Raw genomic sequence first — 72,089 nt, 5'->3', positions numbered from 1 at the left:
GTGGGGACTTGCTTCTACAAAATTTTGCAATCTGTGCAATTTTGTTATAGGCATAACAAGTCACATTGTTTTTCTGAATAGATTTCCCATATCCTATGCCGGTATGTGTTCTGCATTGATTAGATAAGTGTCCAAATCTTCCACAAATATAACATCTTACATTCATTTTACCATTTTCTGAGTTATGACCAACTTTGATGCATTTAGAACATTGACCAGTGGGTGTATTAGTGTTCTGATAATTTCTAGATCTACACTGATTTTCTCTATGACCATACTTGTTACAGTTAAAGTATTTCCCATTGAATTTGTAAGCATTAGGTTGTCTTACCAGTTTGCTATGATCATGATTGTTTGCAGTACCGGAGCTTTCACCAGCTTCAAAGCCAAGGCCATTTGTACACCATTAGGTTTCTGATTATTCAGCATGTCAACAAGTTCTTTTGAACTTTTCTTGAATTTCTCCTTGTGTTGATTTGCAACAGTTAGCTCATTTTCCAAGAATCCTTTCTGTCTCATGAGTTCAGTTCTGTCATTTTGTGTGTGCATCAAATTTGTCTTCAACATATCATTTTCATGACTGAGTCTTGTGTTTTCATTTCTAGCATCATTTAGTCTTCTATTCAAGTCATCTTCATTCTTCTTTCTGTCTTCAATTTCTTTACAAAACCTCATAGTCATAGCTTGCATTTCATTCTTTGTTGTATAGTTATCTTGTCTCAGCTTGTTTACCAAATCATTAAGAGTTTCCTTTTCATCTTCCTCTTTTTGCATCTTCTCACAAAGTTCTCTTCTTTTATTCCTTTCTATAGTGTAATTATCTTGAAGTTCTTGAATGATATCCTGAGCAACCTTCAGATCATCCTCAAGTTTGATATTCTTCACCTTTTCTACATCATAGTCTGAAAGAGTTGTTTCCAATTTCTTTCTCAAGTTTTCCATCTCTACTGGTGACAAGATCTTCCCCAAGCTATTAGGCTTCTGAAAGTAGAGGACCAGACTTTGATACCAATTGTTAGGATTGCCAAAGATACTAAGAGGGGGGGGGGGTGAATCTGTATTTGACTAGTAATAATATTTTCTTAACTTATAACATGAAAAGCATATTAAAACTATGTACCGGTAAACCAGAAATAATGCAACAAATAAGAATAACAATCACAACATGAAAAGAACACCATAACACAATGTTTTAACAAGGAAACTTGGTGTGGGGAAAACCTCAGTGGGATTTGTGACCCACAATATTCACTTACTGGCCAATAAGAGAATATTACTGCTACAATAGGGGTCTGCACATGCAGGAAGGCCAAGTGTCTAGAGCTCATTGCTCAATTACATAAGAAGTCACACTGACTTACAAAAACGGATTATACTAATCCAATGTCTTTTACTGCTTCAGATTAGCATCTGCTATGCCAAATTCAGTACCGATTTAAGTTCTGCTACATACATAAACCCTTATCCAATAATTTGCATAATAGGTCTGCTACCTTCTATCTTTCGCATCATACCCTAACATGTATAAAATCACTACAATGATCTCATACATATATGAGTCATATTACAATCCGCCATGTGGGATTACAAAAGATTTTACAATTAATTACAAAATACATTAATACAAAATTGTTGTCAGCCAGGGTGTCGGTAATCTTCCTTTTTGGTGCCGATATTTTGTATGCCGGTGTAGAGTCTGTCGGTGTTGGTGCTTGTGTCTGTCTATCGGTATCACATGATTGTAAGGTTTCCATCAATGAAAATACCTTCAATCACCTACAATATCTCATTGGAGTGTGCATTTTCCAACAAAAACATGGTGATTGTCCGAATCATTCACCTGTCTGCACTGAAAGGAACGAAGGTTGTCTCATTTCCTAGATACATGTTCATGAAATATTTAGGAAGTCTCTAAGTCATTCATCTTCAACATCACATTGTGATTAAGATTTATCCTTGGTTGGATAGAGGTTTCCTTATCAAGTCTTGTTACCAAAATCTATCAATTTCTATATCTCACGCATTAATCAAAAACTCTAAGTCATTACAAGATACCTAGTTGATCATGTGGCTAGTGAAAAATCCAATATTCTGCTTCAGTTCCGCTATAATTGTCATACCCAAGCAGGTCTCATTACTTACAAGTCATGGAAAGAAAATAAAAGAAAAAAATGTTATGCCAATATCAATCTCAAGGCAAAACAAAAAAAAATGATATATTACTGAAATATCACGCATACAAGTGCGACAAAAAAGAGAAATATTGACTATGGGAACATGCAAGTAACTCCATCAGGGCTATGGACGCCTACTGGCAATGGAGAAATGTTTGAGAGATTATAGTGCATAACCTTGTTAGAGCCCTAAAAGCTTGCTGGTAGTGAAGCTCTACCCAGGTTGCTTTTGAAGTTAGAATAACTCATGTAGCTAGCCACATAGGATTTTAAGGGTCTTCGATGGTTATAAGGGACAAAATGAACTCAATTACACACACATGAGAAAAAGAAGATCAAAATTTCAAGAATTGATGGAGAAGTTTTTCGTGCCTCCATTCATAAATCCTGGTTACATAGTGTGTTAGGTTGGATGGTTTAAGTATTTTAAGAATGGATTGAACTCCTATCTCTGAAACGTTTCACACCTTTAATCCAATTAGTGCATTTCAGAATGAAAGACGCACACACTCATCCTTGTTCGAATAAGAATTGCATTTTTGTCATGCATCCTGCATTAGCATAACTCATATAAAAAATTCATCATCTCCATCACATTATGCATCATCTTGTAAGGTCTGCACACTTGGGGGCATAACTGAAAAAATCCTTAAAAAAATCCAAAACGATTCTAAAAAAATTCTAAAAAATAAAAAATGATCCTGAAAAAATCCTAAAAAATCAAAAAACGATCCTAAAAAAATTCCAAACATTCAAAAAAAGATAACTAAAAAAATCCTAAAAAAATAAAAAAACTATTATGAAAAAATCCTAAAAAATTAAAAAACGATCCTGAAAAAATTCTAAACATTCGAAAAACAATTCTAAAAAAATCCTAAAAAATCAAAAAACGATTCTGAAAAAATCCTAAAAAATCAAAAAATGATAATTGAAAAAATCCAAAAATAATCAATATCGATCCACAAAATCCAAAAACATTCAAATATCAATTTTAAAACTTGCAATAAATTGTCTCACAAGAATCAAACACCCCAACAGATGTCCAGCAAACACTTCACACGAAGTTAAACAAAGGATACAACTATCTTGTCAAAACATTTGCAATCAAATTGATCAACTGTCTAATCTATCGATTTATCAAACTATCAACGTGATCAATATCTTGTCTTAAATAGAATCGGTACACTCAAAACCAGACAGATCGGTCTTATACGGGGTCCAAAACTTCTAAAACCAGACATTATCAAAATCACACCAAACATATCAAAGCAAAGGCGCAGTCAGTCTAACTGTTGAGTTTTGTCTATTTTGGTTGACTCTTTTTATCAAATTTGTGAAGATCATTGCTTTTAGCTACTCAAGGATGTCCAAAAAGTGACTAGAGGAGCCATGATGGGCATGATCCCTTTCTTTCATGTTATTTGTGGTTTGAACCGATGAAGTTCTGGGGAAATTGCTCTAGTGGGTGTCTGTGATAGGAGCATTTAGCTTGTGAATGCCACACATACCTCAACCCCTAGTGTAATTCCTAGAATGGAGGGTTCATTCCTTGTCTATTATGTGTTTGTTTCTTTGCAATGAGATATCTATACATCTTGGTTCCTTATACCCTGGTGTAATAAGCTCCATTGTTTTATAATAAGGCTCAATAATGATAATGTATTGCACCACGAATAAAGACTTTCTCATCAAAATTTCTATCATATCATCCATTATCACATCAAAAACTAGCTTACAAAGATTGATTCAGTTGATTGATCATTTTCTACGTCTAACAACTAACAATTCTTCTAAAATCCTCAACATGCATTTTGACACAAAATAATAATAAACATCATCACATCACATGTTCATAATCATAATAAAGTTTTCATCAACCATTATGCATCACAACATAAAGCTACATCAAATCACTACATGATATCACATTCATATTACATGCATCATCACAATAAGGAAAAATTAGACCATGAAGTTCACCATCAAAAAGCACATCAAGAAAACATATTATATATAACAAAAATGTGTCAAAATACATCGTATCTACAACATCAAAATCAATATCCAATCTCTCAACCTATACTTCCTATATCAGTAGGTGCATCTCGACTAGCTCTAGCCTATCCCGACGATGCTCTAGGTGGACCCATCACTCCCCCACTGCTAGTCTATCAAGAGGTAGATCGACTCGATCTTATCCCCATAAAAGCACTAAAACTAGGTTCCCTCTGACCCTTAGGGATAGCTCTCTCATAAGCTGCCAATAATAAATAGCCTCTTGTGCAGCAGCAAAATATCTATCTACCTGGCTATAAGCCTCCGTCACTGGCCCAAATAAATGATCATATGCATCCATAGTGATTTGAGTTTGCCTAACTTTCTCATCCCTCTCCCATTGTAATTGATCTCTATCAGCAACTATCTGATCCCTCTCTGTAGTCAAATCCTCCATCGCATGCTGATACTCATCCCTATCCTCCACCCGCCGCTACCGCAAAGTAGCGACCAAGTCCTCTAAATGCTTGACCTGATATCGGCAGACTCTATAGCCTAGGGCATCTCCACATCATTACCATCATCCCCACCCTCATCTCCATCACTGCTTGATGACCCTGATCCTGACTCATCACTATCATCAGAACTTCTCATGGATGCAGTCTCTCCACCAATATCCACATCCTCCCTATCACTATCCATCTACCCTACAACCACTGCTATCAGATCTATACCTCATCCACCTCTACCTCCTCCATCCCTACCTCCTCTATCTCTACCTCCTCCATCCCTACCTCCTCCACCTCTACCTCCTCCATCCCTACCTCCTCCATCTATACCTCCTCCATCCCTACCTCCTCCACCTCTACCTCCTCTATTTCTACCTCCTTTGCCCCTATCCTCTCCACCTCTCCCTCTAGAACCCCTGCCATGTCTAATCTACTGAGCACCAATTAGAACTGTCAAATCTGTCAAAGGTATAGGCCTATGTTGTATCCACCATACACTATACTACGTTGTGGACCCTGGATCCGCTACACCAAGCTGCCATCCCCAGAAAATAGGAGCAAGAACATCAAACTCAACAATAGAAACATGAGGTTGTACACAAGCACCCCAATCACCAACCTCTCAAGTAGTGCGAACAAAATAAGTCATCACATCTGGAATACCCTGTATTCCTCGAACTGTCTGAGCACACAACCAGGAAGATGCATATCAATAACCCTATGACTACCCACGTCTCGACCAATAAGATATCTCTATTGTCGACAAAAAGGAAGATGATGAGCATCATCAGTCCAACCAGGACAAGTAAGATAAGGACACCATGAGAAGTACTGTAAGATATCAATCTGATGATGCCAATACAAGATATTATTCGATGCCTTATGCCTCACAATCTATATGTAATGTAGGATGAAAGATAGCTATGTGCTCCCAAGCCCATGTCTGAAGTAGAGTAATACTACATCCAACTGATTTCTGCTACAAGTAAACAATCCCATGCATCTGATGATACAAAGTGGCAAGAAGACAAGGACCCCAAGCAAACACACGTCTGCCAATAATCATATCATGTATAGCACGTCCCCATCCAACAGGAAAACCATGGGCACGTCTATCAGGAATCAATAATCCAGCAACAGTACAAGCAAGCACAACAGTGAAATCATCATAATCAAAATCATCCCAACGAATCTCATAACGACCACAGATATGTAGATCCTTCTCTTCACACTCAAACAATGTACACATAGCTAAAATATCGTCATCACGATCAAAAGTAACTCACCTACTAGATATCGGAATGTGTAAAATACACCACACATCCTCAAGTGTGATAGATGCCTCACCAGTCGGTAAATGAAAAGAACATGTCTCTGAATGCTACCACTCAACCAAAGTAGTAATCATAGCCCTGTTGGTCGTAACCTCAGGAAAATGTGCTATATAATATAATCCAACATGTTGTAACAAAGTAGTATTTTCTGCATCCAACTCATGACGTCGATCAAGACTATCTGGCTGTGTCTGCCTAGCACGAAGTACTGGATAATGTGCTTGCATTTGGAAAATATAAAAAATGAGTCAACTATGTCATCAAAACTATCAGGACGCATAAAGTGAAGGAAAAAGGCCTTTATTATCAATTGCGATTCAATATTACCAATTGCAAAGCAAAATAATAAAATGCGACATATTTATGCCAAATGTGATACGATACTATCAAATGTGATCCAAAATGTTCAAATGCGACACAAAGTTAACAATTGCGACATAAAATATCAAGTGTGAAGCGTTAAACTCAATTGCGACATAATTAAGTCAATTGCAGCAATATCGATACTCAATTGCGACATACATGAAAAATGACACATCAAAAAATGATTTAATTTTTTGCAAAATATAGACATTAATTGGCAAAAAATCAGGCAACTCACCATGCCACCAGTACCGAGAGGTCTTTGATAAGATCACACTCGCTCAGATAAATGTAACCTCACTCTATGACCTGCCATTTCACTCCAAGGATGGCTAGAAGCTCTAATCTCTCTAAGAAATTCTTTTAAAACAAAAAAATGCAAATGAGCTCAAATCCATACCAATCCTCAATATATAAGCTCAAAAATTAGGGTTTCTTAACATAAACGCCCGTGGACCCCTCCAACTTCAACACAGTTTTAGACATAGAAAACGAGATCGAAACTCTTTTAAACTTCATATTATCACTATCTAGCATATTTCCGAAAAACTGGTCTTCGATCCAAAATTTTCTGACCACTTTTTCTGAGGGGGCATCATACCCTAGCATCACAGGGGCAGTTTTTCTTTTCATTTTCTTTGAAACAACATCATTTCGACATTGTCTCAAAGAGGGGCAAATGTAGACACCTAAAAATGTCTCATTAATTCTACACTAATTATTCATCTATTTAATTATTTGATTAAACTAACTATTTCTTCTAATCATCGCCCTTCAACACTCCTAATTATTCTATTTCTATTCTCAAATCATTTTAATCACCTTATCTCAATTATTTAATTAATTATGACCTTTTCCTTAGTTAAATAATCTTTATTATTTAATTAATTCTATTTCCTAAGTTTAAATAATTTCATTTAAATTATTTAAATTAATTAACTTATTCCTCCAATTCCCCAAATGATAATTTCAATTAATTCCATCTAGTTTCATTTCATTTCTCCCAAATTTGAATTTCAGTTCATTTCATCTAATTTCATATCATCAAATTCACATTTCCCCAAATTTGAATTTCAGTTAATTTCATGTGCATTTCAGCATTCGAAGGACCAAATTCAAATTGAAAATGAAAATCAAATTCAATTTCAAATTCCTACAACACATGCTAAAATCAGAACTGATTGATCAAATCAGTTAACTCATCAATCATCCTTTTTAACTCAAAATCAATTCAGTCTTCTAATCAATCAATTCAGTCATCTCCCCAATCTATTCAGTTCACTAATCAATCAAGTGAGTTGAGTAATCCATCTATTCATCTCACTCTTCAATCAATACAGTTGACTACTCAATCAAATGAGTTAACAAATCAATCAATTGAGTTCATTGATCAATCAATTTCAGTTATCTCCCAATCAACACCATAGAATCGCAAAATCAATCTTCAAAGTATTCATCCTCTTTTCATCAATTCAAGCTAGATTTTGTAGAATCGCAAAATCAATCTTCAAAGTATTTGTATGCAGGAAATTGGTGCAATACTTGAGAGCCACCAACCACTCAAATTGGAGAAGCACAATGGAAGCAAAGAAGAAAAATAAGGGAGTTCTTATTTGAATTCATTCTTTATTTCGTATTGATTTTCATTGATTATGTTTGTTTGTTTGTTAATTAGTTGAGAATTGGTGATTCATTCTTATTTTGCTAATTAGCTTAATACATTCATGACATTCAGGCATAGAAACAGGTACAATTTCTTGAACGAAAAGGTTGAAGCAAAGGAAGTTAGATTGGTTTATGTGTCTACTAAGGAGTAGATTGCAAATAATCTAACAAAACAATTGCCTAAAGATACTTTTGAATATCTCAGAGATCAATTGGGGGTTACCAACCCTCCGAAAGAGACTTAGAGATGGAGGAATGCATCAATCCAGTAAGCTTATCAAATATTTTCTTTGATCCGGGTTGATGAGATGATTCTACTATCCAGGGGGAGTAGTCAGTTGTTTGGTTCAATATTTTTGGTTTGGTATCCATCCTTTGTCATTGATGTCAAAGGGGGAGAGATGGTATTCATGTGAAAATTAGTCATATCTTTGAGGGAGATTGTTGGCATTGTTTTTCACATTCAGTATTGTCATCAATGCCAAAGGGGGAGATTGTTGGCAATATGCTAGATTTGGTTAAGTGTTGTCATTGATGTCAACATTGTATCCCGGTTTGACCTATCCCAGTTAGTCTTGGTGATCATCTTGGTTTTGGCTATGATTTTGATTTGGTATTATCAGATCCTTGAAATCAGTTCTGGATACTTACTCTGGATGGTTATATGTTTTCCATATTCTGTTGGTTCATGTTTTGGTGCTCTGGTAACTATCACTTATGTTCCCGATTGGTATTTCCTGGTACCAATTATCTCTACCGGTAAGCGATATTTGATGTTTTGGTCAGATGATTTTGGTCCGGCTTATGGAATCGGTTTCTATCAAGCTAAAGGTGCTTCTTGATCATATTTTGAGTGTTTGGTGACTTTGCATTGGCTGGTATGCTATTATGGTGTAACTTTTTGGATCCAGTTAAACCTTCTGTTATTTCACTAAAGGTTTCTACTAGTTGGTGAAGCGTGTTGGATTTTGGTCTTAACAAAATTTTTGATGGATATAATTGTTTGGATATTTGAATTAGGTCCATGCTATGTAATGTAAATCATAATATTGGTCTGGTGATACCGTGTAATGTAATTTTCATTATTATGGGTTTTTGGGTTTAGGGTTAGCCGACCTTATCATAAGGTTGATGATCTATATTTATTGGTGACTTATTCATTTAACTTTCATATTGATGGTTTGTGGGATTGATGGTTATGTTCTTAACCGGAATTGTATCAAGCATTAGGAGATGCTACTTTCACAGTTCATTCTTTCTGGATTGTAGTCCAATGTTTTGTAGGTCAGTGAGACTTCTCTTTTTTTATGAGAAGTGAGCTCTAGGCGGTTGGCCTAATTGCAAGTGCAATCCCCATTGTAATTATTTCACATATTGTTGCAGAAGTATTATCTGATTGTGGGTAGGGTTTCCCATCGTGGTTTTTCCCTTTACTGAGTTTTCCATGTCAAATTTTTTGGTGTTGAGTGTATTGTGCTTTCATGTTTTATCCTTCATTGTGTTGGTTTCTTTGTGCTCTGATTTGATATGCAATAGTTCTGATTTCTGATAGTAAACTGATTCACCCCCCCCCCCCTTCTCAGTTTACTCCCAGTATCAGATTTGTCTAACAGCCTCTTAGTCTTGACTTTCTCTCCTTGAATTTCAGGAGCTTGTTTTGGTGGTATTTTACTACTAAAATCTAGATATTTGTGAAATTAAATTGATTCTAGGTCAATCTAAGGTCAAAAAAAAAGTTGGGGTTTCAACATCATAATTTCCAATTTAAATTTTAAAATTAAGAGGTTGTTTTCAACCCTAATTTTAAATTTAAATTCCTATCTCCTAGTGGGTAATTTTAATTTTAAATTAAGAGGTTATTTTAGCAAAGCCATAATTTTAAATTCAAATTTCCTAAGAGGTTGCATTATTTCTCTTTGTGCTTTCAATCAATTTCTTCATTTAAGTGAGTGATCATTTTTCCTATAATTTTCCATTATTCAATTATTTTGCAACTTAGATTCCGAAATTCAAATTTTCAATTTCCCTCCTTTAGTGCATGAGTTTTACTACTATTAGTCCAACCTATAGTATCCACATGAGAAGAAGTTGCAGAATTAAGGCTTCCTAAGGTTTAATTACTGAGGAGATGAAGCGTAATTTGGATAACTTTTTCCATGAGGATATTGGTGGTTCTTCCAATCCTACAAATGTCCTCGTTTATCCCTATTCTTTAGATAATTCTCATGGTGTGGAGGAATCACTAACTAGGGTTTCCATTGACCAACTAGAGAAGATTGACAATCAATTTGAAAATATCCAACAATGGATGAGTCAACAATACCCCAAAAATGAAGCTCTCCCATTGATTGAAGGATTAAAAAGAATGGTTCATAGTGATAAACTTGGTGTTGATCTTCTAACATTATGCCCATGAAAAGTTGTACTAAATCCCTAGTTTATACACAACCTCCTAGTCAAGTTAATTGTTCCATTCCCTTGACTACTCCTATGGCTAGTGTTCCCACATTTGCATCAAACATCATGGCTACCTCTACAAAAAATACCATACCTACGAATGTTAGTCAAGGAGGAAACTCCTCTTCTTTCATTCCTCCTACCACAAGTCTTCCATTTTTTACCCAATCTTCTCCTATAATTATGAATGTTAGTCTGGTATGCGTTATTAGGGATACTATTCATTCTGACACTGATGTGGGGATGCTACTGCTTAGGGGGAGCATTCAACTCTGTGATTCAATGGTTTATGTTTTTTCTTTGATATTTTTGTCAGATTTCTGGCATTGACGTCAAAGGGGGAGTGATATTGATGTAAAAAAGAATAGGAAAAGAAAAGGAAAAAGGAAGAAATTCAAAGATTTAGAGAGATATTATTCACAAGAGGGGTTTGGTCTTTATTTCAGAGTTGTATGCGAGAGATTGTTGGTTGCCTTCCATTGGGGGAGACTTGTTTGGCATTTCTTGGTAATTAGATGTTTTTCACATCTAGTATTGCCATCAATGCCAAAGGGGGAGATTGTTGGAAATTTAGTGGATTTTATTATTTGTTGCATTGATGTTTTGTCATTTATACCAACACTAGCTATTTGGATGCTTTACTGGAACCCTTTTGGTCCCGATAGGTTGAGTGGTTTCTGGTTGATTTGGATCCAACATGATTCGGTAGGCTCTGATATGATTTGGTGATGGAATTGGCTTGTTCATGATACTCATATTCATATTCAGTAAGTTGGTTTTGGTCTTGTTATCAGATGCTATCCTATTTTCTTAGAAGCCTGGTTTCTAGTTCCGGCGAGGGTTTCACTGGTAGAGCTTTTGATGAAGATCTTTGATGGATTACATATGTGGTGTTGGTGCATCTTCTGGTGAAGTTTTAGGATGTTGTTGGTGATCATGTTTGAGACTTGGCAGATGAAGATCATTGTTGTGGCATGTGGACCTATAATGGGTCCTGATTGGTCTAGGTTATGGACCGGTTTAATGAAGCGTGTGGATTGGACCTCTTGATATGTTTCTGGGATATCTTATGTGTTGGATATTATTTGTTTGGTATAAGACTGACATGGTGTTTAATTATGTAATTAGTTTATTATTTGGTGGCCGACCTAATTGTTTATGGTTGAGGGTTTGTATATATAAATGTAAGATCTCATTGTAGATCATATGGCAGAGATATATAGGAATGGGAAATGGGAATGTAATGTGCGAATAATATAATATCATTTAGGTAGAGGATTTGGTTGATCATTGGAGATTGAATTGGGTTAATGTAAGAGGATTTAGTCCTCCGGTATTGAGCTTAACCGAAATTGTACTCAGGCATAGGAGATGCTATCTTTTGTAGTTCAACACTTCTCCGGATTGTAGTCTGGATTTCTATGTAGTCAGTGAGACTCCTTTTGTGATGAGTAGTGCGCTCTAGGTTGTTGGCCTTCCTACAATTGCGGGCCCCTCAATTGTAATTCATGTAATTACTACAAAAGTATTATCTAGCTGTGGGTAGGCTTCCCACTGTGGATTTTCCCTTTACCGGATTTTCCACGTACAAATATTGGTGTCATGTGGATGGTATTTATTATGTGATTATTGTTTATGCTTAATTGGTTTAACTTCTATTCTGGTATTTGGTTTAAGCATTCTGGTATTAATGTTTTGGGTTCTGGTATTAAAGTTTTAATTGCTAATGGTTCTGGTAATTTGTGACAACTGATTCGCCCCCCTCCCCTCTGAGTTGTCTTCCGGTTATTTGAACTATCTAACATCCCTTTCTCTTTTTCTCACTCTCTATCTTTCCCTATCTCTATTCTTCCTCCCTCCCCTCCTATCTCTCTCTCCCTCCCTCTTTTTCTCTCTTTCCCTCTCTCCCTGCCCTTCCCCCTCCCTTTGCCTCTCTCTCTTAGGTGTCTCTGTCCCATTTTGTCCATTCTCTCCCTCCCCCTCCATTTATATTTCTCTCTCACATCTCTCTCTCTCTCCTTCCCTCTAACTCTCTTTCTCTCTAAAGTCTATCTCCTTCCCTCTCTCCCTCTCTCTTTCTCTCTAAAGTCTCTTCCTATGTCTGTCTTTCTCTCTCTCCCTCCCCTTCCCTCTCTCTCTCTCTCTCTCTCTCTCTCTCTCTCTCTCACACACAAACACACAATTTCTCCATCTCTCTCTCTCTCTCTCTCTCTCTCTCTCTCTCTCTCTCTCTCTCTCTCTCTCTCTCTCTCTCTCTCTCCCTCTAACTCTCTTTCTCTCTCACCCTCTATCTCTATATCTCTCTCATTCTCTCCCATCCTCTCCCATTCTCTCCCTCCCCCTCCCTTTCTATTTTTCTCAAATATATTTCTCTTTACCTCTCTTCCTCCCACTCACTTTCTCTTTCTCTTTTAATTCTCTCTCCCTCTCACCCTCTATCTAGATCTCTCTCTCTCTCTCCCCCTCTCTCAGGTCTCTCTCTCTCTCTCTCTCTCTCTCTCTCTCTCTCTCTCTCTCTCTCTCTCTCTCTCTCTCTCTCTCTCTCCATTCTCTACCTCTCTCCCTCCCCCCCACTCTCTCTCTCTCTAACTCTCTTTCCCTCTCCCCTCCTAATCCCATTCTCTTTCTCTCTCAAGTCTCTTTCCCTCTCACCCTCTATCTCTCTCTCTCTTTATCCCTCTTAGGTGTCTCTCTCTCCTATTCTTCCTCTATTTTCCTCTTTCCCTCCCCCATCCTCTCTCTCTCTCTCTCTCTTAGGTATCTCTCTCTCCTATTCTCTCCCTCTTCCCCTCTCTCCTTGCACCATCCTCTTTCTTCCCTCTCCGTCTCTCCCTCCCATTCTTTCCCTCCCCCTCTCTCTATCTATCTCTCTCACTGTATAAGTGTCTCTCTCACATTCTCTCCCTCACTCCCTTTCTTCTTCTCTCTCAAGCCTCTCTCTCTCAAGTATCTCTCTCTCTCACCCTCTCTTTCTCTCTCAATTATCTCTCCATCTCTTTCCCTCTCTCCTTCCCTCAACCTCTCTCTTCACTCTCCCTCTCTCCCTCCCAATCTTAACCTAAGAGAGAGAGAGATAGAGCTTAAGTGAGAGGGAGGAAGGGATGAAAAATGATTAAGATACCAGAGAGAGCCCAAGTGAGAGAGAGGGAGGAGGGGAAGGGATGAGAGAGAGGGAGGAAGGGAGAGATTAAGAGAGAGAGAGAGGTCAAGTGAGAGAGATGGAAGCAGGGAGATGTTGAAGGAGGGAGAGAGATCTCAAGTGAGAGAGATGGAGGGAGGAAGGCATGGCTATCTCTCTCTCAAGTATCCCTTTCTTTTTATCAACCCCTATCTCCCTATATCTCTCTCTCTTCCCCTCTCTCACTTAGGCTCTCTCTTTGGGCTCTTCCTAGTATATCCCTGTCTTTCCATCAACCCCTCCCCTCCTCCCTCCCTCTCATTCCATCACCCCAATCTCTCCCTCTCTTTTCATCACCCCAATCTCTCCCTCAACCCATTCCTCTCTCTTAATCTCCCTCTCCCCCTCTCCCTCAACCCCTACATTCCTCCCTCTCTCTCTTACTTGGGCTCTCTCTTTGGTCTTTCCCTCTATTTTCATCAAACCCCCTTCCTTCTCTCTCTCTCTCTCTCTCTCTCTCTCTCTCTCTCTCTCTCTCTCTCTCTCTCTCTCTCTCTCTCGGATCTCTCCCTCTCTATCCATCCCTTCCTCCCTCTCTCCCTTATATATCCCTCTATTTCCATCAACCCCTCCCTTCCTCCCTCCCTCTCTCTCTCTCTCTCTTGGGATCTCTCTATCCCTGGTATTTTCCTTTCTTTCCATCAACCACTCTCTCTCTCTCTCTCTCTCTCTCTCTCTCTCTCTCTCTCTCTCTCTCTCTCTCTCTCTCTCTCTCTCTCTCTCTCTCTCCCTTGGTATTTGCCTTTATTTCCATCAGAAAGAGGGAGAGAGAGAGATGAAGAGAGGGATGGAGGGAGAGTGAGAAATAGAAAGAGGAAGGTGGTTGTTGAGGGAGAAACTAGAGGGAGAGAAAAAAACAAGTGCAAGAGAGGGAGGAAGTGAAAGAGAGGTAGATACCTTGATGATACGATGAATTAATAAGGATTCGATCAACTACTAAGAGAGGGGGGTGAATCAGTACATAGAAAACTAACTAAACTTTCACCAAACTCAAACCCAACTCATAAATCAATCACTGAACTAAATAGTTTAAACACTGAACAATAAATTGCAACTGCACTGTCAAGTTCAACAGTTGATTAGAATACCAATATAACAATGTAATAGATCTGAAACTATCAAAACATTTAACCAAAACATCAAAAAACTTTATTTACATTAGTAATAGCACATTTCAAATCACTTTCGGTCATCTTAACACATCTAAGTGCCTTTATTAGTTAAACAGATTAACCATATCATCTTCAATCACCATTCGATCATAAACCAACACAACCGATTCACCAGGATCCATCGGTTAGGGTTTGGCATATCAATAGGTAAGGGTTACCGGTTGATCTCTCTGCTTCAATACTAATAATGGTTTCCTTCAATTGCTCAACTACCGGTTGCATTACTGCATCACTACCGGTTGCAATACAACACTATTACCAGTCACAATTGACATCAATGACAACGCTTATACTTCATTAATGCAATCTTCATGCAATGCCAAAAATCTCCCTCTTTGGCATTGATGGCAATACAAATATCAATACCCTTTGATTGTGATGATTGAGAGTAATGCACATACACAAGTATAGGTATCTTGGTTTACATTTTTCCATGTACTCTCCTTCAACTAAGTCTCCATTTCTTCAACTGGTAACTGGCTATAGTTCTTCTCCCCCTTTGACAACAATGCCAAAGTGAAAGTAAAACATACAGTGCCATACTTCACTATTTTGCAACTAGTTGCTCCCCTTGTGGAGTAACTCCACTCTACACAAATCCAGCTTCAAGATCTTCAATAAGCTCCTGGACTGATGTCTTCCACATTGGCTTAATTGACCTCATGTAGGGGCACAACCCCTAGTTGATCTCTAAGATACTCAAAAGTATCCTTAGGCAGAGGTTTAGTAAATATATCTACTAGCTATTCCTTAGTAGATACATGCTCCATTAACACATCTTTACTCTGCACTTTTTCTCTCAAGAAATGATATGTCAGCTCAATACACTTGGTTCTAGCATGCAACATTGGGTTATTTGAAATATTTATTGCACTGTTGTTATCACAAAAAAATCCTTACCGGTTCTGTAATCTTGAACTTGAACCCTTCCAAAATGTGTTTCATCCAAATTGCCTGGGTACAGTTCATATACGCTGCAACATATTCAGCTTCAGTAGTTGAGTATGATATACAACTTTTCTTCTTGCTGCTCCAAGATATAAGCCTTCCTCCAAGAAAGAATGCACCTCTAGTTGTACTCTTCTTGTCATCAACATTTCCTGCCCAGTCTGCATTTGAATAGACTTTAAAATCAAAATTACCTGCATATGGATACCATAATCCATAATCAATAGTACCTTTCAGATATCTGAATATCCTCTTAGTTTCTACCATGTGTCTCTCCTTTGGGTTCTTCTAAAATTAGGTAACTAATCCAACTGCATGAGAAATATCCAGTCTGGATGTGAACAACATAATGTAATTTCCCTATCATAGACCTATACTCCTTTTTATCAATGGATGTAGCATCATCCTCCTTAGACAGTTTACAACCTATAACCATTGGTGTCCCAACTGGTTTACTATATCCCATTCAAAATGTCTTCAATACCTCTTTCACATATTTGGACTGAGTGATAAAAATACCATTCTTCATCTATTGGATTTGCAAACCTATAAAGAATTTTATCTCTCCTACCAGAGGCATCTCAAATTCACTTTTTATCTCATTTGCAAAGTCATCACTCATGTCATCATTTCCTCCAAAAATAATATCATCCACAAATACCTCACTAACTAGTATCTTATCTCCTTCAGTCTTGAGATATATATTGTTGTCTTCATTGGTTCTCTAAAAAACCTATCTTCACCAAGTGTGAATGTAGTCTTTCATACCATGCTCTTGGTGCTTACTTCAAACTGTATAGTGCCTTATGTAGTTTATGTATACCATATCCTTTGCATCAGTCAAAGCATAACCATCTGGTTGTTGAATGTTGACTTCCTCTTCTAGTATTCCATTTAGATATGTTGACTTCCTCTTCTAGTATTCCATTTAGATATGTTGACTTCACATCCATCTGATATACTTTGAATCCTTTATATGCTGCAAATGCAAGTAGAGTCCTAACACTCTCCAATCAAGCAACTGGTGCAAATGTCTCGCCATAGTCTTCTCCTTCTTCCTATGCATAACCTTTGCATACCAGTCTGACTTTGTTTTTGACTACTACTCCATCTTCATTCGGTCTATTTCAGAATACCCATTTAGTACCTATTACATTTTTGTTCACCTGTATGGGTATTAGGGTCCATGTATTGTTCTTCTCAATCTGGTCAACCTCTTCTTCCATAGCCTTGATCCAGTGATCATCTCCAAAAGCTTCCTTTGCTATTCTAGGATCAATAGTGGAGATCATACAAGAATTCCCTATTCTTCTTCTTCTAGTTAACACTCCATCATCTTTATCTCCAATAATCTGATTAGGATTATGATTGAGTCTAACATACCTTGGAATAACATGATGATGATCTTCAGGTTCTTCTTCCTCACTATCTTCATCTTCTGCAGAATCTTCCTGTTCTGGTTGAACTGGTATTGCAACATTCATTCCACCAACTTCTAGCTTCACCAGTTTTGGCTCCAAAATCAGTATGTAAGGTTCATCTTCCTTCTTCTCCCCACTGGTTTCTCTTGTATCTTCAGGAAACTCATCCACTCGGACATCAACACTTTCAATGATCTTCTTTTCCCTTTTGTTGTAACATTTATGGGCTTTGCTCTTGGTGGAGTAACCAAGAAATATGCCTTCATCACTCTTAGCATAAAACTTACCAACATAGTCACCTCTCTTGATAAAACATTTACTGCCAAAAATCTTCAAGTAGCTGACATTAGATGATCTACCATACCAGTATTCATAAGGAGTTTTATCCTTACCTCTTTTAACCAATATTCGGCTCATTGTGTAGACAGTTGTGCTGACAGCTTCTCTCCAGAAAGTCTTCGCTACACCTTGTATTAGCATAGTTCTAGCAGCTTCAACAACTGACCAATTGCTCCTCTCTACAATACCATTTATTTTATGGTGTCCTAGGTGCAGAAAGATACCTTTTAATTCCATTGTCTTCACAATATCTAGTGAATTCCTCTGAAGTAAATTCACCACCTTGATTAGTTCTTAAGAACTTTATCTTCTTTCCACTTTCCTTTTTCAGCTAAGGCCCTGAATGCCTTAAACTTGCTAAAGGCTTCTGTTTTGTCCTTCAAGAATGTGACCCACATCATTCTTGATCAATCATTAGTGAAGATCATAAAATACCAATCACCTTGAATACTCCTAGTCCTTATTGGTCCACAGAGGTCTGTATGAACAAAATCTACCAAATGTTCTGCTGAGAAAGATTTGCTCTTAAAATTTGAGGATGCCATCTTGCTTAACTGACATTCCTTACACAGAGCATTCACCAGTTTGTCCAACTGAGGCAAACCTCTTACCAATTTGGACTTACTAATTTTTACTATGTTGTCAAAATTTACATGACAAAATCTCTGATGCCAAAGCCAACTATCTTCTACTTTAGCAATGAAACAATTGTTGACTTTAGGATTTAGATGAAATAAGTTTCCTTTTGTCTGTTTGTCGGTTGCAATCAATTCACCTTTGCTTCCATAGATTTTGCACATTCCATTCTTGAATTCCAGTGGATAACCTATGTCATTGAGTTGAGAAACACTTAACAGATTGTGTTTCAATCCTTCAACACAGTAGACATCATCTGCACTTCTCCTTCCATTAATAGAAATGGTTCTCTTTCCTTTTACCATGCAGGGTGAGTCATTTCCAAATCTCACAACACCTCCATCAAATTCCTTCAAAGTAAGAAACTTACTTCGGTCACTGGTCATGTGGTGTGAACAACCACTGTCTATAATCCAATCATCAAAACTATCCATGTAAGAGACTAATGCCTTCTGATCTAATGTCTCCTCTTTAATGGTAACAAAGACAATGTCCTCATTTGCATCTCCCTAAGATTCCTCATCTGTGATTCCTCCATCAACTGCAATGAGGCAATCTCATGTTTCTGCTCATTGTCTCCATTTGGACAGTTGGCTGTAATATGTCCAATCCAGTTACATGCAAAACACTTCAAAGGTAATTTACCTCTGTACTTACTGGTACCTCTAGGTAACCACTTGGCCAACAATGCTTCAAGCTCAATCAGACTATCTTCATCATCAACTTCTCTGCTGGATCTAGACTCATAACTATGATTGGCTTCTCTGCTTTTCCTTACCGGTAGGTTAGAAACTGAAGCTCTAAATGTAGATTTTGATTTTTGAGCACTTCCATCATAATGATTTAATTCAAATGCAATTAGTTTACCAATGATGGAGTCAAGAGTTACCTTTGTTTTATCAATAGACTTGAGTTCCTGAATGGTTGCAATTTGGATAGCGTAGACCGATAGAAGGATTCTCAACACCTTGCTAACCACTGTGGTATCCTCTACTTAACCACCAACACTTTTGATCTCACTAACTATCTCCTTGATCCTCTGACCATACTGTTGAATATTATCACCTTTAACCATCCACATGTCATCAAATTTACCTCTCAGACTCTCCTCTTTGGAAATCTTCACATGCTCATCACCGCTATAGATATCCTCAAGTTTCTTCCACAAATCAAAAGCAGTCTCCAAACCATGGACATCAACATACTCTAAATCGGACAAGGAACTGATAATGGCCTCCAATGCTTGATTGTTTTATTGTTGTTGGACTTCTTTTGATCATCAGACATAATCCCACTAGGCAAGCTATATTTGGTAACATGTTCCCAATATTGACTTCCTAAGATTTTGATATAGATCTTCATCCTATCACTCTAGATTATGTAGTTTTCCCTATTGAACTTCAGACCTTCTTTCTTCATCATGTTCTTCTAGATCTTTTCCTCAAGTTGTTAGGCTTAGACACTAGAGGACCTAAAATGATTTGATACTAATTGATGATATGATGAATGAATAAGGATCCAGTCAACTACTAAGAGGGGGGGGTGAATCAGTAGATAGAAAACAAACTAAACTTTCACCAAACTCAAACCCAACTCATAAATCAATCACTGAACTAACCGGTTTAAACACTGAACAATAAACTGCAACGACATTGTCAAGTTTACTGGTTGACTGGAATACCAATATAATAGTGTAACAAATCTAAAACTATCAAACCATTTAACCAAAACATCAAAACACTTTACTAACATTAGTAATAGCACATTTCAAATCACTTATGGTCATCTTAGCACATCTAAGTGGCTTTACCAGTTAAACAGATTAACCATATCAAAACATAACCACAAAAACCATTCACCACTTGACACAATGATTTTTGACGTGGAAATCCAAATGGGAAAAACCACGGTGGGGATGAATACCCACAAGTATTCTGAACTCTTCTGAAGTTCGCCCTGTTAGGAGCCAAGCCTTGTTAGAAGCTTTACAAAAATGTCCTATTAGGAATAGATCCAGTTAAGGACCACCAGGTTAAGGGATTGACTACAATACCGTGTTAAAGGAAATACCCTGTTAGGAGTAACCTCGATAGAGGATTTCAAATCCAAGCTATTGGATCACCTGGTTAGAGGATTTAGAAAACACCAAGCTTGTTAAATCTTACCTTGTTAAGGGATTTAACTGTTCTAATTGTTAGACAACAACAAGATTTTTGTCGATCTGGTAATAGCACTATTCTGCTTGATTAGATCCTATTCATGCTCCTATCTACCTTCAAAATATTCTATAGATACTTCTTTTGGTTCGGCAATCAATCACACTGACACTTAACCAAAATTGCCAACACTATTACAAAACAATTCATCGACCTTATAAGAAAAACAATAGGTCGGTAACACATCCCAAAACCTAAGATCTCATAGAGATAACAAACAGATCGGTTCAAACATGACCGTTGGATTACATAGCAATGATCTACACATTGTCCTAGACAACCTCGACCACTCCTTGATCACCACTCATCGAATCCTGTAACTCATCATGCGGTTTCCTCTTCATGCAATTTACTCGCTCATTCCCAAGATAAAACAGTTATCTCTACACACCAAAAACCACTTGAAACTCATCACGTGCATCATGCATACGCGACATAATCATTTTCGATCACCATTCAATCATAGATCAACATAATTGCTTCACCAAGCTCCATCAGTTAGGGCTTGGCATATCAACAAGGGTTACCGGTTGATCTCTTTGCTTCAATAGTAATACCGATTTCCTTCACTTGCTCAACTACCGGTTGCAATACAACACTATTATCGGTCACAATTGACATCAATGACAACACTTATACTTCATTAATGCAATCTTCATGCAATGCCAACATACCTGATAGAGAGAGAGAGAGAGGTAAGGGAAGAGCACGAGAGAGAGGGGGAATGTAGGGAAAATGGAGAGACTAGAGAGAGAATGCTGATACGAGCATGCTGAACTGAAATTTAACTAAGTCTGGAATTTATGTGAATTCTCTAAAAACTAGAATCTGCATTATAACTCCTAGAGATCTGAAACCACTCTCAAGCATCCTGACAATATATACATAAAATATAAGTTAAAGTATAAATGTTATATTTTATGTATATATTCAAAGAGAGAGGAAGTGAAAGAGAATGATAATTTGCAATTTCAAAATTGAAAATGCATTTGCCAAAATGCAAATGTATTTGGCACATGCCAAATTTGGCACTCGCTTTATTTGGCGTGCATCATATTTGGTGTGCACCGAATACATTAGGCATGCCCAACCTTTAGGTTCGACAAACCAAGCCTATTTGGCGCATGCCAAATAGAGCAGATGCCTTATTTGGCATGAGCAAAAGGGCTTGATGGGGGCCAAACAAAAAATTGGCATCTTTTTGGTCCCCCATCTTGGTGCACTTGACCAAATATTTTTGAGTGATTTTAGATTTAGTTACATACAAATATCTACGTCAATATTTGAGATAATCAATCATTAAAATGAAATAGAAAAAATGAATCAAACTAAAAATGACATTTTTTAGTTATATTTTGAAATAAATAATTTAAACAACACATTTAACAAATTAATATATTAAGATTTTTTTTGGATAGGAGAGGGCGCTCTGCAACTAGGGCACAAGTTTTGAAAGTGTCACTGGTTGCAGTCTGCCACTGCATGCGAGGGCTCCCTAGCTTCACTGGCAGCCCTCGAACATTAACTACGGGCGTACAACCATTAATGGAGGCCAATAAAGATGCCCAAGTCAAGGATAAACTGTCCATTCCTCATTCCTCTAAGAATGAGCACGCGGGACAGAAGACCTTCAGCTAGGTGGTGGAGGGCAAGCAGATTCTATTCCCGGATGATGCAAAATTTGAGACTGCGCAACAGCATGAAGATGAAGCCCATCTCGCGAGAAAACAAGGTGAGGTCTCCCCCTCCAAGTGCATCATCATTAAACCTAATTGTTCAATGCTTTCTGCTATTTCTTCTGAGATTTTGAGGCTTAGGGATTCAACTATTTTTTTTCCGCCTTTGATGTAAATAATCTACCATCTCATCAATACATGAACAAATGGTTGCAAGATGTGTGGGTCAATAAACTAGGGTTTCATTTTTTCATTTTGTAGAATGATTCAAAAGGGTATGTTCTTAATTTTTTTTGATAATAAAGAAAGCCAAAGCAAGATTGTCAACAAACAGTTCTGGTCGGTGGGGAACTTGTCTTTCAGGGCTGTACGTTGGGACCTTGAGGCTTGTAATGATGAAATTCTCGCCCTGTCTTGTTCAAAATGGATAACCACTAAAAATATTCCCCCTTTTCTCTAGTCTTGTATAGATAGAATTGCCAAACCCTTGGGAAAAATTGTAAAAATTGACTCCTCCCCCTTGGTTCTCCCTCGTCTTGATGCTAGGTTACTCATAGCCCTAAAACTAGGTATTGTTTACTCTGCCGAAATTGCTATCTGCCTTGACAATAAAATGTTCTGTTGTCCAATTGAATACATGGGTGGCATAGATGTCTGTCATTACTATAAAGTAATTTGTCACTTTAGAACCAAATTCCCTTTATTGAATATAAAATCCAACAGAGTCAAGACCCTTTCTTCTGGTCCTCCCCCTCCGAGCCTTGGGCTGCTCCCTTTGAACCTCCTCCATCTATCCCTACTCATGATCTTTCTCCCACTCCCCCCGAGTCTGATTTTTTCCCCCCACTACCGCCTACCCCTCACCCACCCGACCCCCCCACAATCCTCCTCAGCCCCCTCGATGGCTAACTCCATCTTGAACTATAGTAATGCTATTAAGGAAGCCCTCTCCACTACCCATCCCACACCTTTTAACCCCTCTGAATTTGTTGGTATCCCCAAACTCCATTCAGGTTCGAGATCCCAGAATGCACAACAACTGGTGGAAAAATTGAGAAGAGTTGTTGAAGCTAGGAAAGTTCTTGAGCAAGACCTTCATAAGCAGAAATTGGAAATTGAAGCCTCCCCGTGGCAGATACCTGACCTAGAGGACATGTATAGGGGTGCTCCATTTATAATAGATACCATTAGCAGGGCCTCGAACCAGGCCCCTGAATTGTCTGCATGTAGGGGTCCTAGTGGATTCAAAACTAGTGAGATTTCTACCCTGGAAGTGGAAGCTGGTGGACCTACTGTGGATGATATCTTAGTAGACCCTTTAGATGCATCCATTGGCTCATAAGCCACTAGGAGAGACCCTGCTAGTAATACCTATTGTACTTCTAGCACCCCTATTGATGCCCTGAACACAGAGCAAACTGCCACACAAGAAACGGGGATCATCATGGACCCCTTCACTCCTGGAAACTCTAACTTTGAACAAGGCTCGACAGATACACAGGAAGGGTTTACTATGGTTAAAAATAGGAAGGCTAGAAGGAAGAGAACCCCCAAGAATAGTAAAGATAGTGCCTCTAGGAAGGAATCCCTTGGCCCTAAACAGATGTCCAAGGCAACGAAGAAGAGAGGTAGACCCTGCTCTTCTATTGCATTTGATGCTAGCAATATCACAAATAAAGAGGAATGGCCTAAATTTTTTGAGGGATTTAAATCCCAAACGGACCCTACCCAACAAAGTGAGCCATTCATAAAATATTCTCTTGGAACATTAGGGGCCTTGAGGCCACTGATAGGAAATATATCATCAAAAGATTCCTTAATGGACATAAGGACATGGATTGCCTCCTCCTTCAAGAGATAAAAGTTGTGGGCTTCACCCTGCAAATCGGTCTGAAAAGTATTTGGAGGGAGGCTACTTCCTTTCAAACTAACCATACCAAGGGTAAAGGTGGCACAACCATACTACTTATTCCTAGATGGGCTAGCAAAGTGATCAACTGGGGGCAATCCCCCTGTGCGAGGGCTATTTGGGTTTCTATTCAACTGGAAGACCAAAAGTTTGGAATTTGCTCTATATATGCCCCTAATGACTATAGAGAGCGAGGGGATCTATGGAACTGGCTAGCAGGGCTGGAAGACATCCCTTGGATTATAGGGGGGATTTCAATATGATTCAATCAACCAATGACAAAAAAGGTGGCAACAAATTTGAATGGAAGGGTATGGAAAGGTTGCAATGGGACATAATGATCAATAAACTACATCTTGTTGACCCTATTGTTGGAAGAAAAGACCAATTGAACACTGTATGGTTCACTTGGTGTAACTACCAATAGCTGAATAAGAGAATCTATTGCAAGTTGGATAGACTTTACTTCAATAAAAGCCACTTTGATATTGGCAAAGGAGCTAATGGAGATCATTACTCTGTCTCCCCATACACACTGTCAGATCACCACCCCATAATAATGGGAATTGACCTCTCCCCATCTAATCACCTCCCCTGTTCAAGACCTCCTTCCTTCACCTTAAACACTAGACTCTTGGAGGATGAGGATCTTTGCTCTACCCTGGCCTTCATCAGACTTTTTAATATGAAAGATCAAAACTGACTCTCTAAGATTGATAAATGGAACCTGAACATTAAAAGCTATATCACCCTCTGCAAAACAGTAGGGAAAAAGAAAGCCAAGGATGCTAGGAGGGTAGAAAGGTTGCTTTAGGAAAACCTTTGTATCGCAAAGATGAATCTTCAGAACTCTCCTAATGATGAAAACCTTACTAACACTTTGGTGTCAATCAAAGACCACCTTAGGAAGATCCAGAATGAGAAAATTAGGGAGTTGAAAACCAGAACCAAATTAAATTGGTTGGACTCAGGAGACAAGGGCTCAAAATATTTCTTCCAATTGCTTAAAGTCAAAGAGGTAAAAGAGAACATCAATGTTATCTAGGATAACAATACCCATATTAGAAGCTCAGAGGATATCCTAATGTGCTTCACCCAGTTCTACCAAAATCTATTCACTACAGAAGAGTTAAATGATGAATATAGGGCTGGTAAGGAGCTCATTAAGGAATTGATCCCAACTAAGCTTAATGCTGAGGATTATGAGTTTGTAGGGAAACCCATCTCAAAAGAGGAAATTGTAAAGGCCATCTCCTCAATGGGCAATGACAGGTCCCCTAGACCAGACGGCTTTCCGGTGGAATTTTATAAGAAAAACATTAGGTGGATTGTAGGTGACCTCCACGACCTATATCTAGATGCTATTAAAGCAAAGGAACCTTGGGCAAAGAAATCAATCAAGGGGTCATTAAGCTCATCCCTAAGGAGGGGGACAAGACATTGCTAAAGAATTGGAGGCCTATCACACTACTAAATGTATCCTATAAGATATTGGCCAAAGTGGTAGCTAACAGGTTGATTAACATTCTGCCAGAAATAATCAGCCCCACCCAAACAGGTTTTGTTAAAGGCAGATATATCCTAGAGAACTTGGTAACCTATTGGGAATCTCTTGAGTGGGCTAAGGACTCGAGACTAAATGGGGCCCTGTTGTTGATTGATTTTGAAAAGGCATATGATAGAATAGAGTGGAGCTTCATAATACAGATGTTAGTAAGTTTGGGGTTTCCAGAGACATTATGTAAGGTAGTTCAAACATTACTCTGTGATGCCAATGTTGTTGTTGATGTAAATGGAAATAGATCTGGTAATATTGTTCTTTCCAGGTCAATAAGATATGGGTGCCCACTTTCCCCAACCCTATTTGTATTGGTTGTTGATGCTATGCACTATGTTCTTAAGGACTTTAGTATAACCCCCAGGGTCAAATGCATCTCTACCCTAATAAAGAAGAAATCATCAATGTCCAATTTGCTGATGATATAGCTATTCTATTAACCTTGGATGAGAAAAATTTATCCTCTCTGCTATATAATATTGAAATCTTCTGTAAGGCCTCAGCCAGCAAAATTGCTCTCCATAAATCTACCTTGCTAGGATGGACCGATTCCCCTCCTAACTGGATGTCCAAATTTGACTTGAAATGGGGAGGACCAAACACTATCACTAGATATCTAGGTATTCCCTTCTCTATCTCCCCAAATCTAAAAGAAATGTGGGAGTGGTTCAGGAATAAGGTGGATAAAAAACTTACCAAATGGAACAGGAACTTCCTCCCCCTAGCAGGTCAGTTTCAGGTTTGTCAAAAAATCTTGTCGTCATATAACATCTATTGCTCCTCAGCTTGGCTATTCATTAATTACCAGTTCAACTATCTTCAAAAACAAATCAAGAAATTTTTATGGTCAGATGGGAAGGGGAACAGGAAACAACATGTTGTTAAATGGGATTGTTGTGTTAGACCTAAGATGCAGGGGGGTATAGGCCTCAAAGACCTTAAAACTCAGGGAATTGCCATGGCTGCCAAATGGATTTTTAAAGCCCTTGATGGCTATGAACCTTGGAAAATTCTAATCAGACACAATATACAACGCTCCACCCCTAAAAAGGCAAAAAATTGGAAGAACTTTCCCATGGGGGACCTGATTGCTGGTAATTTTGAGATCTCTCCTGTGGGTTCATAAGTCTTCAAGTCTATATGGAGGGCTTGGAACCATGCCAGATAATTCATCAGCAATAGGGGTATTGTTGATAATAAGGGATCTCTCAACTTGGGAAGATCTATATGGTGGAATACTCTACATAATGGAAAGCAACTGGCTTGTCTTCAAGGGTGTTCTGCCTTGAAGTGGCACAACTTAAGATTGGTTAGTTTTGAACACATCCTGAAAGATGGTACTCTGATCTCTTGGGATGCCCTTAGCTCTGAATTCAACCTCCCCACCTCCCAAGCAAGAACCTACAATGTCCTCAAGTCTGCACTCAATCCCATCCTCTCCTCACCCGCCCCTTCTTTACTCTCCCCATTCTCCTCCCTTTGTTGGAGAGATGGCTCCCACCTTCCTCTAATAAAGGCCAAACTGGTCTACTTTACCATTGCTGATTCTGAAGATATTCTAACCCATCTCAACAATATCTAGAACCTCACCTCGGATTCTAAAAAGTGGCACACTAGCCTCTTGAGATTCTGGTCTAATCCGACTGAACCAAAAAAGAAATTCTTTTCTTGGAAACTTTTGCTTCACAAGATCACGCTTAACGATAATAATGGCAACCCCCTACTGTGTCGCATCCCTGAGTCTGTGCTTCATATTTTCTTTGAATGTCATTTTGCCAAAGAGGTATGGAAATTGTTTGGCTTCTTAGTTGATAATAAATGTCTTTCTATTGAAGAGGTGGTACTTGGTTATGTTAAAGGTGGCAAGAAATGTGCTAATATTTTTTGGTTTGTTCTCTCCTTGGAAATTCTTTGGATCATTCAGAAATCTGAGAATGATGATGTGTTTATTGGAAAGGGTAGATAACTCACTGAGTCTCTTATATGCAAGTCACTGTGGTTCTACGGATGGATGAGGACAAATTTGACAGATGGTTGAATGATGGAACAACTCTTGTCTTCATTCGAGAACTATCCCATGGCTTCACTTGGGACCGTATGGGAAGCAACAAGACACACTTTGAGCAGGCGCTAATGAGATTTATGCAGGAGATGGAGGCAAGACAATAGAGGGAGGATTTTATTGAGCTAGAACTGGAAGGTCTTCCTTCCCACCCCTTTAGAGACCAGTTCATCGAAGGAAATGTACTGGTGTGGTGCGAGGGTGAGCTAGGATGGATTGCGTGGCTCCCCCCCATGGGGGACAATATTGATCCTAACTCCTCCTTCCTATTTAGTTAGTCGACAATCCTCTATGATATATTTTGTATATGGGACATCCAACTTTGTAATTTTGTATTTCAGTTGCATCCTGTATATAAGGCCACATAATATGGCCCGCTGACCTTCCTGACATGGTTTTATTGTCACTGTAAGATCTAAATGCTAGCTGGCTATGTGTTCTCCAGCCTAGACTTCTGAATTTTATAATGATATTTTATGATACTTAATACAAAATTAATATATTAAAATATAAAATTAATTTTAATAAATTGATCAGAACATATCACTAGAGGAAAAACTATAAAATAAATTAATAAATGAACAAACACATATGAAACAAACTACAAACAAATAACTAATCATATTTACAATTCACACATTGCATTATTTTGCACTTAGAATTGTCTAAATTTAATTTTCTTAATATTTTCTTTTAGCTTTTTTTTGATATTTTATTAATTAATGTCAAGATGCATTCTATCATTGCACCAAGAGGTGGATTCAATGATGTGTGAGAACATTAACAAAAAACCTCTTATTTTTCATCATAAATTTGATAGTCATTTACACATAAAATATTAATAATTAATAATTAACAAAATATTTATTTTTAAAATAAGAAAATATTTAGTAAATAAAATAGTTCTTAAATACAATAAAATAACTTAAGTAAATAAATAACTCCATTTTTGATCTCTTGACATATTTTCAATAGATATATTTAAGATACCTATACTAGACTGACTTTACCACCTAGACGATTTCACATTAGTTGAAGTTCTATTTGAAAACCCTAATTACTCAACTTTGAAATTCCTTGTGGAAGACACTAATTAATGAACCTCTTTAATCTTTGTCCATATGAATTGTATTGTTGAAAACATGTGACCTCTATCCATATATTTAATTATATTTATTAAATGAATTGTTAGTATGATATAAAACACAAAGCTGAGCAAAATAAACTACTTTAATTAATTATGATAGTTGAATTTGACTTTTCCAATCTAAAACCCTAGAAAACATGTTCAGACTTTAGATTTGCAAAATAAACCACTTTTATTAGTTATGATAGTTGGATTTGACTTTGCAACAGTAGAATACCAAAATGATTAACAAACTTTAGATTTGCAAAATAAACTACTTTTATTCATTATGATATTTGAATTTGACTTTACAAGTTTATGAAACCCTAGAAAACATGTTAAGGTTCAGATTTGCAAATCACTTCCATTAAACAGTAGAGTACCAAAATAGTTTTAGTAGACTTTAGGTTTGCAAAATAAACCACTTTTATTAGTTATGATAATTGAATTTGACTTTGCCAATTTACGAAACCCTAGAGAACATGTTCGGACTTCAGATTTGAGTACCAAAATGGTTAATAGACTTAAGATTTGCAAAATAAACCACTTATATTAGTTATGATAATTGAATTAGACTTTAAGAATTTATGAAACCCTAGAAAACATGTTCGAAAGACTTCAGATTTGCAAAATACTTCCATTAAACAGTAGAGTACCAAAATGGTTAATAGACTTAAGATTTGCAAAATAAACCACTTATATTAGTTATGATAATTGAATTTGACTTTAAGAATTTACGAAACCCTAGAAAACATGTTCGAAAGACTTCAGATTTGCAAAAGACTTCCATTAAACCATATAATACCAAACTGATTAATAGACTTCAGATTTGTAAAATAAACCACCATTCAGACTTCAGATTTGCAAAACACTTCCATTAACAATAGAGTACCAAAATGGTTAACAGAATTGCAACTATGCAGGAATTTCGTTACATGCTTTCTTTAGATTGTAACAACAGAAATGGGCTATGCAATAGCAGCTTATGCGCCCATTACATTACATTTTATAACTGCACTTGATAGAAAAAGAACCACCGAAACTCCCGCTCTTAGAAGGCCAAGTTTCACCGTTTGGACTGTTTTAATGTAGCTAAGAAACGATGACAAAACATTGTAGAACTAAAGACATTAGACGACATTGAGCTTGACATAGTGATTGAAAAGGCATCCAAAATTTGGGTTTAAAGGCTTGATATTGTAAGAGTTGGAGGGATTCAGAACCACAAGGACTCCTCTCTTTAATCTCTTCTTCCCTCCCGCTGCATCCAAAATTTAGGTTTAAAGGCTTGAGCTCCGGCTTCCGGCTCATAACCACAAGGCTCCGGCTTCCTTCAAGAGAGGCAGCAGAAAACCTGTGATGTGACAACTCATGAGCTCCTCCATCCCTCCCACCAGCTTTCCACCGATGAAGATAGCAGGGACGGCAGGGTGGGCAGCCAGCATTGTGAGCAGAGCGCCCTCCATCTCCTCTCCCTCTTCTTCTTTATCCAGTTGATGGATGGTGGGATGCGCTCCCAAGGTGGACAGGAGGGCCTTCGCCGCCACGGATATGCAGCACTCACTTTTGGTGAACAATACCACCGCATCCTCCTCTGCCAGCTTACGCACTCGTTCAACTGCACTTCTCTCTTTAATATCTTCTTCCCAGGAATCCCTTCTTCCCTCCCGTTGCATCTTCGTATTCTTCTTCCCTCTCAAGAGATTGCCGTTTGCAGAGCATTGATGGAGGAAAGAGGTGGGGAGTGTGGGTTAATATAGCTGCTACCTTGTGCCATCTTCACTTAGTGCGATACAGCCGCCTTGGACAATCCAAAGGTCACACGTTACATCGTCAACAAATGAATGCTGATATGAACAGTAAAGATGGGAACCAGATCCTGCGGTGCCACGACATGGTAGTGCTTTTCCCAGAACCTGTAAAAACGCCATTGGTATAAAGAAAGGTGCCATTGGGCATTGTGTATTATAAGTATAAATTAGCTTGGGTTGTGGTGATGATGGTTTTCATTGTCATCTTTTGAATTTTAATTCATAATCATGCTCAGCATTTCATCATCCAGAAAAGGAACCTTCTAGAAATATTAGAAATATGGGTGGAATTAGTAGATAGTGGTGTTGTGCAATCCATCATCAAGAAGAGGAGTGGATTCATATAGATAGCTTATATATGTAGCTGTTGAGAGAAATCAATTTGGATATAGTTTATTTATTTAAAAGGTGATTTTTTTAAATTTTAGAAATAGTTTTATTTGTCATAATTAAGAAATTATTTTTTATTCTAATGTGTAATGGGTTGAGTCTCTTTTCTACTTAATAAAAAATAAATTACTTTGTAAACTTAAATTAACAAATCAAAATATGTTGAACTATTTTACTTGTCATTACTCTATCATTTTATATAAGCTTTTAGGCTGCTCTATTATTCTATTGATCTAATTAATTGTTAAATATAAATTAAATGTCTCTAATATTAGTAATTAGTTAATTTACGATGATAAATTATAAATTATAGAAATTATGTTGATAGCAACATAAAAATATCTAAACTAATAAAATGATTAAAAGCTAGATTATGAGAAAACCAAGATGAAAAGGATAAAAGGTAAATGCTTAAAAGCAAAGACAACATATATGTACTCAAGATGTCAAGATAATGGATGAAAGAATGAGAGAGAAGCTTGGTTTTTATAGATGTTCTTCGTGGGATGAATATGGGATAAATAATAAGGCTTGAAAGTTTTAATCCCACATGCATAAGGTGGATGAAAGTTTTAATCCCACATGCACAAGGTGGATGCAATTGGGTAGAGGAGGAAGCATAAATGAGTCATGTAGATGCTTATGCATTTGTTTATGAAGATGGATATATTAAATAAAATAATAGATGATAAATGATAATAATATTAATTAATGGTAAATGATAGAATATTAACATTATTAAATGGATAAATGGTAATATTGATATTGATGATATATATAATATTAATGAATTAATGATGGATAAATGATAAAATAAGAATAATATTAATGATAATATAAGAATAATATTAATGATAATATTAATAATGAATAAATGATGATAAATGATAAATATTAATAGTGGATAATACATGAAAAATAAAGTGGATCCACCTGGGCTTAAGATGACAAATTTTATGTGTCTACATTTTGCATATATGCCCCTGAGATATCCTGGTAAGGGTGATGATTGATTGGCTATGCCCCCTCGAGAGATTGATTGAATAGATTGATGGAGATTGATCTTTCGATAATTATGAAAAGGAGATAGGATAATTGATATTGTGCAAGTGATTAAGTTGAGATGTACATTTGATGGAAATGCATAGATGATGAGGCGTAATTGAACAATTGATGGAAATGAATAGTATAGCCCGATTGATTAGCTGAATGAGTTGATAAGGATTGATGCTAGCGCAAGATAAGGTGATCCAAGGATTGATTGATCCAGGAGCATTGAGATTGCAAGAAGCAAGTTGATTGATTTGATAAAATGATTAAAGATTCAGAGACATGCAAAGTTGGATAAAGCATTTGATTGATCTCGCTGCAATAAAAAGAATGAAGAAGATGATGGAAGAAATGATGAAAAAAGAGAGATGAAAGGGGTGATGAAAGAAGAAAAGTGATGAGAAAGAGGATATGAAGGTGATGATAATTCTTGTTCTTTTTGAAATGCTAAAGTCATCATCAAGCTTATTATGGAAAATGGAAAAGCTCATCTGGATATAGATAAAACCCAAATGAATCATCATACCAATTGCATGAAAGAAAACACAACAGACAAGAAGGATTGTCTCAGTTTGCATTAGACTATTATATCCTTGATGATCTTAAATGATCTTGTCCTAAGACGAGTCATCATATTACTAAGGAACAATCCACAAGAAGCAAACAAGTGAAAATGCCCCATCCTCACCTTTCTAGTCAAAGACATCCTGGAGATAAAATCTCTAGTTAGAGACATCCCAAAAAAGCTAAAAGACATGTCACCAAAAAAGAAAACCAAAAACAATAAAAAGAAAATAAGCAAACAAACAAACAATATGTTTCATGCCGGATGATTTTTTGATCACATTTAATGTGTTTGGGTTTATAAGTCGATCAAATGTTGTTATGTTTGCTCAATCGTAATCTCGTCATGTCATGAGTTCGTTGAAGTGCAAAGTTGCATGCTTGATCAAAGTGTTTATGTCATCGCAATGTTTTTTACATGATTTTATCTTTTTAGGGTTTTATAAATGTTTTAGTTTTTAAAGGGGTTTTTCAAGACTTTTTATGATTTTAAAGATTTTTTCAGGACTTTTTTATGATTTTTATGCTTTTTTAAGGACATTTTATGATTTTTATGCTTTTTTAGGACATTTCATGATTTTTATGCTTTTTTAGGTCTCTCTGTCTCTTTTCATCAAACCCTACCTCCCTCCCTCCATCTCTCTCACTTGGGTTCTCTCTTTGCCTCAACCTCTCTCTCTCTCTCTCTCTCTCTCTCTCTCTCTCTCTCTCTCTCTCTCTCTCTCTCTCTCTCTCTCTCTCTCTCTCTCTCTCTCTCCATCCCTTCCTCCCTCTCTCCCTTATATATCCATCTCTTTCCATCAATCATTCCCTTCATTTCTCCCACTTGATCTCTCTCTCTTAGGTCTCTCCCTCTACGCAGTCCTTCCTCCCTCTCTCTCTGCCCTGGAATTTGCCTTTAATTCTATCACAAAGAGGGAGAGATAGACATGAAGAGAGGGATATAGGGGGAGTGAGAAAGAGAAAGTGGAAGGTGGGTGTTAAGGGAGAAACTAGAGGGAGAGAAAACCCAAGTGCAAGAGAGGGAGGAAGGGAGAGAGAGAGAGAGAGAGAGAGAGAGAGAGAGAAGGGAAAGAGGAGAGACCAGAGAGAGAGAATGTTGATACGAGCATGCTAAATGAAAATTTAACTAAGTTTAAAATTTATGTGAATTCTCTAAAACTAGAATCTGCATTATAACTCCTAGAGATCTGAAACCACTCTCAAACATCCTGACAATATAGACATAAAATATAACTTATATATTTGAAGAGAGAGGAAATGAAAGAGAATGATAATTTTTAGTTTCAAAATTGAAAATGCACTTGCCAAAATGCAAATGCATTTGGCACACGCCAAATTTGGTGCTCACCTTATTTGGTGTGCACCATATTTGGCATGCGCCAAATACATTAGGCATGCCCAACCCTTAGGTTTGACAAGCCAAGCCTATTTGGCATGTGCAAAAGGGCTTGATTAGGGCCAAAAAAATATTTGGCATCTTTTTGGTCCCCCATCTTGGTGCACTTGCCCATAGTTGTTCCCTAGTAAACTTCTTCAGATCATAAGTTTCTTCAATAACAGAGATCTTATCATTGTAGTTTTCTAGTAGAGACATCAAAATATTTTCAATTATGTCTTCATTTGTTAAGGTGCCGCCAAGTTCTCTGATTTCATTTATTGTACTGTCAACTTTCTAAAATAGCTTGTTATATCTTCTCCTTCTTCCTTCTTCAAGTTCTCATATCTACGCTTACCTGTCAGCTTCTTTGATAATTTAACTTTGTCATTTCCTTCATAGATATCCTTCAACTTTTGCCAAACCTCATAAACAATATTCAATGAAATAACCTTTGTCAATTCAATCTTTGATAAAGCACTAAAGATAGCATACGTCACCTTTTTATTTTCTTCATATGCTTGAATTTCATCTAGAGTGGCAGGACCATTTGTTGATTGTAAATACTTAGTTTCTACTTCTTTCCAAGTGTTGTAGCCCAAGGAGATCAGGTAACCTCTCATCTTCACTTTCCAGAAGACATAGTTAGATCCTTCAAAGATATGAATGGTTAATTTGTGTGCCATCGGATCAGGATCTATCTCAAGTGGTTAAGTTCTTTTCCAAGGAATCAAATCTATGATACCAATTGTTAAATATCTAGGAAACTGTGAGTGGGGGTGAATCGGTTGACAACTTAAATCTATCCTTTGTTCTTTCATGAATCCAGAATGACCAACAAAACTAATTAGAATAGATATAATATGAAAACACATACACAAAACAGATCACACAAAAAACACTGGATATGTCGTGGAGAACCCAAAAAAGGAAAAACCACAAAGAATATTAGTTCTCAATATATCATCGATTAAGGTGATTTTTACAAAGGCTAGCTCACTGTCAAAGGAAGAAGAAAGAAAAGAGAATCCACCACTGAAAAATAAACTGCAATGTCAGAACTGCTTCTGGTGCCACTTAACAACACACTTTGCATATCAACATCAATTGGATTTTCCTTTTCAGTTTCACACTGTTTATGGTGAAAATGGATAACAATAAACAACAATATTGAAAGGCTAAATGAATCCAACCACTAAACCCTAGCCTAACAATGAACAAAGATCCACCATAACATATGAAGATTACCTAAGACAATGCAAATAACTCAAAATCACAAAGATTATACCATCACATGTCCAATAGGGTTTTGATCTCCATTCTTCCTATCTCCATTGATCTTGTTTGATATGCTTGCTCTTAGATTTTTGTATGCACAAGAGCTCAACAAATAACGGAATGTGGTTGCAAGTAGGATCGTAGTGTAGCCAAGTACTCCAAAATTAGTCATTAGCATGTGTCATTAGGGTTTGACAATGAAGAAAGCATCTCCTTAAATAGAAGACACAATAAGAAATGGAGGGTTAAGATTGAGAGGTGTAAAAAGAGAGGTCGGCTAGGATTAGAGGGTAAGTAAAAGAAATACCAAAATAATGAAAGAGGTAGGTAGTGTAGGAATTAAGAGATGAATGACATGTGTCATGTGTAGAAAAAGATAATGAATTAATTAAATAAATAAAGATTTATTTAATTAATAGAAGAAGTAGGACAATTAAATAAATAAAATATTTATTTAATTTAGGAAAGGGATAATTTAAATAAATAAATGTATTTATTTAAATGAGAAATAAGGCTAGATGAGGATAAATGAATTAATTAAATAAATAAAAATTTATTTAATTAATAGAAGAATTAGGCTTAGATAATTAAATAAATAAAATATTTATTTAATTAGACATGACAATTTTGAGTGTCTACATTTTGCCCCTCTTTGAGACAATGCGGCTTGTCGCGTTGTTTCAAAGAAGATAAGATGAACTGATACAGAGTTGCCCCAAGATGGGAATTATATGCCCCCTCGAGAGATTGGATGAAAATGTCTGAAAAGATTGCAGACAATCTCTCGATAAGAAAGACGGGATAGAATGGACTGATTGGATAAAGTGACAAAGTCACGGGATAAGGAAGACTGACTCGGGAAATGAGAGCTAGGGCAATCTATAAGATAGACCACGGGGGAAAATACATCCTCATTGTCATCTACACCGTCACAAGAGCATAGTGCAAAGCGAAAATAAAGCAGCAACAGTCAGCAATGATGGCTTTTGTTCACAGTTTCGACCGTGTTCACCGATTCTAGAGGCCAACGGAGGCAGGAGAGCCAGTGAGTACCACAAAACCTCCTCATACTTTGATGCATTTATTGTTGTCATTAACTCATACTAGGTAATGTAATAAATGCGCATTTATGTCTTCCAGGTCAAATCGGCAGTTCTGTGATGAACATATGCTGTCGATTGGATAAGCTGCTGAGAGGATACACTTAAGAAGGTCCTCTAGGGAAGACTAAGATAGGTCAAGGCACTTTGTGATGAACAGGGAGTACTAAAATATGAGCAGCACTTTGTGATGAACAGAGAGTGCAAATGTGAGTAACACTTTGTGATGAACAGTGAGTGTCACACACATAGTACTTTGTGATGAACAGGGAGTACTACTAGGATAGATAGCAACACTTTGTGATGAATAGTGAGTGTCACTAGGATAAATAGCTATGTGCATTTAGATAGCGAGTAGCATTTTGTGATAAACAGTGAATGCCACGATAACTGACATGATTGAGTTGCTTGACTGCAGGAGTACTTGCCGATGCTGGAGTCACGGGAGAGATTCCCATCGACTCAGAGGTTGCGACTTGAGTTGACAGCCGAGGACTGAGCTGCGATTGAGGTTATGGGATTGAGATACATTCTGTATGTGCCTGAGTTTCGGGTGAACATGGGATTGTTGACTGCACTGGCTGAGAGATGGCACTCAGAGACTTGTAGTTTGCATTTGCCGATGGGTGAGATGACAGTCACCTTGGAGGATGTATACAGGATTCTGCGGATACCGATTGATGGGGAGTTAGTACCCTATGATCGAGACGGAGATAGGGATGCACTGAGATGAGTGTTCTAGGATCCAGGACTAGGGATGAGGGTGGGACATGTGGCATGGAATACCATGACATGGACAGGATTAGCACTACCAATAGTGTTGGCAGGAGTTATCAGTGGGTTCCTCTGTCTGGATAGGACGACACGAGGGGTGGCTGCAGGGGACGCAGGGGCCAGGAGAGTTGATCTTGGGGTGGGTCCTTCTAGGGCTCAAACTCCGTCGAGGCCAGGCGGCTCCGAGGGAGGGAGTTCATCATAGCCTTAGAGGGCTCCCTATGTATCAGTATTGTACCATTTTTGTATTGTAGACACCTGCGGGTGATTTTGTAGCCATATGAGTCTTTTTGACATCATTGTATCATGACACATTTTGATTATATATGAGAGATGATTCATTTTTGTGGCAGCTATATGCATGTGTACCTATGTGATGAAATGTTCTTATGTGATACATGTTTTATGATATGGATGCTTATATGATGCAATGCAATATATTTTTGTTCTTTTATGTTGTATATGTGATGCATGATGCAAATGTGAATGTATGTAATGCAAATGAATATGATAATGCAAATGATTATTTTCATAATGAAAATGTGAGATGTGCTAACATGTGTTGTATGCAGGATGTGATGCAATTGTGATATCTATATGTATGTATGAAATGCTTATATGTGGTGATGTAGGTGTAACTATATGAAATGCAAATGTTTTTGGTGTGTCATTATACTCAGTCATGTGACAGCGGGCTACGTGGACTCGAGAAGGACAATGGAAGTCAATCAAGAAGGGGGATGGAAGACAGAAGATATGAACGTGAAAGAGCTTCTTGTGTGTTATCATCATTGAGCTTTATTATGGCAGAATAGGTTATGACAATCGAGGCATTTGTTCAGCCCAGAAAGTCATTGTACCTGTTTGCATGGAGATAATACAGTCACAAACAAGGAATGCCCCAGTTCATACTAGACTCACAGTGTCCTCATATCCTTGGACAAGTCATAGTATTACTAAAAGACAATCAACAGATAGCAAATGCAAATAGGTGACGATACCCCATCCTCGCCTTTCTAGTCAAAGACATCCTGGAGATAGAATCTCTAGTCAAAGACATCCTGGAAAAGCTAAAAGACATGTCACCAAAAAGATAAAATCAAAAGAAAACTAAGACTCGACACCAACATCCACTGTAGTCCTCAAGTTTAGTGTCTCTTGTCACTTGTTTAAGTCTTATTCGATTGTGGTCACAATGTTCACTTTCACAAAAAGGATAGATAGCACTGAACCATATGTTGTCTGAGTCTGTTGAAAGATTTGATTTGGTTGAAGCTCATTGTTGCTGCTGTGTCTCATTTGAAACTGACTGAATCCATGAAACTGATACTTTATTGTGGAGAAGATGGAACTTTATTGTGGACTGGTGATGCAGATGTTGCTTTATTGCGGATTGTGCGCAGATAGACTTGAAGGAAGCTGGAAGAAACTGTATTCCTCGAAACATGTGATGTTCTCAGTTCCACACCCATTACTAGATGTAGGATTTAGCCGTAGTCACAGATAGGATCTGATTTATTATGGATGGAAAGGGAGTGAAAAGGGAGGTTATTATGAATGGCTAACCAATCTTGGGTAGATCAATAACAAGCCATGATGGGACTGGGTAAGTTTATTATGGATGAATTGGTCGTGAGTGTGTGCAAAGTGAAAGGATGAAAGAGAATCCTGAAGGAGAGAGGAGCAATGTCTCTACGCATGGCGCTGGTGACCCAGTTTTCACCATGGTACTTGCCCAGGGCGCCACCGAAGTGGTTTTCACCATTGGACGAAATTATTTCTCTTTACTTTTCTCGATTTTTCAATTTTTTTGTTGTCACAAGGCGCCTGTTTGCCAGGTTTTCACCAAGTAACGATTTTTTTGTTTTATAATTTTTTTTATTGTATTTTTGAAAATTTTTGATTTTTTTTGTATTTTTGAATTAGGATATTCTGAAAATTATGTGTAGAACCTGCGAAGGTGCATGCTATTGATAGGATCCTCTAAGGGTTCACCTTCTGTAGTTGAGAGCTGATATGCCCCAGATCCATATGTCATTGTAATGATGTAAGGACCAAGCCAATTTGGTTCGAACTTGCTCTTCTTCTCTCTGTCTTGCTGATTCTTGGGGTTTTCTCTGAGAACCAAGTCACCTACCTCAAATGTGCGAGGCTTGACTTTGTGATTGTAACTGCATTGTTCCTTGACTGAATGATGTGTAGTTTGAGTGACTGTCTTCCTTGATAAAGGAACTGAGATAGAATTACTAGTGTGTGGACTACACAGGCCCATATGCGCGTCACCTGAAGAAGTTTGGGCATCTCTGATAACAAAGTCCTTCAAGGAAGCTCCATTAAAGGTCCATGATGTATCGCCAGAAGGAAAAGGATGTGTGGAACAAGTGGATGAATGATGAAGGCTTATGATTGCGAAAAGAAGTGAAAGTAGGATAGCATGATGGAGACTTAAGATCAACAAGTATGCTTTTTGACTTGCAATTGTAGAATTTTTGCCCCCAGTTATTTTGATATTAGGGGATATCAACTCTTTCTCTTTTCCTTTCATAGGATTTTTATCCTTGAATTTGATTTTTGCAGAGTCCAATAGCTTTTGATTTTGATTTGGACTAAAGGACTTTTCTTTAGTTTTTACTTTTAGATTTTTCTTTTCAAAGCTTGATTTGTGATCCCCAATGAGTAAGGGCTTTTGTAATTCTTGTTGATCCAAGTTTGGGAGCAAAGTGGAAATGGAATGAGTGGATGAAATGGTAAGGCTATGTGAGTTCTCAAGAGGGTTGGCGATATGCTCAATAGATTCTTCACTGGAACCACTCTTAGAACTATTGATATCAAGAGATGCTTGCACCACTAGAAGAGATTTGCATTCAGACTTAGTAGCCACAACACTAGGTGCTTCGTACCCAATTCCTTGCAAATTATTTATAGATTGTTCATGTCGACTGAATACCTTAGGAGATAGTGGGAGTTGATCAACATGAAAGATATACTCCCCACATCCCATGTCTTTAAACTTGAACTTTTGTTTGATCTCTGTTTGCTTTGATGTAGAAGGTTTCAAGGATTTTGGATCCACATACGCTGAAGATGGAACAGCTTCTCGATTGGCTGGAATTGTTATTTCTGATCTAGGTTGCAGATTGTTGCAATATATGAATGGATTTGGATTTGCTTTGACGGTCACTTCAACTCCATTGTGTGGAAACTTGATACATCGATGATATGTAGATGGGACTGCCCTCATTTCATGAATCCAAGGACGTCCTAGCAATATGTTGTATGTGAGATCTAGATCAAGTACTTGACAAACCACATCCTTTGTAACTGGCCCAACTCTGAGAGGTAAGGTGACTGTGCCCTTGGACGAACGTTCTTCATCATCATATGCCTTGATGGTGATTTTGTTTGTAGAATTCACAACCTTGTCAGAATATCCCAATTGTTTAATGGTGCTCAATGTACAAATGTTTAGACCTGCTCCTCCATCTATCAGGACTCGCTTTATTTGATGTTTATGTATGAAGGCTTCAATGTGTAATGGTGCATTATGTGGCTAACTTACGAAGGTGTCGTCAGCTTCTATGAATGTAAGGGAATGTGGAATGGAAAGGTATCCCACCATGGCTTGAAACTGGTCCACGTTCAGATCAGTAGGAACGGTAGTGTCTCTCAAGATTTTGTCAAGAATAGCTTTATGAGCGGGGGATATGCGTAAGAGCTCAAGTATGGAAATGAGCGCGGGTGTCTTCCCTAGTTGTTCTACAAGATCGTACTCAGGCTTGGTAGATAAAGGATTGGTATTCTTAGTGGAGGCACCTGACAATGTAATCTTACCTCGACGGGTTGTAACATGAAATTCGGAGGTAGCTTCGGATGAAGATCCCACACCTTTTAGGACAATTTTAGGTCGCTGAGGAGGATTCTCAGGATTTTTATTTTTGATAGTAATGGTAGAGATATGATTGTCCATTGAGATGTGATTGATGGTAGAATCATAATTGTAAGGTGCTCTGGTGTAATTGGCTTGATCATCTGTGACTTTGCCTTTTCCTTTGTCATGTTTTGGGAATGGTTCCTTAAACACCTCATGCTCTTGGTTAGATGAATGTCCCTCAATCTCTATATCTCCTCTGTCAATGAGATCTTGCACAATGTTTTTCAATCGATGGCAATTACTTGTCTTATGACCCTTGCTCTTATGAAATTCGCAAAATTCATCATCATTCCACCAATTCGGTTTTACCTTTGGTTCATATGGAGGAAAATCTGGGACCGTGATCACTTTATTTGCTACAAGCTTTTTGAATACTGATTCAAGTGGTTCTCCCAATGGAGTATACTTCCTTCGTGGTTTAGCAGCCGTTTGATTGTTCACTTGATTGTTGGTAGAACTTGATCCAGAAAAGACGAACTTTGGTCTTACTGTGTTGGCATCAACAACATCATCATTAACCGTGTTCTTGTTCTTGTTCCAAAATTTTGGTTTGTCCTTTCCTTTGAAGTCCTCTTTGTTTTCTTTGAATAGCTTGATAACTCCTTGTTCAATTAAGACCTTTTCTGTTGCTAGGCCCTTTTCAATGACATCCTTGAATGTAGACAAACAAGCTTTTCTGAGATCATAGCCAATAGCTTTATTAACGTTTTGTGTGAACATCTCCACCATTTGTTTTTGCGGGATCTCACAAGAGCATCTGCTAGCTAAGTTTTTCCATCTCTGTAAAAATGTTGCGAAAGATTCTCCTTCCTTTTGTTTCGTATTGCACAAGGGAGTAACTGAGACATTTGTTTCAATGTTGTAAGAGAAATGTTGAATGAATGCCTCTGCCAAGTCGCCCCATGACTTAATACCGGGAGGTAATTGAGAAAACCATTCCATCGCTTGATCTCCTAAGCTCTGTGGGAACAACCTCATTAAGTATGTTTCTTCTGCGGCTACCTCAATGCAAGCTGTGAAGAATTGTCTTATATGTGCCTTGGGGTCTCCTCTCCCTCTATATTTGTCAAATTTTGGTGTTACAAAGTGCGGAGGAAACGGAGGCATTGGAATGCTCTTATCGAAGGGATAGGGGCATATATCTCTCATAGTATATGTGGGTTTTGATGTGCCCATGTCTTCCACTTTCTTTTGTAGATCTCTAATTTGTTGCTCCAAATTATTTTTGGGAGGAGATGGATTTCTTGTAGCATATCCCATGTTTGAAACACCCATTTGAGGAGGAACTTGTTGCATATATGGATGATACTGATCGTAGACATGTCCATATGGAGGTCTATATTGTTGCGACATATATGGAGCACTTGGCATAACTTCTTGTTGAGGGACCCCATATCTGTTTTGCGTATACAAACCATATTCAATAGGCCTTTCATTTTCCATTGTGTTGCCCCCAATTTTGACATGGGGTCTCCTTGTGTCAAAATTTTGAGGATGTCCTTGTGTATCCACTTGTCTTAATTGACCCATATCTTGAGCATGTGTTTGAGCATAAGGCCTCCATGATGGTCTTTGAGTGTAAGTATCATATGCTTGAGCTTGTGTATGTGGGAGTGCTGGTTTTTGAAGCAAAACTGATGGTGCCTTCGGCATCATATTATTTGGTCCTCCACTATTTGGTCTCCTTTGATCCATGTTATGTTGAGTGTGTTGTGAAGGTCTACTTTCCATAAGTTGAGATAAGTCAAAATCATGCGGTATTTTGGCTCCACTTTGTGCCATCATGTTTAGAAAGTATTGACGATCTCTCCTCATTATCTCTTCAACCAATCTATTGAATTGTGGGTCCATTATAGATTCTTGTATGTCTGCTGATAGTATTGAAGAATTGTCCACTGTGTCATTGTGTGTAGCGTTGTGTATAGTGTTTGCGCTTTCCACATTTGGATTGTGTCTATAAACATTCATGTCTGGTAATGTAGTGTGCTCAGGATTGTAGAATACATCATTGTCATACTCATAAGAACTCATGTTTACGGATTCTTGAGTTTCTTTAGCTATTCTCTTAGATTTTTGAAGGCGGGTTTCAACCATGAACTAGGTGCTAGACCAATATGTGAGAAACTAGACGAAAATGACAAGAGTATGGAAGACCAAGAGTTGTATGGAGTGTAAATGAATCTTGAGGTGTACTTGCAATGTCCAAAGTGTAAGACCAAGTATGTAAGTAGTAGAGTAGGTGTGACTTCCAAAGAGAGGATAGTTTCTCTTGATGAGGTAAGCTGACCTTGACTCTAAGTAAGACCAAATGAGACCCAAAGGTAAGAAACCTTGATGAGGGACCACTTAGCAAAGTGTAGTAGTATGTAGTGTGTTGACAAAGTATGATGAGGACAAGCAAGTGACCTTTTGACTCAAGTTTAGACAAATGTGAATGTAAAATGAGGTATGAAGCAATGATGGACTGTGTAAGACCTTAGAATAGGCTGAATGCTAGATTAAACCTGAAGAGACAACCTAGGAAGCTCAAGTATGCCGAAACTTATTTTCTTTGTTTGCTTGACTGTTAAAATTTTTCAAATCCTGACACAGACGCCTCTGTATACTTCACAGACGTGGTTTTAAGACACAGTCGCTACTCTGTTTGACGCAGACGTGATTCTGAGATTTTCCTGTTGATGTTTGCCAGGACTGTAACAGTTTTTTTTTTTTTTTTGCAATTGTGGACACAGACGCTGATAAAAACACAGACGCTATTCTGTACTTCACAGACGCGTTTATCCGACACAGATGCGGTTTGAACAGACACAGACGCGTTTCTGTAACCTTAGTGCAATCTTTCCTATCTGTGAATTTTTTTTGCTGTGACCAAATCTGATTGTTCGACTATTTTTCGTGACAAGAGGACACAATGTTGATGACTCAATGTTTGCAGACTGTTTAGACTCCAAAAAGTGTGTTGTTTGATGTAAAAAGTTTTTGCATACACTTGAAGACACAAAAGACACAATGTTTTGCTGTTTTGTTTTTGAGTGTTTGAATGTTTAGCATAAGACAAGCACAAATCTTAGGGCTGGCCAAGACAATAGTTGTTGATCCCACATAGGGTTTTACCCCCGAGGCTACGCTATTCAGAGTGGATACTTAGATGCTTGACCTCACTGGCTCCACCCTCGGCACTCACTTCTCGGGTCAGCCAAGCATCAGTCCCCATGAAAACTCCCCATGGCGAACTTTGTATCTCTACTAAGAACCGTATGTGTGTGGGCCGCTACCAGAGGTCCGACCTCTTGCCTCAACAACTAGAAGGATTTGGGCATCTAAAACAAAGAGGTGCTAGTAAGGGCATCCGCTCGTGTGGCCATACATGCGGCACTTTCAACTCTGTAAATACAGAAGGCTCCTAGCCGGTAGGGGTTACGCCCTACAAATGATCAAATAAATTTGATCAAACGGGTTTATGGGGAGACATAGTGTCGGTATGAACTAATCAGCACACGTTATTCATAGTTTTCACCATGAATACATTTGATTATAGTGGTTTGGATGAGGTGGGTTTTCCTCGCTACCACTTGGGTCGTTCTCTTCTCACTAGTAGTCCTAATGACCACACGGGAAGACAGGCCCTCTAAAGAGTAAACAAAAAGAGCCTATTGCTCAAGACACAAAAGACAATGATTCAATTTTAGTGCACCAATTGAAGTGTTTGCTAAGCTATGAAAACAAGGCACACAATAAAAATTACAAAACCCTAGCTAAGGCCCTGCAACAAAATTGTTAGTAGTTTGGGTTGTTTCAAATGATAACCCCTTCCTGCAAGCACACAAGTTAGGTAAATTTTAGAAAACCCAAAAAGACTTTGTGAAAAGGGGCCTTCAACAAAAACGTATTTGCCTCCAAAGCAAGTTGCACAAACCAGGTTAGCTAGATCTACAAAGGTTAGCCGAAAATAAACCAGATCTGAAACCCTAAGTACAAAATCCGAAAACCCGAATCAAAGAAACTTGAAAAATTTGCAAAACAGAAAGCACAGACGCCTTTATACAAGACACAGACGCGTCTGAACTACACAGACGCGGTTCTATAGTTCACAGACGCGATCATAGACCACAGACGCCTCTCCCTAACGCAGACGCGATAAGATCAGTCACAGACGTGGTTAAAATTCTCAGACGCGATTCCAGAAACCTGCAAAAATAAAAATCTAGCAAAAACACAGGCGCGATTCACGACATCACAGACGGTTCTGAAACACAAAAACGCAATCCGAACACTCGCAGACGCGGAAAAAAACTAAAATGTCGCCGAAATCGTCCGATCTGCAACTTCAAAAATGCAAAATCTACAACAAAAATGTTAAATGCAAAGGGACAAGAGTCCCACCGGGCGTGCCAAAATGTTTATGGTGAAAATGGATAACAATAAACAACAATATTGAAAGGCTAAATGAATCCAACCACTAAACCCTAGCCTAACAATGAACAAAGATCCACCATAACATATGAAGATTACCTAAGACAATGAAAATAACTCAAAATCACAAAGATTATACCATCACATGTCCAATAGGGTTTTGATCACCATTCTTCCTATCTCCATTGATCTTGTTTGATATGCTTGCTCTTAGATTTTTGTATGCACAAGAGCTCAACAAAGAACGGAATGTGGTTGCAAGTAGGATCGTAGTGTAGCCAAGTACTCCAAAATCAGTCATTAGCATGTGTCATTAGGGTTTGACAATGAAGAAAGCATCTCCTTAAATAGAAGACACAATAAGAAATGGAGGGTTAAGATTGAGAGGTGTAAAAAGAGAGGTCGGCTAGGATTAGAGGGTAAGTAAAAGAAATACCAAAATAATGAAAGAGGTAGATAGTGTAGGAATTAAGAGATGAATGACATGTGTCATGTGTAGAAAAAGATAATGAATTAATTAAATAAATAAAGATTTATTTAATTAATAGAAGAAGTAGGACAATTAAATAAATAAAATATTTATTTAATTTAGGAAAGGGATAATTTAAATAAATAAATGTATTTATTTAAATGAGAAATAAGGCTAGAAGAGGATAAATGAATTAATTAAATAAATAAAAATTTATTTAATTAATAGAAGAATTAGGCTTAGATAATTAAATAAATAAAATATTTATTTAATTAGACATGACAATTTTGAGTGTCTACACACACATCCCATACCTCAGCACAATCAGAGTGTCTTCTTATATATTTTGTCTCTGATAAAAATAATCTTCTAAGTTAGCCAAACAGAGATTCAAAAATAGGTCACCACTAAGAATTCTAGTGGTGGGAAGGATCGAGAAGTAGACCGTACCACAACACACTTCATTGATCAAATCAACACATTACATCCATCATAAATATCAGACCCAAATCATGACTCATATGCTACATAAATGCCACTACTCAAACTCAAATTTCAAATCGAATTGGACCCAAAATATCACTACCCAACTCAGCAAAAAATATAAAATGAAAACAAGATACTCATGAATACAATCAATCAATATCATATCTGATAAGAGGAAAAATCTAGATCGCCATCATCACAACCAATCAGCACTAAATATTAACTGTCGCACATCTTTTTGAGCACCAAACATTCCTGGAACACAACTTCCAAGTCACCAATTCTCAAAACAATATGTTGACATCAATGACAACCATCAACATAACATTTGCAATAGATTCAAGCAAACTTCATCAAGGTATCAAGTTCAAACATTTTTAGATTAAATCTAGCCTTTCCCTCAAAAGAAAAGCATTATATTTTAGTTCAATTCCATTTCAATTATCAATTCAATTTAAGGTTAATTCCTAAACTAAGTTTTTACCTAAGGAAAATCTCCATCAACAAAACCTATTTCATTTTTTTGTCTGCATCGAACTATCTCAAGTGTTGCAAGCAAGGAATCTAGCAGTATAGACATGACAATCAGATAGATTTAGAATGTGCAAAAAGAGTAGGACCAGGATGATTAACTCCCCTTAGTCTTGAGAATGTATGATGACCTTTTGATAGTGAATTTTGTGCATCATCTTTATCTGGAAAAGATGCAGTCTGTCTAGGTGACTTGCTCCCCTCAGTCCCGTCAATTTAGCCTGAATCTTTTGTCATAGGTTTTGATCCATTTTCCCTCTTCATATTTGGGTTTACAACTTTTCATGATATCTGGAACTTTTTTTTACTATTGTTATATGTCAATTTATCATTGTTTGTCCTAGATCCAGCATGGCAAATTAACCCTAATTCAAATTTAGTTTTTAACTCTAGTAAATTAATAAAAAAAATTGATTTGGACTTAGTCCTTTTAAGATTGGATTATTCAAGTTCAATCCCCTTCCCTTAATGTGAGGTGATCCAATGGAAATTAGTGGCATTATCATCCATTAAGGTGGTGACACCCTAATTTTTACCACCTCACAAAATAAGAATCATCGCCAAAGTATAACTTACCACCATCAAATTCCTCATAGTTAGAAAATCAGTCTCTATTGGAGGTCATATAAAATATGCACCCAAGTTAATTAACCATGAATCATTACTCACACACGTGGCCAAAGCTACAATGAACACATCACCATATTCCTTCTTGGACTTTAAATTAGAATCAAATTTCTTCTTTTTCTTCTTTTCTTCTTTACACTCCTTATGGAAGTGTCCAAACTTATTCCATTTCCAACAAATAATTTTGGAATTTCCAAGATATTTGGATCTCCCCTTGGCCTTGGATTTATCATACTACTAATTTTCTTGCCTTTTTTAAAAAGTCTTTTATGAATATTTATCCCCTCCTTGGAATTAATGTGTACCTTCCTCCTTGTCTCTCTAGAAATAAAAGAACCCACCACATCTTCGGTCTTCAATATAATAAAATTGTTATTGATATCCATAACAAGAGAACTGCATGAATTAGGCGAAAGATCATGTATTTCTCATCCTCATTGATCTTGACACCAACAAATATAAATTGAGCCACCAACATATTGAAATCTTCTAGTTGTTATGTAATTTGTTGACCCTCTTCCACTCTCATTGAATACAATTTCTTCCTCAAGAAAACATTGTTCACTAAATATTTGGCTTGATACATCTCACCAAGTTTTTTCCATAGCTTCTTTGTAGAGGACTCTTCATGGACATTGATTAAAATAGAGTCTTCAAAGAATAATATGATTAGACCCCTGTCTTTATTGTCCATAATATCATATTGAAAAGACAAATTAGGATTTGTAAGTCTAAATATTTTTTTATCAATGGCATATCACATGTCTCGATCTAGTAATAGATCTTCCATCTTCAATTTCCACATTTAAAATTTATTTTCAGAAAAAATCTCCATTTCTATTCTTCTTGATGAACTTACCATCTAAAAATTTGTAATAGATCCTCCATCTTCAACTTCCACATCTAAAAATTATTTGTAGAAAAAATCTCCACCTCTATTCTTCTTGATGAACTTACCATCTAAATTGTTTTGCAACAAGATAAAAAATATCTTGTGCACAAGTGCCCACTCAAATATAAATTAGCTCAAAAAATCCAACAACCAACAATTGAAAGTAAAGGCGATCAAGCTCTAATACTATAATACATAGTTTAATACAATGCCCTCATAAAATAGTGTTTCCCTCTAGGGAAAGCAAAGCACACATAAGATACACCATTAGATCTAGGACCTAATTATCTATGACAAAGACTTACAATGCTAAATTATGCATAAAATGTTTCTTACTAAGGTGTTTCCCTCAAACCCCCATTGAGGTGCATGACTCCTGAATCCCTTGCTAGTAGGGTCATCCTCTTGAACCCCACAAGTGAGGTACCCCACCTACAAATCCCTATTGGTGTAACCACCCTCTAGGAACAACAATATACAAATAATCACCTTCATATGCAATATGAGATAAGCAAGCACTATTTCACTAGATAGATGAATAATTGGATTGAGATGTAAAATAATGTTCAAATATCTTTCTTATAAAGGAAAAGAGAGAGCCAATAGAGATAAATGATATGCAACTATCATATAGTTATTAAATGCACTAAAAACTAACTAAGAATGTTGGATGGCTAAGCAAACTTAAGCGTAGGTAAATGCTAAAAACTCATTTACTCCAACACCCCCTCTTTAGTGTTACAACTTAAGGAGATTATTATGAAATGTAAGATGCAAGATGGATCTTGATAACTAGGCCATGTAAGGTACCCATGTATGATGCAAATGCATTGCAATCTCTCACAAACAGAGAAAAGGAGAAAACCATGTGGGACTAAACTCTTCTTCGAAAGAGAGAAAAGAAAACAAGTCAATGCAGGGAGGACTTACTGATACTCCAAGGATGTCTTGATAACTAAGCCATGTTAGGTACCTATGTACAATGAAAATGGAATGTAATCTCTCACAAGTAGAGAAAAGGAGAAAACCATGTGGGACGAAACTCTTCTCTAAAAGAGAGAAAAGAACAAGTCAATGCATGGAGGACTTACCGATACCCCAAGGACTACATACATCATGTATATACAATTAATGTTTCCCATAGGAAGGAAAGAATGAGATTGCATAGCCCCCTATAATAGATAATTTCCTACATAAATGGTGAGTTATTGAAGGCAAAACATAGTCCAATTCCTACAAACAACATTTCTCCCCTTGGGAAGAAGCTAATCTAAGTACAAATGTTAGAATGCTTCTCGTTCTAGATAGAAATTGGTAGAAAAAGAAATTCAAATATATGATGATTATATATTTGAAATTTGCTCATATTTTGTCAAGTCCTTGGATGACTAAGATGCCATGAACCAATCAGGTACATGCCCAATCACAATAAAAGGTAAAAAATTAAGGAACCAATGGAAACTAATTTTGAGCAAGCTGCAAAGACAAAGATGAAGTGACACTAGTTGTACCATAACTATCAACAAATAGGAGAGATAAACCCTCAAATTGGTCTTTGAAATCTGGAATGTCAGATTCCATAAACAATGAACCAATACATGGCAAATAGGAATCCCAATGAGAAAGATAAATAGATAGATGTTGTGATGAAACATTGGTAATAATCAATGAATCACCACCAAAAGATGAAAGTTTGATCTCAACTTAGGAGCTATAGGGAGAGTCACTAGATCATCATAACTCTCAAGTACTATTTCATATTCAAACTTCTGTAAGGTACCATCATCAAAGGGAATATTGTCAACAACGTCAAGTGAAAGAAGGCAATCCAAAGTAGGATCATCTGGGAATTAAGGAATATGTGGATCTCCAAAAGTCTCCCTTGAATAATGGTCTAAACTATGTGAGGGCATTGAATACCTTTGAACTTAGGGTATATGTCATGTAGGAAGCCTTGGTTGATGCTACAACAAAACAATCCTATGATATGATCATTTCGATCAAAGAGAGCTGACAAGGCAAGTAAACTGGTCTACAAATGGAAATGAATGCTGGATGTGTATAAGGAGAAAAGAAAAGCTTTCAATCTGGCAATCAATCAAAGCCGACCAAACTGGTATAGGAAAAGAAAGCAATACACTTATGTAATAACAAATTGATTGCTAAGCCAGCGAAGAAAAGAAGTCCAATCTAAACAATACATGAAAGCCCTCAACCAGAAATGAAGCCACCAATCAATGGGAGCTGATCCCAATATTGTGAAAAGTTGGTAAGCAAAGAAAATTCATCTAATAAGGAATTTGATCCAGATATGCCTATAGAGAAATATAAACAATGCTTTGTGTGCCATTGAAATAGCACTCACAAAGCAAACAAATCAACCTGCAAATAAAATAACGATCTCAAAAGCTGATGAAATCTCTCAATAGAAGGAGACGCAAATAGTCGGCTTTGATACCATGTTGGTGTAATCACTTAGCAAGAACAACAATGTGTAAACAACCACCTTCACAATAGGAGATAAGTGAACACTATTTCATCAGATAGATGAATAATTGGATTGAGATGCACAATAATGTACAAATTTCTTTCTTATAAAGGTCAGGAGAGATTGATAAAGATAACTGACATTCAACTAACACATAATTATTAAATGCACTAAAGAAATAACTAATAATTTCAGATGCCTAAGTAAACTTAAGCATAGATAAATGGTAAAAATTCATTCACTCCAACACTCCCTGCGTTCATTAATCAATAGTATCTTTTTATTATTGCAAGGTTAAGACATCATTTTCTTAACATCAAAATATATCTATACGATTTATTTAAATACTCATAAAGCATAGAAACATAGGCCTCTAATTGACGATAAATCAACAAATGTTTCAGGTAAAAATGATGTATTAAAAGACACACACTAGATTGAGAATGCATAGAATTAGATTCTACATTCAAATAAAATGCCTTCCAAACATGCAAAAATGTACTTGAGAATCTCAAGACTTGGCTTCAGCTATGGTGCATGTAAATATATAGAATTATGACATGCAAAGATTTTAGACAACGAGGATACTCGCAACTATCATCTACAATAGTTATATAAGTGAAAAAATTGAAAAAATATTTTAAAACTAAACATTTAGATTATCAAACCAAATATAATCTAGAATGAAGCTATGGTACCATTTTAGAATCAATGATCTAATAGATAGATGGAGATATTTGTTTAGCTACATGAGTCCAGATGAAACATGCTAAAAACCGCAAGTAAATGAAAACACTAAACACAAAAATTAGGCTAAAGACATATTCCATTAACTCAACACACTAAACTTACAAGAGTTGATCCAATTTATAGTGCAAGGAGGGATATACATTGTCATCTAGAACAACAACTACTATCTAGAATATAGACATGCAAATCCAACTATATAAATACACCTAACCAATATTACTTAAAAGATTACCATAAATAGGAATATTCTAACACTAACACTGCCCTAACAATGGAGTTGCTATAAAGGAAAATATTAGATAACTTTTATAACAAAGACCACATTTTGTAGATACATGAGGGTGGTCTCATAGTAGTGCCCCTAAATTTTATGCCATCACTATTTTGCATCTAATCCCATATTTTTCATAAAGAACACATTTTAAAACTCTTATGGTTCCTTCTATGACTTACTTCAACTATTTCTCAACATGTTTTCCTTAATAACTAGGGAATAATTCTTAATACTCACTTATTACTCCTTCCAATTGCTCCATATTTTCCACATGCTATTTTAGGATATATTCTCTTAGTGTTTGGTGGAAGATATCACCAAGCTAAAACTTTTGTAATGGTGAAATCCCTATAAAATACACGTGTTGAAATAAATATTTGGTGGTTTGCATGGGTGAAGTTGTGGTTGAAGAGGAAGGTTTATTCAAAGATGGGGATGCTGCTTGAGGTGGCCCTTTCCCATTTGATTGACTAGTTTCCTATTATGAACTTTTCAAGATCTTTTTTCCTCCCTCTGTCAACACGACATATGCCTTTTAGTTGTTGCAACAATTTTCTCCTAATTTTTTGTAGGTAGCTTATAGATTTTGTAACATTATTTTATCTACCGATTGTTATGATTAGAGAACTTTGGATTGTATTTTCTTCATTTTTTGCTGCAATACTATGGGTAAGGATGGATTTGTCTATGCTAAGGCTTTCATCATTATTTCTTCTCCAATTTGGATAAATATTTCCCTTTTAAACAAGGGATGTTACTAGTTCTTCCATATTTTTATATTTCATTCTAACATTACCACAAAAGCCACCACATACCTAATTATTATTTCTTCAATAATATATTTGTTTGTTGTCTCCACCTATTTGAACATTTTATCTATTTTGTGCAGTTACTTCCAAATAAGACATTATATGATAGACCATCATCAATGATTCCATAAATTGCTTTATTTTTTTTTATTTTTTTTGTCTCTTCTACTTTATTCTTCTCTTCTTCAATTTCTATGTCAAGTCTTTTACCCCTTATTATTGTTTCTTTTTTTTCCTTTTTGGTACTCGTCTAGAGTAGCATTTTTAAGGATTCTTTCATCAAGGATTTAACTTACAATGGGACCTTGGGTAGTTTCTTTTTTCTTTTTTTTGTACCCTTGTTTCTAATCTTATTATTTAGATTTTTTTGTTTAGACCTTAAGGAACCCACTTACAATCTTTCATATATTTAAAGTATACATGTTTCTTGATCCTTAGTTTTGAGAATCCCATTTTTATATAATTTCTCATTGATTTTCCCATATGCTCCCCACTTTTCTTTTTCGTCAATTACTCTTGGTATGTAGTAAACTCCTCTACATTGGGATAATTTAGCAAGTTTAGGAGGTTAATTGGACACACATTTGTTTGTGAATTGTAACTTCATTTGGAAGTTGAAATATATAGGATACTCTTGGTCAAATTTCCTTTAGAGGAGTATAAGCCTTGTCAACAATGAAGACAATCTCATTGATATAGGTCTATACCACATCATAAGATATGTATTCCTTGTCTTACATGTATTTTGTAGAATTTCTAAGAAATATCAATATATTACATGATCAAATAGAATGCATCCTTAAAATTTATAACAGGTTCATTTATTTTTGCATCCATAGATATATTATTTTCTCCCACTTTCCATATGAATATTGACACTACACCATAAAATAGAAAGGCATGTGATTAAATATAAGATAGTGAATTAGGAACACTTTTTTATATTCCAGATCATTTACGAATATTTTTCTCATATGCGCATCAACTTGACACCATTACATGACACTAATATTTGCTCATATTGAGCAACCACAACCATGACACTAATACTAGCTCATTTCAAGCAACCACACAAGAATCAAACTGAGGAAGACCAAGAGTTACAAATTAGAATTCACTTATTAGAAACCACCATTAGCTCATTTCGAGCAAGCACACTAGAATCAACCTATGGAAGACCAAGAGTCACAAATTAGAATCCACTTATTAGAAACCACCTAGAAGCCAACTGTGGAAGACTAAGAGTCACAACTTTGAATTCCATATTAGATGTCCCTTTGGGATCTGAACTTTTGATCTCCACAATGATAACTCAATTATTTAACCAATAGAACACAACCCCTTGGACTGAATTAAAAACATCTAATATATTAGATTATGCTATTAATTATCCTTACTATCTCTCTATGTAATTTTCAAATTAGATAAAAATGAATCAGCCTTTTACCTATCTAATATTTACCTTTATTGATATTTATGTACTATACAAGATGAGTTTTTCTAGGCATAAGCGACTCTTGGCAGAAAAGCCCTATATGGGAAAGAGAGATTGGGAGCAAGTTAAAGGAAGGAAATAAGGTAGGTGAGGGAGTGAAACCAAGAGTTAAAGATGCACAAGACATGGGCCATATCTTTGCAGAGGTAGATGAGATGATTAAAGCAAGATCAGAGGGTAGGAAACCGATTTGTATGGTTGCAAGTAATGTTAATATGGATATTTCAAAGGAGATACCGATCTTATGAATTCCATGTGAATTCCTCAACTCAAAGATAGAAAAATTGCAAAAGACTACCATTATCGCTAAACTCATTGGGATTTGGCCTTCGTTGGAAATAATTAAGAACTAGATTGAGTATAATTGGTATGGATTCAAGTTACAGGTCAACTACAGGGCTTGTCAAGTAATATGAATGAGAAGAATGTTGAAAGAATTGATTGATGCATGAACTAGAAGAGGAAACTAACATCTATTGTGACAACAACACGGCAATTTCATTGTCAAAGAATCTAGTCTTTTATAAAAGGAGCAAGCATATAGACATGAGGTATCACTTCATTAGTAGTTTATCAACAATAAATAAATCTCAATGCAACATTTTAGGTCTGAAGACCAGTATGCAAACATTTTTACCAAGGTATTAGGAAAATAAAATTTTGTTTATCAAAGAGATTGACTAGGTATTGTAGATGAGAGTTGTGATTAAGAGGGGGTGTTGGAACTAATCACAACTACCAACATTATTTCCCTCTATATCTTTTCTCCTTCTTTCAGTTTCTTCTATCCTTCTCATATCTTTCTTTTGTGTAAGCGTTTAATTTTGCATCATGTCCTAAATCCCAACCTCTTTCCATTGTTTTTTTGATCGGTTCTTTCCATTTTCAAATCAAATAGAATAGTACTAAATAAAATTTTGTTGATTGTAATCTTTTCAAGATCTACATATGATAGACAAGGTAATCAAAATTAAATAAAATTAATGTTTTTTTCCCCTCTTTTGCTAGAAACATGTAGAATTATTCAAAATTATCATAACAGCAAGTTAATAGAGAAAGAAAATAAAGTAGTCTTGGTGATCAATGTCTGAAAAAAGAAGGCAAAAAATAGGTTTAACTGAAGCAACATGAGGAGTAGAAATGACTAGAAAATAGGGGACTCTTTGTGTTGTATTTGAAAATAAAGAGTTGTAGCTTTGTTTGAATGCAATTAGCTTTGTATTAATTTCAAATAAATATATGAATATATATATGCACATATCATTTTTATTAAAGTTATTTTTATTTTTGTTGTTTCATTTGCTATTTGTTCTTTTCTATTTTCTCCTATGTCTCTCTCCTACAAAACTCTTGCCAACATATAGCTAGAAACGTAGAAAAAGAACTATTATTAGAAAAAAAATAGAAAGCGGCATTGTCTCCATCATCATTTGCTAGAAACACAACAAAAGCACCATTAGTAGAAAGAAAATATGAAGCAACATTATCTCCATCAGCATTGGCTAGTAATGCATCAAAAGCACCATTAGTAGAAAGAAAATAGGAAGCAACATTGTCTCCATCATCATTTGCGTTCTCAATCTTCCTCCACAGCTCCATCTGTGTTCAAAATCCTAGCCTTCTCGGACCCCCTCTTCCGCTGCACGCATGCTCCATTGTTTAGGGGTATAGGGGTGAGTGATATTTTAAGCCTAAAAAAAATCTTTTAAATGTTTCTAGATACATCAAACTTAAAATTTCAAAAGGATGGTGAAAATACAAAAGTTAGTTAGTTGTAGGGTGAATACCCGTAGCGTTGATACAGAATACGTAAGTGATATTAGATGGTGCTATTAATTATCCTTACTATCTCTTTATAGTTTAGATAAACATGAATCAAATTTTTATTTATGTAATATCTATATCTATTATTATATTTGAAGTGTTGTTATTTTTTAATATTGTGTTTGTAAAAAGTATCTTTATTTTTTTTAAATATATTATTTACTACTTATAAACATTGATATTGAGGACCTCCAAATAATTAAAAGCAAGTAATTTCTATTGAAAATTAAAGACTTAAAAAAATTTCATATAAAAATAAATCAACTTTTTACTTTTTGTTATCTATTTTTATAATAGACTTAAAATTTTGTTTATATATTTCTTTGCTTTCACATTAAATAAAAGTACACTTAAGTGTGAATAACAAAGACATGATCTATAAAAATATTTTTTGAGTGATTTTGGATTTAGTTACATACAAATATTTACAAACAAATAACTAGAGGAAAAACTATAAAATAAATTAATAAATGAACAAACAAATATGAAACAAAATACAAACAAATAACTAATTATATTTATAATTCACATTGCATTATTTTGCACTTAGAATTATCTAATTTTAATTTTCTTAATATTTTCTTTTACCTTTTTTTTTTAATATTATATTAATTATTGTCAAGAGGCATTCTATCATTGCACCAAGGGGTGGATTCAATGATGTAGAACATTAACAAAAAAAACCTCTTATTTTTCATCATAAATTTGATAATCATTTACACAAAAAATATTAATAATTAATAATTAACAAAATATTTATTTTTTAAATAAGAAAATATTTAGTAAATAAAATAGTTCTTAAATATAATAAAATAACCTAAATAAGTAAATAACTCCATTTTTTATCTCGACATATTTTCAGTATATATATTTAAGATACCTATACTAGATCAACTTTACTACCTAGAAGATTTCACATTAGTTGAAGTTCTATTTGAAAAACCCTAATTACTCAACTTTGAAATTCCTTGTGGAAGACACTAATTAATCAACCTCTTTAATCTTTGTCCATATGAATTGTATTGTTGAAAACCTGTGACCTCTATCCATATATTTAATTATACTTATTAAATAAATTGTTAGTATGATATAAAACACAAAGCTCATCAAAATACACTACTTTCATTAATTATGATAGTTGAATTTGACTTTTCCAATCTGAAACCCTAGACAACATGTTCAAACTTTAGATTTGCAAAATAAACCACTTTTATTAGTTATGATAGTTGGATTTGACTTTGCAGATTTACAAAACTCTAGAAAACATATTCAGATTCAGATTTGCAAAACACTTCCATTTAATAGTAGAGTACCAAAATGGTTAACAAATTTCAGATTTGTACAATAAACTACTTTTATTAGTTATGATAGTTGAATTTGACTTTGCAAGTTTATGAAACCCTAGACAACATGTTATTCATATTTGCAAAACACTTCCATTTAAGAGTAGAATACCAAAATGATTAACAAACTTTAGATTTGCAAAATAAGCTACTTTTATTCAATTTTTATTAATTATGATATTTGAGTTTGAATTTGACTTTACAAGTTTATGAAACCGTAGAAAACATGTTAAGGTTCAGATTTGCAAAAACACTTCCATAAAGCAGTAGAGTACCAAAATGGTTTTAATAGACTTTAGATTTGCAAAATAAACCACTTTTATTAGTTATGATAATTGAATTTGACTTTGCAAATTTACGAAACCCTAGAAAACATGTTCGGACTTCAGATTTGCAAAACACTTCCATTAGGACTTCAGATTTGCAAAACACTTCCATTAAACAGTAGAATACCAAAATAGTTAATAGACTTAAGATTTGCAAAATAAACCACTTTAATTAGTTATGATAATTGAATCTGGCTTTGGGAATTTAAGAAACCCTAGAAAACATGTTTTGAGGACTTCAGATTTGCAAAAGACTTCCATTAAACCGTAGAGTACCAAACTGGTTAATAGACTTCAGATTTGCAAAATAATCCATTTTTATTAGTTATGATAATTAAATTTGACTTTGCTAATTTACGAAACCCTAGAAAACATGTTCGGACTTCAGATTTGCAAAACACTTTCATTAAACAGTAGAATACCAAAATAGTTAATAGACTTAAGATTTGCAAAATAAACCACTTTTATTAGTTATGATAATTGAATCTGACTTTGGGAATTTACGAAACCCTAGAAAACATGTTATGAGGACTTCAGATTTGCAAAAGACTTCCATTAAACCGTAGAGTACCAAACTGGTTAATAGACTTCAGATTTGCAAAATAAGCCATTTTTATTAGTTATGATAATTAAATTTGACTTTGCTAAATTACGAAACCCTAGAAAACATGTTCGGACTTCAGATTTGCAAAACACTTCCATTAAACAGTAGAATACCAAAATAGTTAATAGACTTAAGATTTGCAAAATAAACTACTTTTATTAGTTATGATAATTGAATCTGACTTTGGGAATTTACGAAACCCTAGAAAACATGTTCTGAGGACTTCAGATTTGCAAAAGACTTCCATTAAACCGTAGAATACCAAACTGGTTAATAGACTTCAGATTTGCAAAATAAACCACCTTTAAGACTTCAGATTTGCAAAACACTTCCATTAACACTAGAGTACCAAAATGGTTAACAGAATTGCAATTATGCAGGAATTTCGTTACATGCTTTCTTTAGGTTGTCACAACAGAAATGGGCTATGTAATAGCAGCTTATGCGCCCGTTACATTACGTTTAATAACTGCACTTGATAGAAAAAGAACCACCGAAACTCCCGCTCTTAGAAGGCCAAGTTTCACTGTTTGGACTGTTTAAATGCAACTAAGAAACGATGACAAAACATTGTACAACTAAAGACATTAGATGACATTGACCTTGACATAGTGATTGAAAAGGCATCCAAAATTTGGGTTTAAAGGCTTGATATTGTAAGAGTTGGAGGGATTCAGAACCACAAGGACTCCTCTCTTTAATCTCTTATTCCCTCCCGCTGAATCCAAAATTTGGGTTTAAAGGCTTGAAAGACATTCAGAACCACAAGGCTCCGGCTTCCTTCAAGAGAGGCAGCAGAGAACCTGTGATGTGACAACTCATGAGCTGCTCCATCCCTCCCACCAGCTTTCCACCGATGAAGACAGCAGGGACGGCAGGGGGAGCAGCCAGCATTGTGAGCAGAGCGCCCTCCATCTCCTCTCCCTCCTTTTCTTTGTCCAGTTGGTGGACGGTGGGATGCGCTCCCAAGGTGGACAGGAGGGCCTTCGCCGCCACGGATATGCAGCACCCACTTTTGCTGAACAATACCACCGCATCCTCCTCCACCAGCTTTAGCACTCGTTCAACTGCACTACTATTCTCTTTAATCTCTTCTTCCCAGGAATCCCTTCTTCCCTCCCGCTGCATCTTCGTATTCTTCTTCCCTTTCAAGAGATTGCCGTTTGCAAAGCATTGATGGAGGAAAGAGGTGGGGAGTGTGGGTTAGTATAACTGCTACCTTGTCTCATCTTCACGTAGTGCGATGCACCCTTCTTGTTCAATCCAAAGGTCACACGTTACATTTTCAACAAATGAATGTTGATATGAACAGTAAAGATGGGAACCAGATCCTGTGGTGCCACGACATGGTTGTGCCTTTCCCAGAATCTGTAAAAACGCCATAGGTGCCATTGGGAGTTGTGTATCATAAGTATAAATTAGCTTGGGTTGTGGTGATGATGGTTTTCATTGTCATCTTTTGAATTTTAATTCATAATCATGCTCAGCATTTCATCATCCAGAAAAAGAACCTTCTAGAAATATGGGTGGAATTAGTAGATGGTGTTGTGCAATTCATCATCAAGAAGAGGAGTGCACTTATATAGATAGCTTATATATATAAATGTTGAGAGAAATCAATTTGGATCTAGTTTATTTATTTAAATGGTGTTTTTTAACTTAAGAAATATTTTTATTTGTCCATTGCCCTCCTATTCCTCAAGAGACATTTATGCAGACCAATAAAATGATTAAAAGCTAGAATATGAGAAAACCAAGATGACAAGAATAAAAGGTCAATGCTTAAATGCAAAGACAACAGATATGTGCTCAAGATGCCAAGATAATGGATGGAAGAATGAGAGAGAAGCTTGGTTTTTATAGATGTTCTTCGGGTGATTCCACCTCGTGGGATGAATATGGGATTTAAATAATAAGGCTTGAAAGTTTTAATCCCACATGCATAAGGTGGATGTAAATGGGTACAGGAGGAAGCATAAATGAGTCATGTAGATGCTTATGCATATGTTTATGAAGATGGATATATTAAATAAAATAATAGATGATAAATGATAGTAATATTAATTCATGGTAAATGATAGAATATTAACATTATTAAATGGATAAATGATAATATCAATATTGATTATATATATAATATTAATGAATTAATGATGGATAAATGATAAAATAAGAATAATATTAATGATAATATTAATAATGAATAAATGATGATAAATGATAAATATTAATAGTGGATAATACATGAAAAATAAAGTGGATCCACCCGGGCTTACGATGACAAATTTTATGTGTCTACATTTTGCCTCTCTTTGAGACAATGCAGCTTGTCGCGTTGTTTCAAAGAAAATGATCAACTGATATATGCCCCAGAGATATCCTGGTTAGGGTGATGATTGATTAGTTATGCCCCCTCGAGAGATTGATTGAACAGATTGATGGAGATTGATCTCTCGATAAATTATGAAAAGGAGATATGATAATTGATATTGCGCAAGTGATTAAGTTGAGATGTACATTTGATAGAAATGCACAGATGATGAAGCGTAACTGAACAATTGATGGAAATGAACAGTATAGCCAGGTTGATTAGCTGATTAAGCTAATAAGGATTGATGCTAGTACAAGATAAGGTGATCCAAGGATTGATTGATCCAGGGGCATTGAGATTGCAAGAAGAAAGTTGATTGATTTGATAAAATAATAAAGATTTAGAGACATGCAAAGTTGGATAAAGCATTTGATTGATCTCGCTGCAATAAAAAGAATGAGGAAGATGATAGAAGAAATTATGAAAAAAGAGAGATGAAAGGGGTGATGAGAAAGAGGATATGAAGGTGATGAGAATTCTTGTGCTTTTTGAAGTGCTAAAGTCATCATCGAGGTTATTATGGCAAATGGAAAAGCTCATCTGGATATAGATTAAACCCAAATGAATCATCATACCAATTGCATGAAAGAAAACACAATAGATAAGAAGGATTGGCTCAATTTGCATCAAACTATTATGTCCTCGATGATCTTAAATGTTCTTGTCCTAAGATGAGTCATCATATTACTAAGGAACAATCCACAAGAGGCAAACAGGTGAAAATGCCCCATCCTCGCCTTTCTAGTCAAAGACACCCTGGAGATAAAATCTCTAGTCATAGACATCCCGAAAAAGCTAAAAGACATGTCACCAAAAAAGAAAATCAGGAACAATAAACAAGAAAAGAAGCAAACAAACAAACAATATGTTTCATGCCGGATGATTTTTTGATCATATTTAATGTGTTTGGGTTTATAAGTTGATTAGATGTTGTTATGTTTGCTCAATCGTAATCTTGTCACATCATGAGTTTGTTGAAGTGCAAAGTTGTATGCTTGTTCAAAGTGTTTATGCCATTGCAATGCTTATTACATGATTTTAGATTTTTATGATTTTTAGGGTTTTATAAATGTTTTAGTTTTTAAAGGGTTTTTTGAGGACATTTTATGATTTATATGCTTTTTTAAGGACATTTTATGATTTTTATGCTTTTTTTAAGGACATTTTATGATTTTTATGCTTTTTTCAGGACATTTCATGATTTTTCTGATTTTTTCAGGACATTTCATAATTTTTATAATTTTTTCAGAATATTTCATGATTTTTATGATTTTTTAAGGACATTTTATGATTTTTAAGATTATTTCCTTGACATTTTATGATTTTTTATGATTTTTTGGGACATTTTACGATTTTTTAGGTTTTTTTCCTTGACATTTTATGATTTTTAAGATTTTTTTCAGGACATTTTATGATTTTTATGGTTTTTTGAATGTTTGCCCCTAGTGTCTAGCAAGGTAAAAGGGATTTTGAGCAAGTGAATGAATGAATGGGATATAAATGGATAAGTGAATGATGGAGGAAGCCTACACAGTTTTAAAGGACTATCTCACAATAGGATAACATGTTTAATCCAAGCACAGGGACCAGATATAGCAATGTAAGGCTAGGATTGGCATAACGAATGTCATGTGATCCAAAGGAATGGACATGTCAAGAGGTTTTTAGCATTTTATGTCCTTAATTTTGATCAAGATCAAGAGATGCGTTTGGATATAACAAACAACACCAAAGGGTGGTAATGAAGGATAGGAGTTGAAGGGTGTGGATCAAATGCAATAGATAGGACACACAAAGCTACAAAGATCCTTAACCTTGTCGAGATCAAAGGTGGAAAAGGAATACATATGTAGGTTGAGTGAATGAGGGATAATAGAGGATGAGAGATAATAGATGGATGTGGTGGATAAGATAGCATGGATAGAAATTGCCTCCAATGAAGAGTGCAAGAAACAATGGATTACACATGATGCATGTTTGCCAGGTTTTCATCATGGTACTTGCCCAAGGCGCATGTTTACTAGGTTTTCACTAGTGGACGAATGATTTCTCTCTTTTTTTTCTTTTTTCATTATTTTTTTTTTTTTTTATTTATTTTCTCTTTTATTTTTTCTCATTTTGAATTTTTTTTAACTTTTGGAAGATGATGGATACATGATAGGAGATATGACTTAGGAATCAAGTTGTTCTTTGGATAGTACCCCTGAAAGATGTTCTATAATGATCCATGGCTATTGAAGGTATGCTCAAAGATGTCGATAGGATGATGGTAAAGGGAGATGAAATGAATGATAAGATGGAAAGGTTATAAGGATTTATGCAAAGGATTGGATAAGAATGATTGAAGGATAGAACATAGGTGTTGGATAATGGATGGGATATTGGAAGATTTGTGTAAGAGTGGATGGAAATATTGTCAAGGTCAACATTGGCACACACCTTGAAGGGTGATGGAATGAGGGAGGAATAGTGGATTTTGGAGTTTGTAATTTTGATGGAAAGGTTGATGTGTATTTTAGGACACAAGGAGCCAAAATGGATGAAGGAGGTGACAGAGGTTTTACAATATTGGATGTGGGAGAAGCTAGGGTAGCAAACTTGAATGCCAATTTTGATTTTTCTTTAGTGTTCAAGTCCTGTACGAGTGACTTGGGAATCCACATGGTTCTTGATTTTTTATCTATTTGTGATACTTTAGAACGCATTGCCTCGATGTAAGACTTAGAAACTCGTACAAATTTTGAATTTTCTTCTTTCTTTGTGGGCCTCTATGGCCTTTTGAACATTTCTTTTTCTTTTTGGATCAAATTTTTCTTTGTTTTTGTATGTCGATTAGATGGGACATGTTGATCCTCTAATTCATGTGGATTTTTGAATATTGGAATTTTATGCTTAGCATCCAAGTTGCTTCCAATGGCATTAGGATTCATGGATAGATATGAATGATATGAAGAGTTCCTGTGGGTAGGTTTTTGGAATGTTCTCAAGGATGTGTGCCTTTGCTGATCTTGACTTATGGTAAGGTTAGTGTATTGGAAGCTATGGGTAACATGGATAGGAGATGGAGGGATATAGAGACCCAAGATAGATGAAATGTTTAAAGACTTTAATTTTGGTATATAGGGACCCAAAATAGATTTGGAGGATCCAGAAGGTGTGCGTTTGGATTTAACTGGAGAAAATGGAGGATTTGTGAGGGATACCAACATCTTGAGAGTGAGAAATGTAGCCATTATAATCAATATTTTCTTTTATATCAAGGGGTTTTAATATACCTTGTTCATGAATGTCTAACCCTTTTATTTGATAATTCATGCTTTGAAAGATCTTTTTAACAAACGATTTCTTATTACTTTTGATGCCAGAGGCAAGTCCATTTTGAGGTGGAGGTGGAATGTAGGGAATGATAGGATCATGAGAGGGATTTGTATGCATTATCCTTGAGGTGAACATGGAGGATTATGACAAGGAGATGAAGGGATACTTTGATCTTGGCATGGAAGAGGACCATTGGATAGAGTAGGAAGGGTGTTTGACTCTTCATTTTGAATAGGATCATTTGAAAAGGTGGAAGAGGCATCACGATATTGCTTAGGAAGTGGATTAGGAATGGGATTTGGAAGGATTATTTTCTCTTGAGATGGAAGGGGATCATCTTGGAATAAATGGAAAGGTATAAGGGGATCATCAAGGGATTATAGGGAGTTAGGATCTTTTTCAGCCATTGGATGGAATTGGAGAGTTTTGGTGTCTTGGTCTTGATTTATGATGGGACTTGTTTCTTCATTTTTCAGATTATCCTCTTGACATGGAGCCACTTCTAAGGAAGGGGTAGTATTTTCTATATGCATGGGGGATTGTTGGAGGGTATTCATGTTTTTACATGATGGGGAAGAATTTTGGCTGGGGCCTTCTAGAGTGGGTATGATTGGAATTGGAATGTATGATGGCATAGGATCTAAGATATCCAAATCTTATAAAGGATTTGTATGAAAAAACCATTATCTTGGATTTGTACTATTGATAGCCCTTGAAGGTCAACATGAGAAGTTTTATCATTAGGTTCACTGTTTGAGGGATATGGTATGGATTGTTGTTGAGAAGGCTTATAAGATGGAGGCATCATGGAAGAGATGGAGGCTAGATGTGGGTCATTGCTACACATGGGTTCGTAATTTTGATCATGCTTAGTAATGACATCTAGTTTCTCCTTAGGTGAATCATTAGGATCTTCAATTTCAATAACACCATTATCAAGGAGGTCTTTAATTTTATATTTTAATTGCATGCACTTTTAAGTATCATGTTTGTTATGTCTATGATATGCACAATAATTACTCAAAAATTCACATCCCGATGTGGTCTTGTTACGCAATATGATAAGTTTGTGCTCAAGTAGCTCTTTCAAAGATGACTCGATAGATTGCCCCAAAGGTGTAAACTATCTATCTAGGGGATACTTGGAGGAAATATCTTTTTGTCTTGGTGAAGGTATCTTGTGATCTTGTTCGAGATTTGTCATTTCATTTTCAATCACTTGTTGTTCCAAGTCATATAGTTGTTTTAGAATTCCTTTCAATTTGTCATTTTTGATATCTTGAATTTGTCTCTGAAGAGGTGTCGTTGATTCCTTTTGTTGGACTTGAATGTCATATATGGATCTCTTGAGATCTTGAATTTGAGCCAAGATAGCCATGGGCATATATGATAGTTCGGATCGTTGACCTAAGATGAGAACTATGAAAATGTATGAGACTCTAAATGAAATAAAAACCCTAAAAATGCAGACTCAACAATATGATATGAGTGAGATTAGGATGTAACTAAAGATAAATTCAAAGATTAAAGTGCAAACTATATGATAGGAAGGTGGTATTGGGATATGATAAGGATCAATGCAAAAATGCAATCTATGTGATATGATTGAGATGGGAATGTGCTAAAGGATTGATGCAAAATGCAATCTATATGATAGGAAAGTGATGTGCAGCTAAACCCTAAATGGGATATGACTTGATGAATGATGTTTGATGCAAGGACTAAGGATACTCTAGGTCTGAAAATATTTGCAATGTGAGGTTTGACTTGTGCTATGATAGATAGACACAAGGATAAGTGATCAAAGAGAGGGCATGCTATGATAAGAGATGACGAACTCCAAGAGAAATACCAACTCAAAGACATTGATAAGTTCCCTAAATCAAGGAAGATGCACCTCAAGCGATAAGGGTGATTGAAGATCGAAAGTTGATTTCAAACCTAAGACAAGAAATCCTCAGTGCAAGTAATGTTGTTTTGTTTTTTTTGCAATTTTTGATTGAAGTATAGAAGAGGTGGGATTATGTCCTAAAGGGAGATGGGGATGGGCAAGAATTTAGGTATGACCTAATGAAGGTGTGTAAGGAGAAAGGGTGTGTCCTAAAAAAATGACGTAAGGCTATGCAAAGATTATGGGTATTATCTAAAGGAATTATGCAAGGGTACAACCTAATGATGGTATGCAAAAGTTTGATCTAAGGGTGCTATGTAAAGGTTTGAACTAATGGTGGTATGCAAAAGTTTTACCTAATGATATAACCTAAGGATGTGATGCAAGGATAAGACCTAAAAGAAGTATGCAATGGTATGATCTAAGGGTGGAATGCAAGTTCCTAAAAGGTGTGATGTTGTGACTATGCAAGAACCTAAAAGATCAAATTGAAAAAAGGATGTCTCAAGAGATTTGAAATGATTGTTTTACGAACATGGGCTCAATGTTTCAATGACAATGTTGTTTTGCAAACTTTCCATTTTACAATGTGGATGGATACTTGAAAGTTTAGACCAAGGTTTTTGTAAAGTGCTTCAATTTCAAGTGGGTGTTGATTGTGAAATGTTCTTGTTTGTTTTGCATACACTCAGAAAACATGGTAGACAAAATATTTGTTTGATTTTGCATTGAAATAAAAACATTCAAGGACAATCCTAATGTTGGCCAGGACAATACTTGTTCAATCCCCTCACAATAAAATATCACATTCAACTGGATAGTTAGAAGCTTGGTAGCACTGGCTCCCTTCCATGACACTCACTTCTATGGGCATACCAAACTTCGAATTTTTGGGTCATCACTTCCCAAGAAATTTACTATCTCGAATTGAGGGAAACATGAGGGATATCTTCGACATGCGCGTATTATAACACCTAAGTCAACAAGTAGAAGGTTTTTGGCTGCTAAAACAATTAGTTTCTAGTAAGGGTATCTATTGACGTGGCCATACATGCAGTGTTTCTCTCAAATTAATGAGGCCTCCCAGCCCTTGCAGGTTTTTACGCATCACATGGATGCTGAGGGAGACATACGTTGGTATGACACATGGGCACTTGTTGCCTGCAAGTTTCCTCACAGACATATTTATTTATAATGGCTTGGATGGACTTGGCCTTAGCCTTGTTACCACTTGGGTCGTTCCCTCTCACCAAGCCTAAAGGGTTTCTCGAGAGGCAGACGCTCTAAAAGGTAAAACAAAAAGAGCCTATCCCTCAAGACACTGGTTAATTTTAGAGCACCAATTGAAGTGTTCGCTAAACTAACAGACAATCAGTTTCAAAATCAAGTCTTCGTCAAGCATCCTGCACCAAATGTCATTAGTAGTTTCAAGAGATTATCTTCGACACACGAGATTGGATTCCACAAGAAGGAACTTGCACAAGAACACAAAGCAACAAAGATTAGTTCAGAAGAAATCAAAACACATTGACACAAAACAAAACATTACTCTAATTAACAAAATAAAAAAAATTAATCTAGTTAACAAAATTTAAAATCTAATATAAAACTCTAAAATCTAATTAAAAACTAAATCCAAAATCTGAATTTTAAAATCTAAAATCTAATTTTAAAAAAACTAAAAATTAAAATCTAATTTAAAATCCTAAAAGCTAAAATCTAAATTGAAAAACTAAAATCTAATTAAAAAAACTAAAAACACAAAATCTAAATTTTAAAAAGCTAAAAAGAAAAACTGATTTAAAATAAAAAACACAAAATCTATTTTTTTAAAAACTAAAAAGCAAAACTAATTTAAAACTAAAAAAATTAAACTATCTAAATCCAATGAAAAAGTAAAACTAACAAATCCAATTAAAAAGAAAATCTAATTTAAATTGGTTGTAGGGAATGCCCAAAATGGACTTGTTTTGAAAGAATTTTTCAGTCACGTGGGAAGCCAAGTAATGGGGGAAAATGGACTGCAGATTTTGTTATATCAAATGCATGAGTAATATAGTAATGTGGAAAAACAAATTGAATAGCGTGGGAGCCTAAACAAGGCACATGAACAGTTGGACGTGGCTATTAAAAAGAGGCCCATGGTCTCTTTGAATTGTAATCATTTGCCAACATCTATGCATGCAGATTTGAAGGCGTGAATAGTTTCCAAGAGTTTCTTAAAGAAATGCGAACAATTTTGCAAAATGCGTCGAAGAAACACAATCTAATTGCTAAAAAACCTGTAATTTGTTGAAAGATATGCAAATGAGAGAGTATACAGTGAATACAGTGCAGATTCCTGAGTTGAGAATAACGCCTCACAACACTAACAAAGAAAAGAAACACAATCCACCTTGGGTTCTAACGTATGGTAAAATAGAACATGAGGGCAAGACAGAGTGCGAAAGAAATGGAATCATAGACCTTATGTGTACTGCTTAACAGGATGTTCAAAGAGATGTTAAGTGAAAACCAGATTAATTGACAGAATCCTCATAGAGATGCATACGATACGTGAAATCTTTCTGCCAATTAAAAATCAAACTAATCAAGAGGACATAAGGATTGTCCCACTGGGCGTTTCAATTGTAGATGAGGTACCTCCAAATAAACATGCATGAAACATAAAAAATATCTAAATTAATACACATGCATGCTATCATACTCTACTCCATTTCCCTCCTATTCCTCAAGATTTCACATTTAACATTATTGCTCTTAGAAGCACTTATGCAAAAGGCTATGAGGAAATCAAGATTTGAGAATGCAATAAAATGATTAAAAGCTAGAATATGAGAAAACCAAGATGCAAAGGATAAAAAGGTCAATGCTTAAATGCAAAGACAATAGATATATGCTCAAGATGTCAAGATAATGGATGCAAAGACAGTAGACATCCTCAAACTCTCAAACTTGCTATATCTTTTTGTCTCTTTCATATATGTTATTGAGATTCTCCCAGTTTTATTTGGCAAATTTGTAGTCCATCATACTCAAGAGTTTTGTATTAGAAAATCCACTTCTTATTGCATTTATTTCCTTTCCATTGTTCACATGCATTCCAATTTCATCGAAAGTAGCAAGTAGTGTAGAGGGAGGAGTACAACCATCTACAATAGACTTCTAAATTTTATATCTTATAGAGCTCAAATATGATCTCATCCTCATATTCTAGGAGTAGTTTGTGCCATCAAACTTGGGAATCTTGTAGGATCTATCTTGTGCCATCCTGAATCTGCCTCAAATGATTAAGCTTCTTCTGGATGAACTTAGCTCCGATACCAATTGTTGAACACACCTTAGGACTAAGAGGGGGGACTGAATCAATCCAAACCTAATATCTAAACTTTATTACTTAATCCACAAACAATTTAACCTTATTCTAATTAGTAGCAATGAAAGATATAACAATGAAACACCATGCACAAAACAACACCAGAATTACATGAAAAACCCAAACAAAGAAAAACCATGGTTAGAGTCAACTCACAATATTTGAAATGATTACAATGTAGTTTTAGGCTCACTACCAAGGGAGCGCGCTACTCCCTAAAGGACTTGTAGGCTAGAGTGCACAACCCTAAGGTAAGATACAAATCTTGAAATCATAAGATCACTTCTCTTGAGTGGGATACAATGAATATATGAATCAACAAGAAGTAGGTCTTCAACAATACTACCTTTGGCAATCTCCCAACATGAAGCTATCCTTAAATCTCTATCTCAAGTGACCAACTCCACGACAGTCACCACACATTGACTTTGTCACAACTAACTTTTACAATTGATATAATCATTTAGGCATAGAAAAACTTGTATATCAAAGCATGATTAGTGAGGTAGTTTACATCTTCCTCCATAGTGTCTAGTTGAATCGTAAGTAGAGGCCTATGCTCACTCCTTGCTAAACACCCATTCACCTTTATGGGCTAAAAAAGTAGCTTTAGTCTATGGTCAGATGAATGAACCAACAAGAGCTCGTATTAGAGTAGGTTTAACTACTTTAACTATGGCTAAATATTTTTGAGATGTCAATAAACAAGATGCACTCCTATTTATTGACAATATCTTCAGCTTTGCCTAAGCAAGATCAAAGGTATCTACATTATTAGGTAGAATACCTTCTGTAGTGGGTTATCTACCAACTCTTAGCATGGAAATGGGTTCTTTACAAGAGAGAATAACTTCTACCAAAGAAGGATCTATAACCTTCATTCAAGCAGTTTATGTACCTGCAAATGACTTGACTAGACCCGTTCATAATATGATTGATCATTACATCTATAAATATGCAATTACAAATAATCCAACCAAAGTTATAAGAATTAGACCTAACACAATTCTAAATAACAAAACTTCAATCATATTTTTAATTTTAATTATTAAAAAAGAATAAGTAAGAATTAATAGCTAATCTACATAGTACCTCAAACTGACTTGGAATCTCAATTCTTATTGAAAATTTTATTTTGTTTCAAATAAATCGTACCCTCGGGGGAGAGACTTCATGCAAGACCTCCTTAAAAAAATAAATAAATAAACCCACAGAAAACTCTCACCCAAACCCCAACCAGAAAAAACACTTTCACTCGCATGCACAAGCAAAGTGCACCCCTAGCAAAGAAGGCTTCACAAAAAAATCAATAACCAAACAGCAGAATCCAAACACCAAGCCCCAGGCTACCAAATCAACAAACTGATCCAAACGCCCCAGCCACAACACACACAAATTTTCACCAAACTCTACCAAATCAACAAACTGATCCAAACACCCCAGCCACAACACACACAAATTTTCACCAAACTCTCCAAACAAAATGCACCCTCCCTGCGAACCAAGAAATTCCCAGCCGCACAAGAAATTCCCACCCGCACCAGAAACAAGGCATTTTAAGTATACTGACATTAAAATAAAATAAAATAACTTTTTAAGTAAATAAAATAGTCTGAAATTAAAATATATTGATATTTTAAATATAAATATAATAAAAATATTATTTAAATTTATGTACATAAACCCTACACACTATAAAATTTTAGAGTCTTCTAAGTACATCTCTTTTTCTATATATTGATTAAACCATAATGAAAACCATTTTGATTAAAATAGAAAAAACAACAATGAAAACCCATCATCATTAATATCTATATAAATGGACTCGTCCTCTTCTTGATAATAGATTGATGAATGTAATTGGAAAACATTGATACAAATTACACGATCTATGAATCACAGCCTATATTTTTTATATTTTATTAAAAACCATGTAAGGAAATTATTACACTGGTACAATGCACACGCCATTTCTGTTAACAGTTTTCCAAGGTTTAACATATATTTTTGCAAATCTGAAGTCTCAACATGTTTTCTAGGGTTACCCTAGGCTTGCAAAGTCAAACTCAGCAATCATAATGAATGAAAGTGGTTTATTTTGATCAACTTTGTGTTGGTCTAATATTAATAATTTATTTAATAAATATAATTATTTAATATCATATATTGATTTATGTGTTTATTCATGGGTTTACATAATTCATATGGAGGATAATTATAGAGGTCAAGGTCTTCCAAATGAGTAATTAGCACTTTTAAAACGAAATTTCAATTAGTACAGAATCTTCTAAATAGTAAAGTAGATATTTATTACTATACATATCTAAATACATCCATGTTAAAAAGTGTCCAGAGAGAAAATTTAATGGAAGTATTTTGCAAATCTGAAATCTCAACATGTTTTCTAGGGTTTCATAGACTAGCAAAGTCAAACTCAATTACCATAATTAATGAAAGTGGTTTTTTTATAAGCATTGTGTTTTATCTAGTACTAACAAATTATTTAATATGCATAATTAAATTAAAACTATGTTATTTAATATCATATATTGATTAAAGTTGCATTATTGAAAGATATAGATGATGGTTATATGTTTTCTAGAGCAATAGGAGAAAGTAATTCATGTATGATGGAATATTATAGAGATTGAGTAATTACAACCTTTCCAATGGAAATTCAAGGTTGAGTAATTAGGGTTTTTCAAATGAAATTTTACTTAGTATAGAATCTTCTAAATGGTAGATACATTTATCTAAAAAAGGGTGGCAATTTAATTTTAAGCTATTT

The 72,089-nt window shown here is 35.9% G+C and overlaps 2 protein-coding genes across 2 annotated transcripts; both read right to left on the bottom strand.

The window, feature by feature from the left end:
• Window positions 1–29,586: 29,586 nt before the first annotated feature.
• Window positions 29,587–30,479, bottom strand: LOC131067778 (putative glutaredoxin-C14). Its single transcript, XM_058002929.2, has one exon. It carries the CDS (start codon window positions 30,412–30,414, stop codon window positions 30,046–30,048), a length of 369 nt encoding a protein of 122 aa, XP_057858912.1. The 5' UTR covers window positions 30,415–30,479; the 3' UTR covers window positions 29,587–30,045.
• Window positions 30,480–58,689: 28,210 nt separating this feature from the next.
• Window positions 58,690–59,501, bottom strand: LOC131067777 (monothiol glutaredoxin-S2-like). The gene has a single exon (XM_058002928.2). It carries the CDS (start codon window positions 59,471–59,473, stop codon window positions 59,102–59,104), a length of 372 nt encoding a protein of 123 aa, XP_057858911.2. The 5' UTR covers window positions 59,474–59,501; the 3' UTR covers window positions 58,690–59,101.
• Window positions 59,502–72,089: the final 12,588 nt, after the last annotated feature.

The sequence above is a fragment of the Cryptomeria japonica genome, chromosome 3, assembly GCF_030272615.1.
Source record: "Cryptomeria japonica chromosome 3, Sugi_1.0, whole genome shotgun sequence".
Classification (NCBI taxonomy): domain Eukaryota; kingdom Viridiplantae; phylum Streptophyta; class Pinopsida; order Cupressales; family Cupressaceae; genus Cryptomeria; species Cryptomeria japonica.
Note: the sequence above shows the minus strand (reverse complement) of the source record. Positions and strands in the feature narration are given on the sequence as shown.

What these genes read in the sequence shown, in the direction of transcription:
- LOC131067777 (XM_058002928.2), bottom strand. Translation starts at nt 59,473, where the DNA reads ATGCAGCGGGAGGGAAGAAGGGATTCCTGGGAAGAAGAGATTAAAGAG.
- LOC131067778 (XM_058002929.2), bottom strand. Translation starts at nt 30,414, where the DNA reads ATGCAACGGGAGGGAAGAAGGGATTCCTGGGAAGAAGATATTAAAGAG.